We start from the raw sequence: 56,476 nt of genomic DNA on the forward strand, positions 1-56,476 counted from the left end.
ACTGGCGCGATCTTGGCTCACTGCAACGTCCACCTTCTGGGTTCAAGCCTCCCTAGTAGCTGGAATTACAGGCTCACGGCACCTTGCCTGGCTAATTTTTGCATTTTTATTGGAGATAGGTTTTCACCTTCTTGGCCAGGATGGTCTTGAACTCTTGACCTCAGGTGATCCAACGGCCTTCGCCTCCCAAAATGCTGGGATTACAGGTGTGAGCCACCGGGCCTGGCCTCATCATTACCTTTGACTCTCCTTTCTCTCCCGCTGTGCCACCTCGAGGCTATCAATCATTTTATGGTTTCTGCCTGCAAAATACATCTCCCATCAGTCCACTTCTGTCCATCCTCACTACCTGAACTGAAACACTGTGCTCTTTCACCACAACCACTGCAACAATCAGCTAACTGCTCTTTTGCTTCCACTCTAGTCATCCAATAAGTAGGGGAGTGAGCTTCTTAAGTTCAAATTTGCTCTCCTTCCTCTCTTGCTTTCCCGTAAAATAAAATAAAATTAAAAAAGGACAGAAATGTATAATGAATACTTACATACTCATCATCCATACTTAATGGTTATTGATGTTTTGCCATATTTGCTTCTTTTTAGTATTTAAACATGAATGATAGACATCATGACATTTCTCTTCTAAATATTTCATTATGCATCTCCAAGAAATAAGTACATTTTCCTGCATAACCTAAGTGCTGTTACGACACCTAAAAAAATTTACAATAATTCCCTAATATAGTTTAATGCTCAGTTCATATTCAAATTTCTCAGATTGTTTCCCCCAAAATGCCTTTTCTTTTCAGGTGTTTTGTTCAAAATAACAGTCAATTAAGAACAACCACGGCCTTTGTTATGGTTCTTAATCTCTGTAAATTAGCATAGACACCATCTCCTGTCTCCCCTCCCCCATTTTTGACATTGTCATGTTGATAGACCAGGTCAATTTTTCTTTAGAACTCTTCTGGGTTTATCTGATTTTTTCTTCGGGTTGTATTTCCCTGTATTTCTCCAGTATGTAACCTGTATATCACCTGTATTTCCTGTAAACTAGAAGTTATATATGAAGTCTTGATTGTATCAAATTAAAGAATTTTTAAAGCAAAATGCCTCTCATTGCATCATTTCAGGAAGTACATGATGTCTGACTGTTCTATTAGTGATGTTAAAATTGATCACTGGTTTAAGATAGAGACAGCCAGATCTCTGCATGTAAAGCTGTGGTTTTCTAATGCGACCAGCATGTAATCCTTGGATGATACTTTGGCACTGTGAGACTATCTAGTTCCTCATCAACTTTTCACCTAATGGTTTCACTATTCATTGGTGATCCATCCTTGACTAAATGATTTCATTAGAGGTTGCAAAATGGTGATTTTTATAATCCTATCATTCCATTCACATTTATTGCTTGTTTTATTTTGTAAAGAAGGGCTTTCTCTCATCAACTGGGTTTAGTTTACACTAAAATGCAATTCCAACTGGAAAGGTAACATACATTCTTAGCTTTTTCTCTTTACCCTTTTGCAAAATAATGAGTCTGTGTAGTGTAGTGACCTCTAACAGTGACTAATACATTTTTAAACATTTATTTATTTATTTAGAGTCAGGGTCTCACTCTATCACCCAGTCTGGAGTGCAGTGGCAAGATCATAGCTCACTGCAGCCTTCAACTCCTGGGCTCAAGCAATCCTTCTGCCCCAGCCTCCTGAGCAGCTACAATTGTGAGCCACCGTGCCTGGCTAATTTTTTTTTTTTTTTTTGTAGAGGCCAGGCACAATGGCTCATGCCTGTGATCCCAGCACTTTGGGAGGCCGAGGCAGAAGGATCACTTGAGCCCAGGAGATTGAGACCAGCCCGGGCAACATGACGAATCCTTGTCTCTACAAAAAATACAAAAATTAGCTGGGCGTGGTAACACGTACCTGTAGTCCCAGCCAGGTGTGGTGGCTCATGCCTGTAATCCCAGCTACTCGGGAGGCTGAGGCAGCTGAATCGCTTGACCCTGAGAGGTGGGGGTTGCAGTGAGCCGAGATTGCGCCATTGCACTCCAGCCTGGGTAATAGAGAGAGACTCCGTATCAAAAAAAAAAAAATTTTTTTTTTAAATCTATTTTTCTGCTGATGGACATTTGGGTTGTTTCAGGTTTGGTATTATTATGCGTAATGCTATTGAGAGGTGACAGCATGCTGGCAGACCTCACAGCCCTCGCTCGCTCTCGGCGCCTCCTCGGCCTTGGCGCCCACTCTGGCCGCGCTTGAGGAGCCCTTCAGCCCGCCGCTGCACTGTAGGAGCCCTTTCCTGGGCTGGCCAAGGCCGGAGCCGGCTCCCTCAGATTGCGGGGAGGTGTGGAGGGAGAGGCGCGGGCGGGAACCGGGGCTGCGCGCGGCACTTGCGGGCCAGCGCGAGTTCCGGGTGGGCGTGGGCTCGGCGGGCCTCGCACTCGGAGCGGCCGGCCGGCCCCGCCAGTCCCGGGCAGTGAGGGGCTTAGCACCTGGGCCAGCAGCTGCTGTGCTGGACTTCTCGCCGGGCCTTAGCTGCCTCCCCGCGGGGCAGGGCTCGGGACCTGCAGCCCACCATGCCTGAGCCTCCCCTCTGCCGTGGGCTCCTGCACGGCCCAAGCCTCTTTGACGAGCGCCGCCCCCTTCTCCACGGCGCCCAGTCCCATCGACCACCCAAAGGCTGAGGAGTGCGGGCACATGGCACAGGACTGGCAGGCAGCTCCACCTGCGGCCCCGTGCAGGATCCACTGGGTGAAGCCAGCTGGGCTCCTGAGTCTGGTGAGGACTTGGAGAACCTTTATGTCTAGCTAAGGGATTGTAAATACACCAATTGGCACTCTGTATCTAGCTCAAGGTTTGTAAACACACCAATCAGCACCGTGTGTCTAGCTCAGGGTTTGTGAATGCACCAATCGACACTCTGTAGCTAGCTAATCTGGTGGGGAGGTGGAGAACTTTCGTGTCTAGCTCAGGGATTGTAAACACACCAATCAGCACCCTGTCAAAACGGACCAATCAGCTCTCTGTAAAACAGACCAATCGGCTCTCTGTAAAATGGACCAATCAGCAGGATGTGGGTGGGGCCAGATAAGACAATAAAAGCAGGCTGCCCGTACCAGCACTGGCGACCCCACTCGGGTCAGTTCCCGTGTTGTGGAGGGTGTTTTGTTTTTGTTTTGTTTTTTTTTTTTTTTTTTGGCTGTTTGCATGTAAGTTGCTACTGTTGATTTGTTGGGTCCATATTGGTTTTATGAGCTGTAACACTCATCGTGAAGGTCTGCAGCTTCGTTCCTGAAGTCAGCGAGACCACAAACCCACCGGGAGAAACGAACAACTCTAGATGCGCCGCCTTCAGAGCTGTAACACTCACCGCGAAAGTCTGCAGCTTCACTCCTGAGCCAGTGAGACCACGAACCTACCGGAAAGAAGAAACTCCGAACACATCTGAACATCAGAAGAAACAAATTCCAGACATGCCGCCTTTAAGAACTGTAACACTCACTGCGGGGGTCCGCAGCTTCATTGTTGAAGTCAGTCAGACCGAGAACCCACCAATTCTGGACACACTATTACAAATTTTTTTTTTTTTTTTTGAGATGGAGTCTCACTCTGTCACCCAGGCTGGAGTGCAGTGGCACAATCTTTGCTCGCTGCAACCTGTGCCTCTCGGGTTTAAGTGATTATCCTGTATCAGCCTCCCGAGTAGCTGCGATTACAGGTTTATGCCACCACGCCTGGCTAATTCTTGTATTTTTAGTAGAGATGGGGTTTCACAATGTTGGTCAGGTTGGTCTCTAACTTCTGACCTCGTGATCCTCCTGCCTTGGCCTCCCAAAGTGCTGGGATGACAGGCGTCAGCCACCGTGCCCGGCTGCTATTATGAATATTCCTGTACACACGTCTCCTGTGTACATATGTGTGCATTTCTCTAAGCTAGTAGTTCTCGACCTGTGGTTTCTGGACCAGCAGTATCAGTATCTGAAAATTTCTTAGAAATGCAAATTGTTGGATTCTGGAACTACTGAAGCAACAACTGTGAATGTGACTCTCTGACTTTAACAATCCCTACAGGTGATTCTAATGCATGCTGAAATTTAAGAACCACGGTGTACCTGGGAGTTAAAATTGATGGGCATAGTAAGTATATGTTTAACTTTAATGGCTAATATAAAACTGTTTTCTAAATTTTACCAATTGGCTGACCTAGCTAACATGGCGAAACCCGGTTTCTACTAAAAATACAAAAATTAGCCAGTCGTAGTGGCGTGCACCTGTAATCCTAGCTACTCAGGAGGCCAAGGCAGGAGAATCACTTGAACCCGGGCGGCAGACTTGAGGTGAGCCAAGATTGCGCCACTGCAGTCCAGCCTGGGCGGCAGAATGAGACTCTGTCAAAATAAAATAAAGTAAAATAAAAAAATAAAATTTACCAATTTATACTCAGGCCAACAGTATGGAGATTTAGTTAGTCCATATTGTTGCCAGACCTGGTATTGTAAGTTTCTAAAAAATGTACCAATCCTGTTTGAATGAAATGTTATTTTGTGATTTAAATTTGCATTTGTTTAATGACTCATGATGTTGAATGCTTTTTTTTTTTTTTTTTTTTCCTGAGATGGATCCTCGCACTGTTACCCAGGCTGGAGTGCAATGGCGCGATCTCGTCTCACAGCAATCTCCGTCTCCTGGGTTCACGCGATTCTCCTGCCTCAGCCTCCCAACCAGCTGGGATTACAGGCGCGCACCACCACTCTCGGCTAATTTTTTGTATTTTTAGTAGAGACGAGGTTTCACTATGTTGGCCAGACTGGTGTCGAGCTTCTGACCTCAGGTGATCCACCCGTCTCGGCCTCCCAAAGTGCTGGGATTGCAGGCATGAGCCACAGTGCGCCGCCGATGTTGAATACCTTTTATGAGTTTATAGATTATTTGAAGATCATGTTTTAAAGTACCTGTTCAAGTGTCTTGCCAATTTTTTATTGGGTTTAAAAAATATTTGTCTTACTGATTTGCAGGATTGTTTATATATTCTGGATACCAGCTTTTTGTAGGCATATAAGTAGGAAATATATTCTCCAATCTGGTTTCCTTTTTCACTCTCTTAATGGTATCTTTTGATGATCAGGTATTCTTAATTTAATGGGTCAAATGTACTATCTTTTCCTTAATTTTCTAGCACCTTTGTTCCCTCTTTAGGAAAACTTCATGACCTTTAATTCTGAGGTCGTGAGGATATTCTTATACTATCTTCTATAAATTCTTCATTATCGAATCTTTGGCCTATAATCCACTAGGATTCCATTTTTGTGTATGCTGTAAGCTACGGGTAAAGGTGAGTTTTTCTTCTACAAAGATACCTAATTGTTTCTGTACTCTTTATTGAGAATATTACCCTCTCCTCTCTGTAGTGCTATCTTTAATATAAATCAAGTGTCCACATCATTGTGGGTCTATTTCTGAGCTCTTCATTTTTGTTTTGTTTTTGAGACAGGGTCTTGCTTTGTTGTCCAGGCTGGAGTGCAGTAGCATGGTAATGGCTCACTGCAGCCTCCACCATTTGGGCCCAACTGATCCTTTCACCTCAGCCTCCCGAGTAGCTGGGACTACAGGTGTGCACCACCATGCCCAGCTAATTTTTGTACTTTCTGTAGAGATGGAGTTTCACCATGTTGCCCAAGCTGGTTTATTTTGTCTTCTAGATCTGCCTATCTTTGCATTAATAGCACACTTTCTTAAATACTGTGGCTTCATATTAAGTCTTGATATCAGGTAAAGCAAATCATCCATCTTTTCAAAAACGTCTTTTATTCATCTTTCACATTTTTATTTTGAAAGGTTCTGTTATTAATATTATTTTGCTTTCTTAAGGCAGGTAGATATGATTTATTATTGAAGTCCAATTTACATTCAGTATACAAACTTATGTTTACAGCTCTGTAATTATATACACATAGCATATATATAAAACCCTGTAACCACCACCTAGATCAATATGTAGGACATTTCCAGCATCCCAGAAGTATCCCTCATGCTCCTAACCAGTCAGTATACCCCTACATAGCACTATGCTGATGTCAATCAGATTAACTTTGCTACTTTTTGAACTTGGTTTAAAAAGTGTGTACTCTTTTGTGTCTGATTTTTTTCACTCCACGTTATGTCTATGACATTTATCTATGTTGCTGTGTCGGTGTATAGTTTAATATTTCCTTATATGAATATACCACCGTTTACCCACTGATGGATGGACTTTGGGGTGATTTCCGGTTTGGAGATTATTGTATAAGATTACTAAGAACATTTTTGCATATTGTTTAGTGTGTATTGTGTGTGAGTGTGAAAATAGTGCTCATTTCCATTAGGAATATACTCAGCAGTTGAAATGTTACCTATCTTCTGGTACCAATTCTCTTTCAGTAGTTAAGCCCATTAATGAATTACACATTTTAGTTCTTGTATTTTTTTTTTTTTTGAAATGGAGTCTCACTCTGTTGCCCAGGCTGGAGTGCAGTGGCATGATCTCAGCTCACTGCAAGCTCCACCTCCTGGGTTCACGCCATTCTCCTGCCTCAGCCTTCCGAGTAGCTGGGACTACAGGTGCCCACCACCACACCCTGCTAATTTTTTGTGTTTTTAGTAGACACAGGGTTTCACCGTGTTAGGATAGTCTCAATCTCCTGACCTCGTGATCCGCCCACCATGGCCTCTCAAAGTGCTGGAATTACAGGCGGTTCTTGTATTTTTAAGTTTTAGAATTTCTATTTGATTCTCATTTGTTTTTTTCAAAGAACCAGCTTTTGAGTTTCATTGATTTTTTTTTTCTATTATTTCCCTGTTGTAAATTTTATTGGTTTCTACCCTGATTTTTATTATTCATTTTCCTCCACTTGCTTTAGGCTTAAATTGTTCTTGTTTCTTTAGTTTCCTAAAATGTAAACTTAGTTTATTGATTTTATTTAATAATTAATGATAATAATAATTTTTTTTTTTTTTTAAGAGATGAGGTATCACTATGTTAATGAGGCTGGTCTTGAATTCCTGGTCTCAAGTGATCCTTCCATCTCATCTCGGCTTCCCAAAGTGCTGGGATTACAGGCATGAACCACCATGCCCATATTTTATTATTACTACTATCATTATTATTATTATTATTTTGAGACGGAGTCTTACTCTCCAGCCCAAGCTGGAGAGCAGTGGTACAATCTTGGCTCACTGCAACCTCCGCCTCCCGGTTCAAGCAGCTCTCCTGCCTCAGCTTCCCGGAGTAGCTGGGATTTAAGGCCCACACCACCACGCCCAGCTAATTTTTTTGTATTTTTAGTAGAGATGGGGTTTCACCATGTTGGCCAGGCTAGTTTTGAACTCCTGACCTCAAGTGATCTGCCCACCTCAGCTTCCGAAAGTGCTGGGGTTGCAGGCATGAGCCACTGCACCTGGCCAACGCCTGTATTTTTTTTGGGACAGGGCCTTTCTCTGTTGCTGACAATGGAGCACAGTGATGTGATTATGGCTCACTTCAGCTTCAAACTCCTGGCCTCAATAAAGCAATCCTTCTGCATAGCTGGGACTACAGGTGTGTGCCACTAAGCCCCGCTATTTTCTTATTTTCTTTCTTTCTTTTTTTTTTTTTTTTAGAAACTAGTTGTTACTATGTTGACAAAGCTGATCTTGAACTCCTGGCCTCAAGTGATCCTCCCACTTAAGCCTCCCAAAGTGTTGGTATTACAGGTATAAGCCACTGCACCGGGCCACCATGTCATTGATTTTAGATCATTCCGATTTTCTAATATATGCATTCATCACTATACATTTCCCATTAAGCAGTGCTTTTACTGCATCCCACAAATTGTGATAATTTGTATTTTCATTTTTGTCTAATTTAAAAATTTCTCTTGGGGTGGGGCACAGTGGCTCACACCTGTAATCCAAGCACTTTAGGAGGCCGAGGCTGGCAGATTGCTTGAGGTCAGGAGTTTGAGACCAGCCTGGCCAACATGGCAAAACCCCATCTCTACTAAAAACATAAAAATTAATCGGGCGTGGTGGCACATGCCTGTAATCCCAGCTACTCAGGTGGCTGAGGCACAAGAGTCGCTTGAAGTTGGGAGGTGAGGTGGAGGTTGCAGTGAGCCGAGATTGTGCTACTGTACTCCAGCCTGGGTGGCTGAACAAGACTGTCTCAAAAAGAGAAAAATAAAAATAAAATGAAATGAAATATCTCTTGAAACTTCTTTGACCCATGGGTTATTTAGAAGGGTGCTGTTTTTCAGATATTTGAGGATTTCAGATATTTGAGCTGTCTTTTTGTTATTGACTTCTACTTTAATTCCATTGTGGTTGGAGAACATATTTTGTATAATTTCTATTCTTTTAAATTTGTAATGGCCGGGCGCGGTGGCTGACGCCTGTAATCCCAGCACTTTGGGTGGCCGAGGCAGGTGGATCACGAGGTCAGGCGATCGAGACCATCTTGGCTAACACGGTGAAACCCTGTGTCTTCTAAAAAATACAAAAAATTAGCCGAGCGTGATGGCAGGTGCCTGTAGTCCCAGCTACTCAGGAGGCTGAGGCAGGAGAATGGTGTGAGCCCAGGAGGCAGAGCTTGCAGTGAGCCGAGATCGTGCCGCTGCACTCCAGCCTGGGCAACAGAGTGAGATTCCATCTCAAAAATATATATATAAAAAATAAAAATGAATAAGTAAATTTGTAAAGGTGTGTTTTTTATGGTGGTCTGTCTTGGTGAAAATTTATGAGCTTGAGAAGACTATATTTTGGCTGGAAGCAATGGTTCATGCTTATAATCTCAGCAATTTGGAAGACTGAGGCAGAAGGACCACTTGAGGCCAGGAGTTCAAGACCAGCCTGGGCAACATAGCTAGACCCCATCTTTACCAAAAAAATTTAAAAATTATCCAGGCGTGGTGGCACACACTATAGTCCTAGTTGCTCAGGAGGCTGTGGCAGGAGGATCTTTTGAGCCCAGGAGTTCAAGGCTGTAGTGAGCTATGATCACACAACTGGACCCCAGCCTGGGTGACATAGTGAGACCCTGTCTCTAGAAGAAAAATAATGTTATTTTGCAGTTTTAGGATGGTGTATTCTACATGTCAATTAGGTCAAGTTGATTCACAGTTCTGTTCAGATCATTTATAGCCTTATAGATTTTCTGCTTGCTTCATCTATTAATTACTGATAGAATGCTGTTGACATCTCCAACCATAAAAGTGAATTTTTCTATTTCTCCTTTAAGTCCGATCAGTTTTTGCCACATGTATTTTGGCATATTTAGTTCTTTTAAAAAACTTTTTTTTTTTTTTTTTTGAGACCAAGTCTCACTCTGTCGCCCAGGCTGGATTGCAGTGGTGCAATCTCGGCTCACTGAAACCTCCCCTTCCCGGGTTCAAGTGATTCTCGTGCCTTAGCCTCTTGAGTAGCTGGGACTACAGGTATGAGCCACCACACCCAGCTAATTTTTGTTCTTGTATTTGTTTTTGTTTTTGTTTTTGAGATGGAGTTTCATTCTTGTTGCCCAGGCTGGATGGAGTACGATGTCGCAATCTCGGCTCACCACAACCTCTGCCTCCTGGGATCAAGTGATTCTCCTGCCTCAGCTTCCCGAGTAGCTGGGATTACAGGCTTGCGCCACCACACCTGGATAATTTTGTATTTTTAGTAGAGACAGGGTTTCTCCATGTTGGTCAGGCTGGTCTTGAACTCCTGACCTCAGGTGATCCACACGCCTTGGCCTCCCAAAGTGCTGGGATTATAGGCATGAGCCACCATGCCCGGCCTAATGTTTGTGTTTTTTAATAGAGATGGAGTTTCACCATGTTGGCCAGGCTGGTCTCGAACTCCTGACCTCAGGTGGTCCACCCACCTCGGCCTTCCAGAGTGTTGGGATTACAGGCATACGCCACCATGCCTGGACACTGCACTCCAGCCTGGGCAACAGAGCTAGACTCCATCTCAAAAAAAAAAAAAAAAACTTTTATATCACTCTCTGTGGTTTCTGGTTTCCTGTCAAAAATTATAGTTTGGTCTTTGTAGGTTTGAACATAGCAAGCACAGATGTTTTATGTTGGAATGAATGTTTTTCATTGAAATCACTGTGAGTCTGTTTTTGTTATCGATTTGCAGAGCATAGTATTTGGAAAATTATCTGTAGAAATAATTTAAAGTTTTGATGGATTTTCATTTATGTCTGCAGGTGCCTGAAAGCACTAGCAATCTAATATAACCTTAATCCAATTTCAGAGCCATACTGCAGACTGAGCAAGGGTTACTACTTTATTTATTTATTTATTTATTTATTTATTTTTGAGACAGACTTTCACTCTTGTTGCCCAGGCTAGAGTGCAATGGCACAATCTCAGCTTACTGCAACCTCCGCCTCCTGGGTTCAAGTGATTCTTCTGCCTCAGCGTCCCAGAGTAGCTGGGATTACAGGCATGCACCACCATGCCCAGCTAATTTTACTTTATCTTTATGCTTGGAGTTTGTTTCTTGTTCCCAGGCCAAAACACGGAGAAGTTTACTAGAATTCTTCCTTTCACAAGCCCTGGATTCTAACATCTACTCCTCTAGCTCCATAGGCTGTCTAAATCAGTTTTTTCTCAGCTTTTTTTTTTTTTTTTTCCGCCCGCAAGAGAGAGGGTCTCGCTCTGTCACCCAGGCTGGAGTGCAGTGGTGCAACCTTGGCTTACTGCAGGCTCGACCTACCAGGCTCAATCAGTGTTCCTGCCTCAGCCTCTCAAGTAGCTAAGACTACCAGTGTGTGCTGCCCTGCCCCACTAATTTTATTTTTTGTAAAGATGAGGTCTCACTGCATTGCTCGGGCTGGTCATCTACCTCCTAAGAATGGAAAATTTCTCCATTGCAACCCTGAACGTTGGGTCTACTATCTCTGGATTCTGTTCCTTTCTTGGATCTTTTTCTGTGTCAGTTTCTCCTCACTCTCTTGCTCGCTCCTTGATGGTTTAAAAAAGATTTTGGTAATTTTTCACCCACTTTTTTTTTTGAGGCAGGATTTCACCCTGTTGCCCAGGCTGGAGTGCAGTGCTGTAATTTCAGCTCACTGCAGCCTTGAACTCCTGGGCTCAGGTAATTCTTACTTCAACCTCCCCAGTAGCTAGGACTACAGGCACGCACCGCCACGCCCAGATAATTTTTACATATTTTTTTGAAATGTGATTTTGCTGTGTTTCCTAGGCTGGTCTCAAACTCCTGAGCTCAAGCAATCTGCCTGCCTCGGGCTCCCAAATTGCTGGGATTACAGGTGTAAGCCACCTTTCCTGGCCTGAGTTATCTTTTAATTCCAGCCATTGCTGCAGCCAGCAGCAGCATGCAGATATCATCTGATACCACCTGCCTCACCTGCACTAAATATCTCTTTTTTTTGTTTGTTTGAGTCTGCTCTGCTATGACAGACAGCATTAGGCACTCCTGGGAATCTGTTCAGTCATTCTCATCCATGAAAAACCTGGAAGTATGAGGAAATTAACATCCCATAGGTCAACTCTTGATCCAATGGCGGATGGAAACTAGAAGATAAATACTTTTCTTCCTGAAGGACAATTGTAGGGTTTATCTTGTACCTGATGCTTAAAGAGTCCCCAGAAGAACTGATTGCCAGTGGCCTACAACTCATTCTTGCACCCTTAAATTAGCTTTCCAAGCCCTCCTGTTTTCACTCTTCATTCTCCGTCTCTTGATCTTGTGATATCTTCCCAAACTAAACAACCTCTATACAAGCCCTTATTTCGCAGTTTGACTTTGGGAGGAATCAGTCTAAGACAAGTTGTCTTCAGCAGGGGCCTGAGGAGTATGAGCTTGAGGTAATGACCTAGTGCATTATTACCAGAAGCAGAAATTGAGGAAAAAATAAATATAGGAGGTATAACATGTGTTGATGAAAATGATCAGACATCCAAAAGGCTTGAGGTAATGACCTAGTGCATCATTACCAGAAGCAGAAATTCGGGAAAAAATAAATACAGAAGATATTACAGCATGTGTTGACAAAAATGATGAGACATCCAAAGAAAAGGTAATGAAGTAGGAAAGAGACAGGAGGACACAGCTGTGGTGATGTCCTTAAATGAGCTCCCAGCTTTAACTCTTAAGAGTAAATCAATTTTCCTTCTCCAACTAATTCTCCAGATATTCCTATTCTGTGAATGGCACTTTTATTCCCTCAGTCACAAAATCTCTAAATTCAGGTAAGCCCCCTCTCTCAACAAAGCCCAGTCATCTGTACTAGTTTGCTAGGGCTGCTGTAACAAAATACCATAGACTGGGTGGCTTAAACAACAGAAATTTATGGTCTCACAGCTCTGGAGGCTAGAAATATGAAACCAAGATGTTGGCAGGGTTGATACCCTCTGAGAGCTGTGAGGGAGAATCTGTTTCAGAACTCTCTCCTTGCCTTGTACATGGCTTCCATCTCCCTTTATCTTTTCACATCATCTTTGTTCTAGCTATGGCTGTCTTCAAATCCTGCCCCTACTTTTTTTTGAGTTTGGGTCTCCCTCTGCTGCCTAGGGTGGTCTCAAACTCGTGTGCTCAAGCGATTATCTCGCCTCAGCCTCCTGAGTAGCTGGGACTACAAGCACTGGCCCCTGTATTTCCCCTTTTTATAAGGATACGATGATTGGTATTGAATTAAGAGTCCGTCCTAATGACCTCATCTTGACTAACTACATCCGCAACAACCCTATTTCCAAATAACATCACATTTGGAAGTACTGGGGATTAGGACTTCAACATATGATTTTTTTTTTTTTTGGTGGGGGGACAGAATTCAACCCATAACAGTTGCCAAGGCTTATTAACTCATCCTTCAAATATCTCTCATACATGTCCTCTTTCACTCCCATTCAGGTCCTGTATGGGACACCCCCACCATTGCAACAGTCTTTCTAAAATGTTTCCACTTTCTCCTGCTCTCTAATCCATCCTTAAACAGAAATGTGAGGCTGTGCTTAAGCACAACTTTCATTGTGTTCTCTTGCTCAAAAACATTTAGTGTCTCCTCATTACCTATCAGATACTACCCAAATCAGATAACCTGGTCCTCTGCAATAGGAACAACCTGCCTTCCTTTCTAAAAACTCCCATCTTTCCTACCCATTCACCATGTCCCAAAATTATCAGAGTATTTAATGTCTCCTATAGGTTTTATTTTTCTAACCTCTGCACCTTTGCTCTGGGCATGGGGGTGATGTTACAAGGGTCAGGAAATGGACCACAGAGGAGAATTTAGATTTTTTCAGGTAAGATTGACAAGGTGTGCGGGGGATGGGGCACTTATATTCAGAGGGAACTGCTGATACAAGGGCCCAGGAGCATAAAACAGCTGGGTATGTTTGGGGAAATGCAAATGGGGCTGAATTGCTGGTTCACATAGGACAGCAGGATGGAGGAAACACCGCAGTGTTGAAGAGGTTGGTGAGACAAGAACTTGAATGCTCTATGGGCCAGATAAATTGTTTGGATTCTGCTGTATACCCAGGCAGTTAGTCAATGATTTATAACAAAATCCATGGCAGTGGATACTCTGACTTGTTCACAACTGTATCCCCAGGGCCTAGAAGAGTGTCTGGCACATAGTAGGCTTGGTCTGGGTGGACCCAAGAGCAGACTGAGAGAGGAACTTGGGCTGGGCATGGTGACTCATGCTGGTAATCCCAGCACTTTGGGAAGCCAAGGCAGGAAGATTGCTTGAGCTCAAGAGTGGGACCAGCCTGGGGAACATAGTGAGACCTTGTCTGTACTAAAAACCAAAAAAAAAAATTAGCCAGGTGCAGTGGTGAGCAGCTGTAGTACCAGCTACTCAGGCTCAAGTGAGGTGGAGGAATCGGATTCTTCCAATTTTTCACGGCAGCCTCAGTCTCTCGGGCTCAAGTGAGGTGGAAGAATCCCAAGAGACTGAGGCTACTGCGAGCTATGATTGCACTACTCTACTCCAGCCTGGGTGACAGAGCGAGATCTGGGTCTCAAAAATAAATAAATGAATAAATAAATAATTTGGGTGCAGGTAGTTCCTGTGGGAGATGATTCCAGAAATCACAGATGAAGGACAGGGAAAGTAAGCCAAAGAAGGAAGAAAAGCCAATAATAAGTGTGTTGCTGAACAGGTTACCACTGTGGGCGACTAGGCTGAATCTCACTAAGCACCCTCTGAAGAATCATACTGAACATTCCTCACTAAGGGCTGGTGGAATCTGGGATATTTTTGCACTAAATTTGGCCCTTAACTGATGGAGAGTTGCCTCTAGGGGCATTACATCCCAGGTGCTTCAGGGCTGCCTGGGGCACAGGTGGGCAGTCCCTTGGCATTCCAGAAAGCCTGCAGGATGAGAAGCAGAATCCCAGGGCATGAGGTGGGAAGGTTGACAGGTTCAAGAACTGTCCACCTGCAGCTGCAGGCAAATGGAGATGCAGGCCAGGAGATACGGGATGGGGCATCCACTGCATTCACTCCTTGTAGATAACTGAATGACACTATGTTATATGTGGCTTACTTTGACTTTTTTTTTTTTTTTTAAACAGCCTCACTCTGTCACCCAGACTGGAGTGTAGTAGCACAGTGATGGCTCACTGCAGCCTCGACCTCCTGGGCTCAAGTGATTCTCCCACCTCAGCCTCCCAGGTAGCTGGAACTACAGGTGCACATCACCATGCCCAGCTAATTTTTGTATTTTTGTGGAGGTGGGGTTTTGCCATGTTGTCCAGGCTGGTCTCAAACTATTGGGCTCAAGTGATCTGCCTGCCTCAGCCTCCCGAAGTGCTGGGATTATGGGAATGAGCCACCACACCCCACCCTGACTACTCTTAAAGGTCTTTGAGGGCAGGAACCAAATATGTGATTCAGCATAAAGGCCAGGCATAGTGAAGCACATAATTACATACATATTTGAAAACGAATGAGAAAGAAAGGCTTAAGAAAAGATGGATGAGTGGCAGTGGTTAATTGATTTGATGAGAACTAGGTACGGATGAGTATGACTGATCTAACCTTGGCTTTAGCTACATTCTTGAACATAACAAGAAGGGAAAGGGCAACCACAGTAGCATGACTGAGAATCTGGATCATTAAGAACTAGTCATGTAGTTTCTCTGGGTTGTTTAAATGGGGAAGATATGGTGTGGCCAAGTTCCAATTCCTTAGAGAAACCCAGTTTGTTGTTGTTGTTGTTGTTTTGGTTTGTTTTTTTGAGATGGAGTCTCACTGTGTTGCCCAGGCTGCAGTGCAGTAGTGTGATCTTGGCTCACTGCAACTCTGCCTCCCAGGTTCAAGCGATTCTCCTACCTCAGCCTCCTGAGTAGTGCGCCACCATGCCCGGCTAATTTTTGTTTGTTTATGATGGAATCTTGCTCTGTTGCCCAGGCTGGAGTACAGGGGCGTGATCTCAGCTCACTGCAACCTCCACCTCCTGGGTTCAAGTGATTCTCCTGCCTCAGCCTCCCGAGTAGCTGGGATAGCAGGTGTGTACCACTATGCCCAGCTAATTTTTGTATTTTTAGTAGAGATGGGATTTTACCATGTTGGCCAGGCTGGTCTTGAAATCCTGAGCTCAGGTGATCCCCTTGCCTTGCCTCCCAAAGTGTGGGATTATAGGCATGAGCCACTGTGCCCAGCCTCATTTTTGTATTTTTAGTAGAGATAGGGTCTCACCATGTTGGCCAGGCTGGTCTCGAACTCCTGACCTCAAATGATCCACCCGACTTGGCCTCCCAAAGTGCTGGGATTACAGGTGTAAGCCACTGTGCACAGCCAAGAAACCCAGTCTTGATACCTGCCCATTTGCTTACACCTGTGAGCCTCCAATGTGTGTGAAAGTGCTTCAAAATGTATAAAGCTCTGAAAATAGGACATTCTAGTGTTTGGTTGTTGGCTGAGTATGGGTGGTGAGATTACCAACTCCCTTTTAAGATTTTAAGCTACCAGGAGCAAACTGGCAAGAATGATCAGAATGTCCAATGTGTGTACACTCTGACCTCAGCACTGATCTGTTGGTCCTTGTAGACAGGATGGGTGGGAAAGCCTGGCAGGGGCTATAATGCTGGAGGTGGGGACCCTCAAAAAACAGCAGGGGCCAGGCCTGTCTGGCATGAGGGGTAAAAGAAATGAATGTGGAGTCCACCTCCCCATAACGTGAAAGGATGGGCAACTAGACCACACAGTGTGGCTGGGATGTGGCTGGGTTAGGGGGGCTACCATTCCAGCTGTGGTCTCACTCTCACTTTCCCCACTCCGGGAATTATCAGTGGAAGGAAAACAAGACAGAAGCCAGTCTTCCATCAGCCAAGAGTTGTGCTCCCCTCATCCCCACCCCATGTTTTGGTCCCACCTCCCTCCGTTTGGAGGCTCTGGCCAAGTTCAATCCCCACCCATCTTGCCTCAAGACAAACTCACAGTGTTTGCATGAGAGTCTACTTTAATGATTCACATCTGGGTCATCCAAGAACTGCTCCTCTGAAGGGCAATGGGAAGGGTGCTGGGGCAGGGAGGCTCCATATGAGGTCTCAATCAGCCACAAGGTTGAGGCACATGGTAGGAAATGGCCCAGAGAAGCCCTAAAACAAGAAGAAACAAGGGAGCTAGAGTCAGGATGTGAGACGGTGGCTCCTCCCTCATCTGCCCTCCTTCCACAAATAGTGTAGTAACAGCCTGATTTGAGTAACCCTTCAGCATGGTGACAGCTCACCGACTGAGAGCCTGTCCCCTTGGGTCTCACATGTAGCCCTGTCTCTCCATGGTTTGCCCTTAAGCTTAGGTCTGGAGAAGAATGGCAGCTCCTTGTTTGCATTATTCCTGGGAGCACCAGGACAACCAGTCCCCCACAGGTAGGTCTCTGTCACTTCTGTCACTGAGCTCTGATTATGTTGCCCCAGCAACCAATCCAGGCTTAGGAAGCTCAGCTGCCACATGGAAGTAGGAATCTGTTTCCTTGGAGAGCATGAGGAGCTGGAACCCCCTGTGGTGCAGGTTGCCTGTAGATGGAGGGTGCAGCCAGCCCGGGGTGCCCTGCTTCACTGCAACCACCCAAATCCAAGCCACCTCGGTCTCCCTGGACCAGGATGAGCCTCTCAGACCTCTCAGTTTTCACTCTTGCTCTCCTTACAGTTCATTCCCCACCATCACCAGGTGGCCTTTTAAAATCATATCACATTGTGACATTCCTTAAAATTTCCCAGTTAAATTCTCACTGCACTTAGAATAAAGTCCAAACCTTTTGCTATGATCTGTGAGCCCCTGTGTGGTCAGTCCTGGGCCTAATTCTCCACCTTCATCTTTGGCCACTGACTTTTCTGTCTATTCCTTAACATGATGTGGTATGGGTGTCTCAGGACATTCATAGTGGCAATGCTGTCCGCCTCAGATGCCCTTCCTTTACATCTTCCTCTGGTTGCCACCTTCTTATAATTTAGGTCTTAGTCCAAAAAAAAAAAAAAAAAAACTTTTTTCAGTGTGGAGGAGTTTGTAATGGCCAAATCCCACTGCAGTTCTTGAGAGGAAGGGCAGGGACTATGCAGGGGAAAGAGCTGGAAATCAGGAGGCCTGGGTCCAGTCTTGGCTCTGCCACAAACCCATGGTGTTGCCTTGAGTATGTCCCATGGCCTGGGCCCCAATTTCTCATCTATAAAGATGGATGGGAGTACTAGATGGGTGGTTTCCCTTCTGGATTCTGAAGAGTTCAAAGATTCCCAAGGAGACGTCTCAGAGCCTTGCCCGGGTGACTTGCCCAGGCCATAGGGTGGAGCAAGGGGGAGGGTGAATGTGAGGGTCTCTGAGCTGCACCTCCCATTCATCAAGGGAGTGTTGCTATCACGTGCTATATACAAGGGCATATATGGCAAAAAGGAGGACCTTTAATTTTGAAAACTGCAGTTTCAATGCCTATTTTAAACTCAATACCTATGCATGATCTTATAATTTCTTCCTTAGAGGCTCCCAGCGCCTGCATCATGTCCAGCCCCCTATATGAACACCTATAGGTAGTCTGAGAGATACAGGAAATTAGAAGTATCTTTGATTAGGAATGGAAAAATCTTTTCTGCAGCGATCTGCCCTCACCCCAATGCCCATTCCTTTCTTCCTATCTGCCTCCCTCATTTAAACAGGTCCAACCTCCCTAGAAAAAGTGAGCCCCTCACCTTGACAGGGTTGGCCACCTCTTGTTTCAGGACCTTAGAAACCACTTTGGAGGTAAAGCACTGATCCCTGTTCACCTTGGCCAGGGGGCTCTGTGAGGAGGGAAACCAGGAGTCAAGAAGGAGGCAGAAAAGGGTGAGAGGGCCCCACAGGAAAAGCAATTGGATACAAAGTCAGGGTTTCACAATTCTTGAGAAGATACATGAGTCTCACTGTGGGGAATAGGAGTCGAAGTTTCTCCTCTTGCTAGAAGAGACAGGGAATGACAAATTGGACCTAGGCTTGCCACACCCACCTCCCCTCCCTTTGCAGATATCACTAATGGATCATGAAATTCTTCTCTGCTGATTCCAAACAGGATCTCTGAATTATTCTCCTCACAGTGCTCCTGGCAACTTCTACCCGCAGTTTTAGCACACGTTCCTTCCCTGTTCCGTCTGTCTGCCAGAATGCTTGGAATGACCACAGGCCTCAACCTCACCTCAGTGGTTTTAGTGGGGAAAACTGCCTTCCCATCCTTCAGGCATGGATCTTGGGGATGCAGTCTGCTGGCGTGCTCCATCTTTTGGATCATTGCGTCCTGGGTGATGTCATCCTTCCAGAACAGACCTGCAGGATGAAAGGATGGGGTGAGTTGACACCTGGGACACTCGTGTCCACTCCAGGGATCAGAGCAACCTTTTCCTCAAGTATATATTAGATTACGTTTTACAGAGAGAATTAAACAAGATGATGTATTAAAGTTGCTAGCATAGTGCCTAGCATATAATACTCAAATTAGGATTATGATGATAGTCTCTTTGCTGGTTCATTTGATGCTATTGTGAGGATTAAATGAGGTTAGGAATGTAAAGAGTGCTTAGAAAATGCTAAGGCAGTGATTATCAAACTTAAGCATGTGCATCAGAATCTCCTGCGAGGTCTGTTAAAATACGGACTGCTGTTTCCCACCCTTAGGGCTTCTGATGCAGTAGGTCTGTGGTGGAGTTCAAAAATTCCCATTTCTAACAAGTTCCCTGGTGAGGCTGATGCTGCCAGTCCAGGGGTGCACTTTGAGAACTGCTGCCCTAAGGCACTATGCACGTATTAGGCATTAGTAGCAATAATAGGAACTCAAGAAAGATTTCTTACCTGACTCTGTCCTCCCCAGCATTCATGAAACTCTGCTGTAAAACAGGGTCAGCCACATGTTGCCAATGGACTCTCCACTCCCTTTCATTCCTCCCATCTGTTCGTCATACAGTTTCCTACTCAGAGGCTGAAGTGTGTGAGTGTTTTCCTGGCTGAGAACTTGAAGAGTCCTGGCTTTGGAAAAGTTCATATAGTGCCGGGGTTGGGGGGAGACTAGTCTCAAGGATTTGGATGCTGGCTGTTTTCAGGTGTTTTGTTTTTTTTTTCCCCCTAGAAGCCTCTACTGGGCTCTTCCAGGGTGTTCTAGTGCAAATGGTCCACTCATCCAGATCCCACTCCTACTCCTGTCTCATCCCCATGGGGGTAAATGTGACAAGAAAGTTTTAAGTAGAGACATTTGGGGGACAGAAAGCCTATCCTCAGGTCAGATAGACCCTCTTCCCCCCTTCCCATCTCTAACCAGGCCCCAACCTCTGTTCTCCAGCTTTTACTTACCTTGGGGTATAATCTGCTGGAGCACAACCTGTAAATGCTGGAAGACTGGGGTGGCAAATCCTTGGAGGGGCCAAAGCTGCCCCACTCCTACTTGGTCCTGACCATCTAAGGGCAAAATAGTGGTGTCAGCAAGGAACCTGGCCAGAAGCCTTCCACATACCAGTTGAAGAGAAGCACCTTCCTTGTACTGTCGCTCCTGGACCCCTGACCTCTGTTCCCCCTACCAGGCCCCTTTGCCCACTTCAAGTCTTCCTTCTTTAATTTTTCCCTTCCTCCATCACCACTTGCCATATTCTTCAACCCCTGGGCCTCATTCACTCTTAGTACCAACTTACAGATAACCAAATTTACAGACAAAAAACAGCCTGTAGAAGTTCGGGTGAGCAGTGGCTCAGAAAGCTAAGCACATGGAAATGGTAATCAGGTGGGTAGGTGGGGCATGGGGAAACAGGTGAGCTTCATCTTAGGGAAGTCATTGGAGCCTGGAAGTGTTAGGGAGGAGGCCTGGAATCATTAGATAAGTATTGGTTTGTTTAGGGTTTGAGGGTCTGGATCCTTTTCCTGAAACCCACAGTTTGCCCGATTGTGCATAAGGGGAAGGACAGGGTTGGTGAAGAGAACCCCTAATGCTATGCACACCTTCCTTCTTCCAGATCAGTAAGACAGGGCTGCAGGACAGTCTGTTTTTTGCTGTAGTGTAGTTACCATGAACCATTCTGGACAGGTCTTTAGAAAAGGGAATTCTCCTACCCAATCAAATGGATGTCTAATAATTTCCTGGGGGTAAGCGTGACAAGAAAGTTTTAAGTAGAGACATTTGGGGATGAGAAAGCCTCCTTAAGGAAGGTCTCCTCCAACACTCTGAGGAGAAGGGAAAGAGCTTCGGGAGGGGGAGCTGGTTCTCTGAGGCAGCGTTCCCAGGACTGGTGGGAAGGAGTGGTGACCCGCTCCGGCTCGGCCTGGACCCGGAGCGCGCCTGGCGCTGTCCGTGGTGCTGAGAGGTGGGGAGGCCAGCGTGGCGGTGGCGCTGGGCGGAATGTGGGCGAGGCATCTCCGCAAGGCTTGGCGGTCCTTCCCCATGGCCCTCATCCTTTCATTGCCACCAGGCCTCCTCCCACAGTTCCCGAATCCGCTGCATTGGCCTCTAAACCCAAAAAATCAGGCAGGGAGAGGGGGCGACAGACTAGGAGTTTACGCTCTCTTCTCCATGCGCTCTGCGCAGGAATTCTCGAGTTTGTGCAGTCTGGCACGTGAGTCAGCACGGGGTCTACGCGGGTTGGTGCCGGGGAGGGGGAGAAGGATGGTCCCATTCTCCCTCCATCCTGCTTTCCCTCAGCCTAGCGGTCCCCTTACTGGAAACCAGATCACAGCACGAGGAAGCCCTGGCTTGTCTCCCGGCCCAGCCTTCTTCCTGGAGCCAAGACCCCGAAACCCGCAGCCCTCGTCAACTCTTTTCTGGCCTTTCTTGCGTCTCCTGTGGCCACATCGGCCAGTTTTACCTCTCTCTGTTCATTTGTCTTTCTGACCTCTTCCCAAATCCCCAATTTTCCCCTGAACCCACTTCTCCTGAGTCCAGACTCCGTATGCCCAGCCTATCCGAAGCCTACGCCTCTTTCCGCGGGACGCTCTCTACCTTTTTCTCTTCTCACGTCCTTAAGCACATTCTTTTACTTCCAAGTTTCCTAGCCTCGAGGCCTCCTGCAGACCCCCCACTTCTCGGGATCGCTTTCTTGGCCCTGCCCGCACCCCCCAGCTTTCCTCCTGACCATGGGCACTAATGTCGCTGCAGCCCCCCCGGGGCAGCTGTTCAGCAGGAAGCAGACAAGCAACCGGAGCCCCTTGGAGCCCCCAGGCCACAGTGGGTGCTGCATCCTCCCAGGCTCAGCGTGCTCACTCCCCGGCCAAGTCTCAGTGAAGGCAGCGGCCACGGCCGAGGGGCTGAGCGGGGCTGCAGCTTCCCACCAGCCTGCGACGCGGAATCTGTTTAACCCTCCTCGGCAGTTCAGCCAATCGTGAGCGGGCCCTGCCCCTGCGGTCGCCTCCCCAGCTCCTTCCCCTACCGCCTCCGCACCCTCACCTCTTGGAATTCCTGACCCGGCTCCTTTTGGACATTAGCTGGGTCCCAAGAACCACTACCTGTATTCCCAGTCCTAAGGCTGGAGAAACGGATGGCATGTAAGATACGGGTGCAAGTTGTACCTACTCAGGTTTGTTGTGAGAATCAAATATGAACAGTGATGAAACAGTAGGCACTCAAGGAATTTATTTTATTATCCTTGACACTCTTTACTCTGACCCACTTAAAACCCTTTAGAAATCATATAGGTTCGATCTGCAATATATATATATATTGCACATCCGTCCATTTTACTCCACATCCACTGCCATCGCCTTGTTCCAAACCACTGCACACTATACTTTTTTTTTTTTTTTTGAGACAGAGTCTTGCACTTTCAGATCACCACAACCTCCGCTCGACCTCTACTCAACCTCAGGCTCAAACGATCCTCTCACCTCAGCCTCCAGAGTAGCTGGGACTACAGGTGCACATTACCATGCCCAGCCAATTTTATTTGTTTATTTATTTATTTATTTATTCATTTATTGTAGAGACAGGGTTTTGCCATGTTTCCCAGGCTGGTCTCAAACTCCTAGGCTCAAGCAATCCTCCCACCTTGGCCTCCCAAAGTGTTGGCATTACTGGCATGAGCCACCATGCTGGCCTTGGACGCTGTACTCTTTTAAATTGAGTTGTTGTAATAACTAGTTAACTGACCTCTTGCTTTCACTCTTGTGTACTTACAAGCTAGTTTGTGAGCTTTCTAACTCCTAGACTGGCAATTAATTTTTTTTCCATTAAGCTTAAAACATTTATTAAACTGGGCGTGGTGGCTCATGCTTGTAATCTCAGCACTTTGAGAGGTCGAGATAGTGGATTACTTAAACCTAAGGGTTTGTATAGTGAACATTTGGGGTTGATACATTACAAAGGATCTGAATTATATTATTATCTTTAAAGGGTAATAGTTTGAGTTTGTTCTGGCAGGCAATTAAATTTTTGGTAAAAAGTCTTGATCCTGTGGCAGTCTGGTTAGGGAAGGAGTACTTCATCCTATTCTCAATTCTAGGCTGTATCTCTTAGTCCTGGGATATGGTGCTTACGGCTAAGGTGTGGTCCTTTTTGGATTTCAACATAACCCAAAGTCATTTACCAAAACTCTCTATTTTATGGGTCCTGAACTCCAAACTCAGTCACCCTAACACTGTGACAGCTGCCAAAATCTCTGTTCAGATATTTGACTTTTTCACTAGGTTCCTTGAAATCTCACCCTGCGCAAGTGCCATTTAGAAGATAGCTAAGAATTTGAGAGGAGTTGGTTTGCAGATTTTGAGCTCCTCTCTCTGTAATTTACTCATTTTCTAAATTTCTTCCTCAATTTCCAGATGCTCTGGCATCTCTATACTCCAAAAGCTGCTTCCTTAGTAAGACTGCCACTTGCTGACAGAGCTGTTTCCCTGTGTACTGCAGTGAACTCTGAAGTATCTTCAGAGGAAAAGCCTATACATGCAGAAGTCACTTGGTGGACTTCCTTTTTTTGAGGAGTATACTCCCTGTAGGTTTCTAACTCTTGATCGGTCTCCACGCTTTCATACAATTATTTTTATATTTTGTCTAGAGTATATATCCAATGTTAGTAGGAGGGTCTGACACAAGTTTCTGTCTTGTCACACCAGAAGGTAGAGTTTTATCTGGTTGTCACTGATTATGTATTGGACATACTATTTTAAAATAAATTTATAGCAATAATTTGAGGCCTAAGAGCAAATGAACGTGAACCTGCTTTGTGAAGTACAGTGCTCCTGGAAAAAGGGAAATATTGGTCCTTAGGTGGGCTGAACAAAGGTGAGTGTGCTCCTCTCTGTATTTTAAGATTTTAAACCACCAGGAGAATGGCTATCAAAATGATAAATGTACAGGAGCACTGATGCTGCTCTTCTTTTTACTGTTCATTGGAAGGGATTCTAATGCTGAGAGTAATACCCTCAGAAGACTTAGCAGGTTTTCGGGCCTATTGAACCAGGGGTTCATAGGAAGGAACTTTCTTTCCCAAGAAGAAAGACAGACTACCATAAAGTGTAGCTGGGGAGAGTAGGCGAAGGAAGATTGTAATTCAGTTGTGGTCCTACTCTGCCTTACATTCATGTTACAAACGATGTCTGGAAGGAGAAGGAAATCAGAAGCCTAGGCTCCATGTGTACCAAGGAGTTTTACTATTCCAGTCCCTACCCCAAATGTCCCCTCTGTTCTGGATTTACATATTTTAATTCAGAAGCTCTGGCTGGGGCCCACTCTCTTGCCTCCAGACAAGCCTGCTTAAAGAGTTTTCATGAAAACTCACTTTAAAAAATCCAGTAGCAAGTTGTCCTAGAACTGCCTCTCTGCAGGGTAATGGGGCTGGGAGAGGAGGAAGCCTTCAATCTGTGACAAAGTTTTGCTCAGAGAAGGAAACAGTTCAAAGAAGCTCTAAAATGGGAGGAAAATAGGATTTGGAATTTGTGTATGTGCCAGGGGCTCCCCCTCCACAATATTAGCTCCCGTCACCCCACTATATAAGAGCCTCTAGTAGCAGTCTTGACTTGGGCAAGTCTTGAGGAATAGTGATTCAGCAACCACCTGACAGCTAGCCTCCCCTTGGCTCCGATGTCATGATCTTCTCTCTCTCCCTGATTTTCCCTTAGGTACAGAGCTAGTCAAGGACCCTGAACCTGCAGAAGAAAGGCAGATTCTTGTTTGCATAATTGGTAGCACCATGGCAACCAGTTCTTATTGTGAGGATCATTCATTTAGTGCTGATGATGCCACTCCAGCGACCAATCCAGGTAGGAGAAGTGTAGCTGCCATGGTGACAGGAGTCAAGAGGCAGTTTCCTTGGAAGCATAAGGATCTAGAGCCCCCTGAGGTTCAGGCTGCCTGTGGGGGCAGTGCAGGGCCAGATGGAGGTGCTAGGCTCCTATGATTGCCTCGCCCAGGCCACCACAGTCTTTCTTGGACCAAGACATTTCCTAACTGATCTATTGATTCCACTCTTTCCCCTATCAATACATTCTCAAGTAGCCTTTTAAAATTGTATATCACATAATTCTATTCCCTTCCTTAAAATCCCCAGTGATTTTTCCTCTGTACTTTGCACAAGATCTAGATGCTCTACTGTTGCCTACAAAGCTCTGTCTAGGCAGTTTTGGGCCTATTTCTCCAATCCCAACTCCTATCACTGGTTGTTCTGTTTGTTTTTCTAAAGTGACATTTGAGAAATGAAAAAATATAACTAAAATAAAAACTCACTGGATGAGCTCCAAGTAGGATAGAAATGACAGAAGAGTCAGTCAACTTGAAGATGGGTCAACAGAAATAATCCAATCAGAACAAGAGAGAGAAAAAGCATTGGGAAAAAAAAAGTTAACAGAACTTCAGGGACCTGTGGGGCAATATCAAAAGTCCAAAATTAATGGCATTGGAATTCCAGATTAAGAGGAGAAAGTGTAGCACACACAAAAAATTTGAAGAAATAATTTCTGAAAAATTCCCAAATGTGTGAAAAGACATAAGCCTAAAGATTCAAGAAGCTTAATGAATGCCAAATAGAATAAACTCACGTCTATACTCTGACACATTATAATCAAAATTCTAAACACTGAAACAAAGAAAAAATCTTAACACACATGACTAAAGAACAATGGGATTCAGAAAACTGAATTTTTCATTATAAACCACGGGGGTCAGAAGGAAGTGAAATAATATCTTTAAAGTTGTGAGAGAAATGAGCTGTCAACTAAGGATTCTATATCCAGCAAAAATATACTTTAAGAATGAAGGTGAAATAAGGATATTCTCAGATGAAGAAAAACTAAGATAATTAATTGCTAGTAGAAACATCAGGAATGAAGAAGAGGAACAGAAATGACAAGTGTCTGAATAAATATCATAGACTATTCTTCCCCTTGTGAGTTATTTAAAATATGTTTGGTTAAAAGCAAAAATTCTAGCCTGGGCAACATGGCAAAACCCCGTCTCTACCAAAAAAACCCAAAAAACAAACTAAAACATGAAAACAAAAAATTAGCCAGGCCTGGTGGCACACACCTGCAGTCCTACTTACTCAGGAGGCTGAGGAAGGAGGATTATCTGAGCCCAGGGAGGTCAAGGCTGCAGTGAGCCATGATTGCACTACTGCACTCCAGCCTAGGCAACAGAGTGAGACCCTGTCTCAATAAATAAATAAAGAGGTTGGGTACAATGGCTCACACCTCTAATCCCAGTACTTTGAGAGGCTGAAGTAGGAGAACCACTTGAGCTCAGGAGTAGCATGGGAAACATAGCAAGACCTCATCTCTACTAAAAATTAAAAAAAATTCCAACCTGGAAACATGGCGAAACCCTGTCTCTACAAAAAATACAAAAATTAGCTGGGTGTGGTATTGTGTGCCTGTAGTCCCAGCTACTCAGGAGGCTGAGGCAGGAGGGTTGCTTGAGCCTGGGAGGTGGAGGTTGCAGTGAGCTGAAATCATGCCATCGTACTCCAACGTGGGTGACAGTATAAGACACTCCCTCAAAAAAAAAAATTCACTGGTTCTGATGGGACAGCATGCCTGTAGTCTTAGCTATTCAGAATGCTGAGGCAGGAAAATCACTTGAGCCCAGGAGATAGAGATTGCAGTGAGCTATGACCACACTACTGCACTCCAGCCTGGGCAACCTGTCAAAAAAAAAAAAAAAAAAAGGCAAAAATTATAACATTGATAGGATTTTCAAAGTATGTAAATGTAATTGATTCTAATAGACAACTACAGCATAAATGGGGAAGGTAAAGAGATCTGTATGCTGGTAAGATTTCTATATTACACTTAAAATGGTAAAATAGTGATTAAAAGTAGACTTGGAAAAATTAAGTATGTATACTGTAATCCCTAGAGCATCCACTGAAAAAATTATACAAAGAAATATAGTAAAAAAATTACAACAGATACATTAAAATAGAATATTTACAAGTGTTCCAATAATCTAAAGGAAAGGGGAGGAAAGGAACAACACAACAAAAAAAGAGGAAACAAACAGAAAAGAAACAATAAAATGGTAGATGTAAATCCAAAGATACCAATAATTGTGCATTGTCTAAACATATAGATTTAAAGACAGAAATGACCAGAATGGCTTTAAAAAATAACATGTTATCTACAAGAAACTCTCTTTAAATATAACTATGTATGTAGATAGGTTAAAGGTAAACATGAGAAAAAGTATGATGTGCTAACATGAATCAAATAAAAACTGGAGTGGCTATATTAATATTAGATTAATTGACTTCAGCACAAAGAAAAATGCCAGGGATAAAGAGGAACATTACATAATGATAAAAGGGTCAGGCCATCAAGAAGACATAGAACTCTTGGTGTGTATGTACCTAACACCAGAGCCTCAAAATACATGATGCAAAAATGAACAATTATAAAAGGAGAAATAGACAAATCCATAATAATAATAATGATAATTATTATTTTGAGACAGAGTCTCGCTCTGTCACCCAAGCTGGAGTGCAGTGGCATGATCTCGGCTTACTGCAACCTCTGCCTCCCAGGTTCAAGTGATTTTCATGCCTCAGCCTCCTGAGTAGCTGGGATTATAGGCGACTGCCACCATGCCCAGATAATTTTTGTATTTTTAGTAGAGACAGGTTTTTGCCATGTTGGCCAGGCTGGTCTCAAACTCTTGACCTCAGGTGATCCGCCTGCCTCGGCCTCCCAAAGTGCTGGGATTACAGGCATGAGCCACCTCACTTGTCCCAAATCCATAATTATATTTGGAGACTTCAACATTTCTCTCTCAGAAATCAAGAGAACTAGTAGACATAAAAGCAGCAGGCTTACAAGAACTTAATCACACCACTAACCAGTAGATTCTAATTGACATTTACAGAACACTCCACCCAACAACAGCAGAGTACACATTCTTTCCAAGTGCCCAATGGAATATACCCACATCCTGCATCATACCCTGGATCATAAAACAAACTTTACTAAATTTAAAATAATTGAAATTATACAAATTTGTCCTATGACCATAATGCAATTAAACTAAAAATAACAAAAAATAACAGTGAAGTCTCCAAATACTTGAACATTAAAAACCACACTTCTAAGTAATACACAGGTCAAAAAAGTCTTAAGGAGAATTAGAAAACATTTTGAACTGAACAAAAAGGAAAACATCAAATTTTGTGGGATGAAGCTAGAGGAATACTTAGAGCAAAGTTTATGGCATTATATGCTTGTATTGGGAAAGTCATCTAAAGGAAGAAACTAAAGATAAAAGCATAAATCAATAAAATTGAAAACAGAAAAATAAGAATCAACCAAACAGAAAGCTGCCTTATTGAACAGGTTGATAAAATATTTATCAGTAAGATAAACCTCTAGCAAGACTGACAAAAAAAGACATAAATTACCATTATCAGGAATGAAAGATATCACAAATTGACCCCATAGACATTAAAAAGATAATAAAGGAATACTACAAACAACTCTTATGTACATTTATTTCACAACCTAGTTGAAATGGACCAATTCCTTAAAAACCACAAACTACCAAAACTCATCCAAGATGAAACAGATAAATGATCTTACAACAAGAAATTGAATTCATGTTAAAACTTCCCCCCAAAGTAGTCCACAGGCTAAGATGGTTTCTGCTATGGTTTGAATATATCCCCCAAATTTCCATGTGTTGTAAACTCAATCCCCAAATTCATATGTTGATTGGAGGGGGGCCTTGGGGAGGTAATTAGGATTAGATATAGTCATCAGGGTAGGGGCCCCATGATGGGACTGGTGGCTTTATAAGAAGAAAGATCTGAGGGGGCACACACACTCTTGTCCTCTCATCATGTGATGCTTTCTGTCATGTTATGACATAGCATGAAGGCCCTCACCAGATGCCTGTTCCTCCATCATAGACTCCCCAGCCTCTAGAACCATATAAAATCAACTTCTTTTCTTTATAAATTACCCAGTCTGTGATATTCTATTAAAGAAATGTGAAATAGGGCTGGGCACAGTGGCTCAAGCCTGTAATCCCAGCACTTTGGGAAGCCGAGGTGGGCAAATCACTTGAGGTCAGGAGTTCAAGACCAGCCTGGCCAACATGGTGAAACCCCATCTCTACTAAAAATACAAAAGTTAGCTGGGCTTGGTGGCATATGCTTGTAATCCCAGCTACTTGGGAGGCTGAGGCATGAGAATCACTTGAACCTGGGAGGTGGAGGTTGCAGTGAGCTGAGATCATGCCACTGCACTCCAGACTGGGTGACAGAGACTCCATCTCAAAAAAAAAAAAAGAAAAAGAAAAAAGAAATGCAAAACAGATTAAGACAGTTTCATTGGCAAATTCTACCCAATATTTCAAGAATAAATAACACAATCTCTTCCAGAAATTAGGAAAGAATACTTCCCAATTCATTATATGAACTTAATATTGCCTTGATACCAAAATCAGAAAAAGACAATACAAGAATAGAAAATTGTAGGCTGACATCTCTTATGAACATGGGCACAAAACCGCTAAAAAAATTAGCACATTGAATCCAGCAATATATAAAAGGAATCCTAGGATCATAAGGTGGGTTCAATATTTGAAAATCAATGTAGTCCACAATTTTCAACAGTTTAAGATGAAAAGCCACATGATCACATCAACGAATGCAAAAATAGTATTTGATAAAATTCAACATTCATATTTAAAAACAAATAGGCCAGGTGTGGTGGCACATGCCTATAATCCCAGCACTTTGGGAGGCTGAGGCAGGTGGATCACCTGAGGTCAGGAGTTCAAGACCAGCCTGGCCAACATGATGAAACCCCATCTCTACTAAAAATACAAAAATTAACCGGGCATGGTGGTGGGTGCCTGTAATCCCAGCTACTCGGGAGGCTGAGGCAGAAGAATTGCTTGAACCCAGGAGGGGGAGGTTGCAGTGAGCCAAGATTGGGCCATTGCACTTCAGCCTGGGCAACAAGAACGAAACTCTGTCTCAAAAAAACAATACAAGCAACAATAAAACAAGCCTCTCAGCAAGGCTGAAATAGAAAAGAACTTCAATCTGACAAAAGGGCATCTACAAAAAAGCTACAGCTAACGTCATAGTTAATGATCAAAATACTTCCCCTGGCTGGTCATGGTGGTTCCTGCCTGTAATCCCAGCACTTTGGGAGACCGAGGTGGGCAGATCACCTGAGGTCAGGAGTTTGAGACCAGCCTGACCAACATGGTGAAACCCTATCTCTACTAAAAATACAAAAACTAGCTGGATGTGGTGGTGGGCGACTTGTAATCCCAGCTACTCGGGAGGTTAAGGCATGAGAATCACTTAAACCCAGGAGGCAGAGGTTGCAGTGAGCTGAGATCGCGCCATTGCATGCCAGCCTGGACGACACAGCAAGACTTTGTCTCAAAAAAAAAAAAAAAAAAAAAAAATTCCCCTAACAGCAGAAAACAAAGGAAGTAGAGTTGTTCCTCAATATCCATAGGAGATTGGTTCTAGGACCTGCCGTCAAGATCAAAATCCTCAGATGCTGAAGTCCTTGGTATAAAACGGTGTAGTATTTACATATAACTTACGCATATCTTTCTGTATACTTTAAATCATCTCTAGATTACTTATAATACTAATACAACGTAGTGCTATGTAAATCGTTGCTATACTGTATTGTCTAAGTAATAATGACAAGAAAAAGGATCTGTACATGTTCAGCACAGACGCAGTTTTTTTTTCAAATATTTTTGATCCATGGTTGGTTGAATCCAAGGATGTGGAACCAGAGAGTGCAGAGGGCTGCATGACCCTCTTGCCACTCCAGTTCAACATAGCACTGGAAAATGATTCCATTCAGGATCCTCTTTTTCTGGTAAAAGAACACCCTATAGAATTTCTTCTAGTGAAAGTGTGTTGGCTGCAAGTTCTCATATGAAGATTTTCTGAAAATGTCTTTATTTCACTTTCATTTTTGGGAGATATGCCAGGTATAGAATTCTAGGTTGGGCCAGGCATGGTGGCTCACGCCTATAACCCCAGCACTTTGGGAGGCCGAGCCGGGCGGATCACCTGAGGTCAAGAGTTCAAGACCAGCCTGGCCAACATGGTGAAACCCTGTCTCTACTAAAAATACAAAAAAATTAGCCGGGCATAGTGGCAGATACCTGTAATCCCAGCTACTCGGGAGGCTGAGGCAGGAGAATGGTTTGAACACAAGAGGCAAAAGTTGTGGTGAGCTGAGAACGCCTTGCACTCCAGCCTGGGTGACAAGAGTGAAACTCAACTCAAAAAAAAAAAGAAAAAGAATTCTAGGTTGGCCATTGTTTTCTTTTGGCATATTGAGGACATCAGTTTATTATATTTTTGTTACCATTATTGCTATTGGCATAACTGTAACTTGTGTCTTAAAAGTAATCTTCTGGCTGGGTGCAGTGGCTCATGCCTGTAATCCCAGCATTTTGGGAGGCCGAGGTGGGCAGATCACAAGGTCAGGACATCGAGACCATCCTGGCTAACATGGTAAAACCCTGTCTCTACTAAAAATACAAAAAATCAGCCGGGTGTGGTGGTGGGCGCCTGTAGTCCCAGGTACTGGGGAGGCTGAGGCAGGAGAATGGTGTGAACCCAGGAGGCGGAGCTTGCAGTGAGCTGAGATCGAATCACTGCACTCCAGCCTGGGCGACAGAGCGAGACACCATCTCAAAAAAAAAAAAAAAAAAGTAATCTCCCTCTGACCTATACCACTGCTGTTGTATTAGTCCATTTTCTGTTGCTTATAACAGAATAATTGAAAGTGGGTAATTTATAAAGAAAACGCATTTATTTTTTACAGTTGTTGAGACTGAGAAGTCCAGGCTTAAGGGGCTGCATCTGGTAATGGCTTTCTTACTGGTAAGGATGCTTTACAGAGTCTCAAGGTGCCACAAGACATTATATGGCAGGGGGGCTGAGCATGCTAGCTCAGCTCTGTCTTCTTCCTATAGAGTCACAGTCCCACCCCTGTGATAACACATTAATCCATAACCTATTAATTAAGGAATGGATTAATCAATTTATGAGGACAGAGCCCTCATGACCTGATCATCTCTTAAAGACCCCCTCTCAATACTGCCACATGGGGATTAAATTTCAACATGAATTTTGGAGGGAACAAGTATCTAAACCATAGCAGTTGTATTTAAGATCTTTCTCTGTGTCTTTGGTTTCCTACAGTCTCACTATAATGTTTCTAGGTATGGATTTCTTTTTTTTTTTTTTTTTTTTTTTTAATCCTGCATGTGTTTCTTTGGGGATTTTTTTTTTTTTTTTTTGAGACAGTCGAGTGACGCAATCTCGGCGCACTGCAACCTCCGCCTCCTGGGTTCAAGCGATACTCCTGCCTCAGCCTCCCCAGTAGCTGGGATTACAGGCGACTGGCATAATGCCTGGCTAATTTTTGTATTTTTAGTAGAGACGGGGTTTCGCCATGTTGGCCAGACTGGTCTCGAACTCCTGACCTCAGGTGATCCGCCCACCTCGGCCTCCCAAAGTGCTGGGATTACAGGTGTGAGGCACCGCGCCTGGCCGGGAATTTTTACATTGAAGGCTTACATATGTTTTTGTAAAACTCTAAGCCATTAACTCTAAGTATTGTATCTCCCCATTCTGTCTCACCTTTCCTTTTCAGTCTTCAGTGAAGTGCATGTTAAACATTATTGCTCTATCCTATATACTTCTTTTTTTTTTTTTTTTTTGGATACAGGGTCTTGCTCTGTGTCACCCAGGCTAGAGGGCACAATCACAGCTCACAGCCTCAACCTCCTGGGCTCAAGTGATCCTCTTACTTCAGCCTCCTGAGTAGCTGGGATTACAGGCACGTGCCACCATGCCTGGCTAATTTTTGTATTTTTTGTAGAGGCAGGGGTTTGCCATGTTGCCCAGGCTGGTCTTGAACTCCTGGACTCCAGTGACCCATCCACCTCGGCCTCCCAAAGTGCTGGGATTACAGGCCTGAGCCATTGCTCCCAGCTCCTGTATAGTTCTTACCCTCACTTTTGAATTTTCAACAGCCTTCATCCAGTATTTTCTTCTTATTTGTACTCCAGTTTATGAATGAATTATCTATTCTGCTGTTTTAATCTGTTATTAATCCTATCCCATGAATTTTTTAACTGGGGTAATAGAATTTTTTTATTTTATTTTATTTTTTATTTTTTTATTTTATTTTTTTTTTTTTGAGATGGAGTCTCGCTCTGTCGCCCAGGCTGGAGTGCAGTGGCACAGTCTCGGCTCACTGCAAGCTCCGCCTCCCAGGTTCATGCCATTCTCCAGCCTCAGCCTCCTGAGTAGCTGGGACTATAGGTGCCCACCACAATACCCAGCTAATTTTTTGTATTTTTAGTAGAGACGGGGTCTTACCGTGTTAGCCAGGATGGTCTCGATCTCCTGACCTCGTGATCCGCCCATCTTGGCCTCCCAAAGTGCTGGGATTACAGGTATGAGCCACCGTGCCAGGCCTAATTTTTAAATTCTAGAATTTTTCTTGGTTCTTTTCCAAATTAGTTTTGAAATTTCTAATGGTTTTTAGTTCTGACAATATTTTCAAATTTGTCCTTTATTGCTATGAGCAGAGTAAGCCGTGTTTTTTCATCTGGATCTGGCGACACTGTAGTACTATTTTTGTTTTCTATTATTTTACTGCTTCTCACTCAAATTGTCTCATTTCCTCTTGTGACTGTTTATCTTTGATTGTGTGCTGGACACACTGTTTGACCAAAAACAAAACAAAAAAAAGCAGAAATAATTTTGAGACCTACCTGCACTAGCAATCTAAAATCGCCTTAATCTAACTTTAGGATTCCTCAATGAGTTGAAGCTTGACTGCCTTATGGACAAGAGCTAGTGTACCTCTGTTTCGCCCTTCTCGGGTGTAACTCTGCAGTCCTAAGGGAAAATGAAGAAGCTTTTTGTTCTTGTTGTTTTTTGTTTGTTTTAAACCAGAGACCTTCCTCTTCACAGGCTGTGAATTTCCACATTTGATTCTGTAGTCCCACAAGGCTGGCAGAATTCCAGCTCAGCCTCTCAGCTGCTTCTACCCAGTCAGCACGCTTTCTTATCCCTCTGGATTCTGTCCCCTCCTGGATGCTGACTGGCCCCATTAATTTCTCATTATCTTGACAGTTCCTTGGTGCATTAAGAAGGTATGCTTTAGATCTTATCCTTAATTTTTAGTCGTATGTTAGACATGGCTTGTGCTCCACCTCACATCCTCCCAGCCCATCTCTTTACTCCAGCCATTGTTGTAGAAGCCAGATGGGAGCAGATGCAGAATAAGAGCAACTTGCCTCTGCTGTGCAGCCAATCCCTAGATTTCTGTCCTAAAACTTATCTGTCCCTGCGGTGAGGGGTGCCTGCAAGAATCTACTCACCCATCCTAGTGCATGAACAAACCAAACCTCCTCTATATACAGATTTCCTTGACTTGGGCTGTCTTTGACTAATCAGGGACAGAAGCTGGTCAATAAGCACTGCTCTCCCCTCAGTCTTAGGCAAACAAATCACAGGCATATTCTCCTTGGCTCCTCAGAAGTCCCCAGTGAGCTTGAACCTTAGTTGTCCACAGTGGTAAGTAGTTCAATTACACATGCTTAAATTGATTTTCCCTACTTTCCCGTTTTAATTTCTTACTCGCCCGACCAACACCTGTTCTTTAGGATCATAGCCAAAAATAAGGTACGTGCATTTAAGCCCAATTCTTGAACTCTTGGGGGAAGTTGGGGGCTAAACACAAACTAAGACAAGGTGTCTTCAGCAATATTGGTATAAATTATCAAGTCTACCATTGCCAGGAGCAGAAATCAAGTTTTCCGTTGTTCTTCTGTTTTTAATATTGGAGCTATTCCAGGATGTTTGTATGTTTATGGGAGCTGTCTAGAAATGAGGAGAAAATGATAGAGAAAAGAGAGGAGAGAATTTCCTTCTTCTTTTTTTTTTTTTTTTTTTTTTTTGAGATAGAGTCTTGCTGTGTTGCCCAGGCTGGAGTGCAATGGCGCGATCTTAGCTCATTGCAACCCCTGCCTCCCAGGTTCAAGCGGTTCTCTCACCTCAGCCTCCCGAGTAGCTGGGATTACAGGTGTCCGCCATCACGCCCGGCTAAGTTTTGTATTTTTAGTAGAGACAGGGTTTCACCATGTTGGTCAGGCTGGTCTCGAACTCCCGACTTCAGGTGATCTACCTGCCTCGGCCTCTGAAGTGCTGGGATTACAGGCGTGAGCCACTTCACCCGGCCAAGAGAGGAGAGAATTTCTAGAGTGATGATCCTGAATAGGCCTCTGGCTTGCCCCTCTCTCCCTCCCCCGGCCCCCTCCCCTCCCTTCCCCTTCCTTTCTCCTTTCTCCTTCTTCCCTTCCCTTCTCTCTTTCTCTCTTTGCCTTTCTTTCTTTCTTTTTACTTTTTTCCCCCTAGAAATGGAGTCCTGCTCTGTCACCCAGGCTGGAGTGCGGTAGCATGATCATAGCTCACTATAATCTCGAACTCCTGGGCTTGAGGGATCCTCCCACCTCAGTCTCCCAAGTAGCTGGGACTACAGGTAGAGGCTACCACACCTGGCTATTTAAAAATGTTTTTGTATATATGGGGAGTCTTACTATATTGTCTAGGCTGATCTTGAATGCCTGGCCTCAGGCAATCCTTCTGCCTTGGCTTCCTGAGTCACTGGGATTACTGAGCCACTGAGCCGGCCTCTGGCTTTAATTCTTAGGAGTAAACCAAATTTCTTTCTGAAATCCTTCCTCCTCCAGTCACCCCTTTTTCTGTAAGTAGCATGATTATTTTCCCAGGCAATAGTTCTCTAAATTTAGGTGGCTTCTCTCTTTATCTCTTCACTGAAACCCAGATGCTGAGACCAGCTGGGTTGAGGAGACCCTAACCCAGCGGCGCTAGAGGAATTAAAGACACACACACAGAAATATAGAGGTGTGAAGTGGGAAATCAGGGGTCTCACAGCCTTCAGAGCTGACAGCCCCGAACAGAGATTTACCCACGTATTTATTAACAGCAAACCAGTCATTAGCATTGTTTCTATAGATATTAAATTAACTAAAAGTATCCTTTATGGGAAACGAAGGGATGGGCCGAATTAAAGGAATAGGTTGGGCTAGTTAACTGCAGTAAGAGGATGTCCTTAAGGCACAGATAGCTCATGCTATTGTTTGTGGCTTAAGAATGCCTTTAAGTGGTTTTCCACCCTGGGCGGGCCGGGTGTTCCTTGCCCTCATTCCCATAAACCCACAACCTTCCAGCTTGGGCATTAGGGCCATTATGAACATGTTACAGTGCTGCAGAGATTTTGTTTATGGCCAGTTTGGGGCCAGTTTATGGCCAGATTTTGGGGGGCCTGCTCCCAACACCCAGACAGTTGCCAAGGCCTCTCAACTCACTCTTCAGCACAACTCTCAAAGGTGTCTCCTTTCCATTTGCTCCATCTCTGCCCAATTTCAGGCCCTTAGAGCATATGTAAGTCATCGTATCACTGTTCTAATTGGCTACCTCCTTTTCATATATTTTCCCCCCTCTCCTCCTGCATTCATCCTTCAAATATGTTACTTCTTTGACTACAAAATGTCAGTGCTCCCCATGGCCTCTTAAAAATGAGACCTAGGCCAGGCGCAGTGGCTCACGCCTGTAATCCCAGCACTTTGGGAGGCTGAGGCGGGCGGATCACAAGGTCGGGAGATCGAGACCATCCTGGCTAACACAGTGAAACCCTGTCTCTACTAAAAAAAAAAAATATATATATATAAAATTAGCCAGGCATGGTGGCGAGCGCCTGTAGTCCCAGCTACTCAGGAGACTGAGGCAGGAGAATGGCATGAACCTGGGAGGTGGAGCTTGCAGTGAGCCGAGATCGCGCCACTGCACTCCAGCCTGGGCGACAGAGCGAGACTCCGTCTCAAAAAAAAAAAAAAAAAAATGAGACGTAAATTATAAAGCCTGGCCCTCCATCATCAAGCCTAAACCTACTTTTCCAGACTTACCTCCAGCTGTTCCAGAATTACTCGTTCACCCACTAATCTTCCTGCTTTCCCACTTCTTCATCTTGTATGCTATTGTCCATACTTTATCACCTCCTATTGAAATCCACCCCAGACCTCCAGGGCCAACTCAAAAAGTTTCTTCCTTGCTGAGGCCTTTCTATATCACCCAGTTGCGTGTACAATCAAGGGTCACAGACTGTCAGAGTGGAGAGGTCCATTTGTAAGGACAGAATTCAACACCAATTTCATGGATGGCGCAGTACAGTCTTCCAGCTGTAGCTCTTTACTATATTTATTTAACTCTACTCCATAAATATGTGTTGAGTACCTGTGCTGTACCTAGGTACTATGCTAGGTACCCATGACACAGAGATGAGTCAGTCATATACAGTGACCCCAAGGAAAAACAAGGTATACCTACTTACGAGGTATAAAGTCAAACATTGAGTTTGCACGGAGAAGAGGGTGATGAACTCAGGTGGGAGAAATGATTGGAAGGTCAGAGAAGGCACAATAGAAAAGGGGATATTAAGCTCATATTTTTATGATAAGATGGATAAGGTGTGTTGGTGGGTACTTGGGGTAGAGAGTACTATATGTATAAGGGCTGAGCAGTGAACTATCAAGGCCCAATTTGAGAAACACGACGGGGGGCTGAATTGCTGAAGCACCCACACAGGCAGAAAGGAGAATGCCTTTAAATAAGACAGGAGAGGCTGGCAGGAGACTGAGGGCCATGTGGACCAAATAAGCCTGGACTTTTTCCTGTGGGTTATAGCGCCATTAAATAGCTCCAGGCTCATGGAAGCAAGGACTTTGTCTTGTTCACCCCTGTATCCCTAGTGCCTAGGACTGAACCCAAAACATAATAGATCGTCTTAGTTTGGATTCACCTGAAAGGAACCTTGAAAAGAGGATTGGGTGCAGGTGGTCTAGGTGGAAGGTCATTCCTGAAAGCACAAGTGAAGGAAGGGGAAAGTGAGAGAAGGAAAGGAGAAAAGCCAATAAACAATGTCGGTGAGCAGGTTGTTGCTGTGGGCAATTGGGAATTGACCCTGCTGGGGACTCCTGAGGATCCCTGTGGAAGCTGTCTCAAATTTATCCCACCAAGGGGAGGATACATTGGAATATTTATCCACTAACTCAGCCTTTTTTTTTTCCAGACAGTCTTCCTTTGTTGCCCAGGCTGGAGTGCAATGGCACCATCTTGGCTCTCTGCATCCTCTGCCTCCCAGTTTCAAGAGATTCTTGTGCCTCAGCCTCCGAAGTAGCTGGGATTACAGGCTCCCGCCACCATGTCCAGATAATTTTTGTATTTTTAGAGATGGGGTTTCGCCATGTTGGCCAGGCTGGTCTTGAACTTCTGACCTCAGGTGATCCACCTGCCTCGGCCTCCCAAAGTGCTGAGATTACAGGTGTGAGCCACCACGCCCAGCTAACTCAGCCTTTAACATGTTGATGATTGCCCCTGTGGGTGTTAAGTCCCAGGCCCTTCAGGGCTGTCTGGTGCACAGGTATGCAAGTTCTCCTGGCAATCCAGAAAACCCACAGGACGAGAATCAGAGTGTTTCCAGGGTTCGAGGTGGGAAGCTGTCAGCACATAGACGCTGTCCACGTGCTTGCTGCAGGTAACCTCAGAGATGGGCCACTGGATATGAGGCAGGGCACCTGCCTGGTCTGCTGCACAGGTGTTCAATATCTATTGCACAAGTATGTCGTATGTATGTCTTCCTTCCCTGCCTAGCCTTCAGTTGCCTTGAGGCAGGAACTATGTATTGCAGAGGCCAAGCACAGTAAAGCACAAATCTTTACAAATGTGGGTTGAATAAAAGAAAGTAAACTGTTTGATGGGGAAAAGTAAAGTGGGTGGTAAGGGTCAACCTAGCTAATAAAAAGAGGTATAAATAAATATGACTAGTTGAGCATCATATTTATTGATGTCCTTACAAGCAAAGCGGCAGGGGAGAGGACATATATTGGTGGCATCATTGAGCCTGTATACTAAAGGACTCTCTTGTAATTTCTCTGTATTCCATAGTGGAGGGGCTTGATATTTTCCCTTGTGCTCCCACTTATGAGGATTGAATGAGCTGACTACCCAATGAACACTGAAAATTAACAAAACAAAACAAAATAAATGAGCTGAGTGTGCAGGTGCTTTGAGAAACATAAAACTTGGGGCATGGGACCTGCTGGAGCTTGGTTGGGTTGAACATTGGTGGCTAGACTCCCCTTTCCCAGGGGAAAATTGACCATAGGTACCAAAAGTTAAATGTGCATAGCCTTTGGCTGTGGAATTGTTTGTGGATTCTTGGGGTGGGGCTGGAGGGGGTGGATTTCCTTGACCTGGGGTCTGGAGGGGGTGGATTTCCTTCTATCAGGGGAAGGAAGACCAGTAAGACACATCTGAAGGCTGTGTGGGGATGGCTGCCTTGCCACCCTGCCCTTCACCTGCTTTAGAAATGACCCATGGAAGGAAAAAGGCATCTGAAACGAGGCCTTCGGACAACCAGGGGCTGGCTCTCTGCACCCACTCCCCAGGCTTCCCTGCATTTGGCTCCCACCTCTCCCAGCTCTCACCTGGGAGGCTCTGGCTTGGTCCCTCGGCCCACCCATTCTGCCTCCAGACAAGTCTGCTGAGTTTTTTTTTTTTTTTTTTTGACTTTAATAATCCAGATTTGGTTCAGCCTGAAATTGTCCTTCCCGAGAGCATCAGGGAAAGTATGAGGAATGGGAAGCTTCCCATGTGGCCTTAATCAGCTACGAGGTTGTGACTCAGAGTAGGGAATGGCTCAAAGATATCCTAAAATGGGAAGAAACAAGGGATTTTCAGTTAATGCACCCAGGCAGTGGTTGCCACTCCCCTCCCCCTCCCTTTCCCCCACCAAGTGCAGAACCAATCTCAATAGCAGTCTCAAGGCCCTTCCCTTGTTCCCCATCTCTAATCCCATCTCCTTCCCAGGATTTTCCATGAGACACATTAGGGGTTTCTCAGGTTGCCTGAGCCTGAGGCATAGCAGCTCCTTGTTTGCATACTTGACAGAACCATGGCAACCAGTCCCCATCATGGGGTCAGTCACAAGACTAACGATGTGGCCCAGCAGCCAATCCAAGCAAAGGAGCCCTGCTGCCATGGTGATGGGGGGGCGGGGACCACCAGTTTCCTTGAAGGGCTGAGGGGCTGGAGCACCTCTGAGAAACAGGTTGCCCTAATGGAGCCCATGTAGAAGTTTCCCAGATCCACTGCCACGATCATAGTCCCAGGTACCAGGATCCCACCTGGACAGCCTGGTTGCCCCAGACAGGTCTACCTGTTTACACTCTTGTCCATTTCAAAATCCATTTTCCAACAGCATCAGTGTGTCTTTATAAAATGCTTATCATATTGTCCTACTCGCTTCCTTAAAAATCCTCCAATGCCTTCCCACTACACTTTGAATAACACCCGACCCCCTGTCTATGGACTACAAGCCCCAAGTAGTCCTGGGCCTATTTTCCAAGCTCATCTGCTGTCACAGGACTGTGTTCCCCTAACAAGCCCTGGAATCTCATCTAACAGCAGACGTATTTGAAAGCTTCTTTGCCTTGGGGACTCTTCCTCCAGATCTCTCCCTGGCTGCCTCCTTGTCATTTAGGTCTAAGTTTAAATGTCACCTCCTGAGGCCCTCCTTAGCCTAAGGTGTGTGAAACAACCCAACCTCTACTGGGGTCGCTGAGAGGAAGGGTAAGGGTTGTGCAGGGGGAAGGCTGGGAGTCAGGATACAGGGGCTAGTCCTGGCTCAACACTTGTCCAGGCTGGACCTGAGCTTCTCATCTATAAAGATGGCTGGAGGTACAAGATGGGTAGTTTTCCATTTGAGCTCCAAAGGGCTCAGTGGTCCCAAGGAGGTGCCTGAGAGCCTTGCCCAGGTGACTTAATCAACACCACAGAGATAAGCAAGGGGATTGGAGGGCTGATGTGAGAGGCTCTGGGCCCTCCTCTCTAACTCAGGGAGAGAAGTGCCCCCCACACGTACATACACACGCACATATATGTGTATACAGTGTATGTGTATGTAAGGGTGGGTAAGGTTAGGATTGGAGTCATGGCACACTTGGAATTCTCAGAAAAACAGAGAGCCCATATGTTTTTGTTGGGGGCGGGGTTGTGTTTTTTGTTTTTTGAGACAGGGTCTCACTCTGTCACCCAGGCTGGAGTGCAATGGTGCAGTCACAGCTCACTATAACCTTGAACTCTTGAGTTCAAGCTAATCTTCTTGCCTCAGCCTCCTGAGTAGCTATGACCACAGGTGTGTGCCACCACACTTTTAAATTTTTGTAGAGACAGGGATCTTGTTATGTCACCCAGGCTGGTCTCGAACTCCAGGCCGAGTGATCCTCCCAGTGTGCTGGGATTACAGGCATATGAACCACCACGACCAGCCCACAGAGAGCCTATGTTTTTTAAAAACATTGGAAAACCTCTGCAGCAGATTTCTGCAGACCCTTCAATTTCTGTGCACATGATTGATTGTATAGGACCAAGCCATCGGAAGCCCCAGTCCCTGCATCCTGAGTTGGGGCAATCTGTGAAGGGGAGACTCTGAGAGACAGAGAAAGTGGGGGCGCCCTCCAGTGGGGAAATGAAGAATTTTCCTTCCATCCAGAACTGCTGACTGGCCTTTATTACATTGCCTTTAATCCTCACAGCAGCCAGGGAGGATGGCCATTATGACCACTCCACCGATGTGGAAGGAGGGCTTGTAGAGCTTCAGTAAGGTCATGACTGGGAAGCAGCAGTGCCAGGACTGGCCTGGGTCTGTCTGTGTGGAAAGCTGTGTTCCTTCCCATCCATCAAGCCCATGCTTCCAGAAGATTCTCCATGAGGCTTTGCCCTCAGTGAAGCCCTGTCAGTCCTCATGCTGCCAATGTCAATCCCCTCCATCACTCTGCCTCCCTCTTGAAATAGCCCTTGCTAGGCTCAGGCTTCCTGAACAAGGTCAGGCCCTTACCTGCAGCAGGGCCTTGGTGTGGCTGGTCACCTCTTGGTTCAGGACCTCTGAAACCCCTTCAGAGTTAAAGCATTGCTCCCTGCTCACCCTGGTCATGGGGCTCTGATGGGAGGGGAGCCAGGAGCCAAGAGTGAGAAGAAAATGGTGAACAGGCCCAGAGGAAAGAGAAGGAGCCCAAGTGAAGGATTTCAAAATCTCTGAGGGAAACTCACTTTAGGGAACAAGAGTCTCCTTGTGCTTGCTCCTAGAAAACAAAGATTAAGCAGGGATAAAAAATGGGAACTGTACTTTCCAGCCCCTTCCTTGTGCAGACATCACTAATGGATCGTGGATTCCTTCTGGTGGAAATCAGATGGGAGCTCTTATTGTTCCATCCCCTGAGCTCCTGATGGCTCCTACCTGCAGCCCTGATACTCATGCCCTTCCCAGCTCCTCTGTCTACCGGCAGGTGCAGTGCGGACCAACCACAGGCCCAACACACCTCACCCTGGTGCCTCTGGTGGGAAAGGCTGCCTGTCTGCTCCTCAGACAGGCCTCTGGGGCATAGAGCCAGGGCGTGTGCTCTGTCTGCTGGGTCCTCACACCTTGAGTGATGTCATCCTTCCAGAACAGTCCTGCAGAGTGAAAGGATGGGATGAGTTGACACTTGGGGCACTCTGATTGGCCCATCCCAGAAACAAAAGTGTGATTAGAATTTTTCCTTTCCCCAAAATGCACAGGTACCACAATGCAGAGGGCCAGTGGAGGGGTCCGGAGACTGACTGGGGTACAGGAGTTTGCCTTCTGCCCACCGCCATCGCTTAAATCCTTGCTCTTGCTAGCTCTGTGGCCATGAGAAACAATTAAACTTGCTGAACCTATTTTCTCGCTCATGAAGCGACGAACTTCATAGGATTGAGAGAATGAAAAGAGATAGTGCACACACATTTCCTAGCTTATTGTTTGGCAAGCAATAAGTGATCAAATGGGAACTGTATTTTACTTTTACTTTTAATTTTTTTTTTTAGCTACACCTGCTAGGAAGGGACAAATAGGAATTTTTAAATGATGCTGCTGTGAGAATCAAATAAGGTTGAAGATACAAAGTGTGCTTCCAGGCCAGGCATGGTGGCTTACGCCTGTAATCCCAGCACTTTGGGAGGCTGGGGTGGGCAGATCACTTGGGGTCAGGAGATCGAGACCAGCCTGGCCAACATGATAAAACCCCATCTCTACTAAAAATACAAAAGTTAGCCTGGTGTGGTTGTGCATGCCTGTAGTCATAGCTGCTCGGGAGGGTGAGGTATGAGAATCACTTGAACCCGGGAGGCGGAGGTTGCAGTGAGCCAAGATAGTGCCACTGCACTCCAGCCTGAGTGACAGAGCGAGACCCTGTCTCAAAAAAAAAAAAAAAAAAAAAGTACTTCTAGAACCCTAGGACATTACACATTATACACTATGATTATTAGTAGTAATTTGAACTCAAAGCGGATCTCCCTTCTGAAGCCTGAAGCCAGACACTCTGCTTTCAGAAAGGGTCAGATACTTTTCCCCAGGAAAAATATCCTTCCACCCTCCGCTCTGGCCTTTCATGTCTTCCACTTGTCTTACTCTCTGAACTGCCCACCTGCTTAATTCAGAGTCTGAAGTATGTGTGTGGGGGTGGGAGGGACCTGGTTCTGGCTGAGGACTGCAAGATTCCTAGCTCTAGAGCAGTCAGACAGCACCAGGGGTGGTGAGCCAGGCTCAAGGAGATAGATGCTGGCCTCTTCTGGGGACTTCCGGTGGCCTCTGCTGTGTTCCTCTAGAGTCTACGTGGGAACGACTCCCCAGCTTAGGTTGCACCATGACTTCTGTCTTGCCCTGTCTCTAGCAGAGACAGGGCAGGTGAGGCTCCAGAGGCGGTATGATGAGAAAGTTTCAGGCAGGGAAGTTTAAGGTAGGAGGTTTTAATGTCAAGTTGGAGATTCCCTCTATAGTATCTACCCCTGTATTTGACCAAACCCAGTCCCTTTCCTCCAGCCCTCCCAGGTCTCACCTTGAGGCACCGGCTGCCGAGCACACCTTGCTAGTATCGGAAGGCCACGTGGATGCTGTCTTCGAGGGGTGTGGCCTGCAGTAATCCCACCTGGGTCTGCCCCTCTAAGGGAATGAGAATGAAATGAGTAGGTACCTGGGCCAAAAGCCTTCAAAAGGCAGCATCCTCTCCATTGTCACTCCCATATCCCCGCGTCTCCCTTCCTCTGCCGGTCTCCTCCCACTTCCCGGCTGTCTATCCTCTCTCCCTCCCTGGCCACCCTCTTCATATTCTGGGTCTCATGCACTCTTGGTACAGACTTCCAGGTAAGAACAGAGTCTTCAGGCAAAGAGGCAGCCTGTGGAGGGACACTTGAACAGAGTCTCAGATGGCTACAAAAGCTGAATGGACAGACAGGTGGGCAGACTAGATAATGGGGGAAGTTCTGCTGCTTCCTGGGAGGAGTTCTGGAATCCTTGGAAGACTACAGCATGGAACCTAGCTTCAGACAGTTAGGGCTGGTGAGTCCAGATCATTTTCCTGGAAGCCACGGTATACCCAACTCACAATGGGGGGATGACCTTTCTGTGATACAGACCCTCCTCCTGGATACAGATCATCTCCATCCAGGCAGATGGGGCCAGGTGGAAGGGAAGCCAGGCTTTTCCCATCCTAATTTTTCTCCTCCTCCAGTTCACAAGTAGATCCTAATAATGATGCCAAAAAAGGCGAGGGCCCCAAGCAAAAAGACAAATAACCCAATTTAAAAATGGGGGCAAATCTGAACAGACATTCTCAAAGAGGATAAACAACTGGCCAATAAGCACATGGAAAGATGCTGAACTCCATGAGCCATCAGGGAAATGCAGATCAAAATCACAATTAGGCTGGGCGTGGTGACTTATGCCTGTAGCCCCAGCACTTTGGAGGCCGAGGCAGGTGGATCACTTGAGGTCAGGAGTTCAAGACCAGTCTGGCCAACATGGTGAAACCCCATCTCTACTAAAAACACAAAAATTAGCCAGGCATGGTGTCGTGTGCCTGTAATCCCAGCTACTCAGGAGGCTGAGATAGGAGAATCACTAGAACCCAGGAGGTGGAGGTTGCAGTGAGCCAAGATCGCACCACTGCACTCCAGCCTGGGCAACAGAGCAAGACTCCATCTCAAAACAAAATAACCACAATGAGACACTACTTCACACACACTAAAGTGGTTACAATCAACAGGACGGTTAATAACAAGCATTGGTGAGGATGTGCAGAAATTGGAATGTTTCTACACTGCTGCTGGGAATGTAAAGTGGTCCAGCTGCTGTGGAAATAGTCTGGCAGTTTCTCAAAATGTTAAACAGGCCAGGCACAGTGGCTCATGCCTGTAGCCCCAGCACTTTGGGAGGCTGAGACAGGTGGATCATCTGAGGTCAGGAGTTCGAGACCAGCCTGGCCAACATGGTGAAACCCTGTCTCTACTAAAAATACAAAAATCAGCCGGGCGTGGTGATACGCACCTGTAGTCCCAGCTGCTCGGGAGGCTGAGGCAGGAGAATCAATTGACTCTGGGAGGCGGTGGTTGCAGTGAGCCGAGATCGCACCATTGCACTCCAGCCTGAGCAACAGAGCCAGACTCCATCTCAAGGAAAAAAAAAAAAAAGTTAAATAATAGAGTGACCATATGACCCAGCAATTTCACTCCTAGATATATACTTAAGAGAAATGAAAACAGATATCCACACAAAAACCTGTACATGAATTTCATAGCTGCATTATTCATAATAGCTACAAAGTGGAAACAACTCAAATGTCCATCAATTGATGAATGGAGAAATAAGATACAATGGGAATACTCTTCATTAGTTACAAGAAAAGAAGTGCTGATACATGCTACAACATGGAAGAGCACTGGAAATATTATGCTAAATGCAAGAAGCTAGTCACAAAAGGCCACATGTTGTGTGACTCCATTTATATGAAATGTGCAGAATAGGGAAACCCATAGAGATAGGAAGTACATTGTTGGTTGCCTAGGGCTGAGGAGGGTGGTTGGGGGAGGGAATGGGAAGTGGCTGCTAATGGGCACAGTTTTCTTTTTGGGGTAATGAAAATGTTACAAAATCTATTGTGGTGATGGTTGTGCAACTCTGTGAATATACTAAAAGCCATTTTAAATGGCTGAATTATATGTCAATAACGTTATTTAAAAATCACTAATAACTGGCCAGGCACGGTGACTCATGCCTGTAATCCCAGCATTTTGGGAGGCCGAGGCGGGCGGATCACCTGAGGTCAGGAGTTTGAGACCAGCCTGACCAACATGGAGAAACCCTGTCTCTTACTAAAAATACAAAATTAGCCGGGCGTGGTGGTGCATGCCTGTAATCCCAGCTACTCGGGAAGCCGAGGCAGGAGAATCGCTTGAACCTGGGAGGTGGAGGTTGCAGTGAGCCGAGATCGCGCCATTGCACTCCAGCTTGGGTAACAAGAGCGAAACTCTGTCTCAAACAAACAACGACAAAAAAAAACACTAATAATTTTAACAAAATGGAAGCACAACTTTCCCCAAACTTTAGTTATTTGAGAACCACCAACATGATTTTTGGCTTATCTTTGTACCATTGTGCTATTACTGGCTTACTCTTCAAGTTGATGATTCATGCTTTTTATTTAAGTGAAATTATTTTAAATTTATTATTTATTTAGAGACAGGGTCTTACTCTGTCTCCCAGGCTGGAGTGCAGTGGTGCAATCTTGGCAATTCTCGTTCCTCAGCCACTCGAGCATCTGGGATTACAGGTGCGCACCACCAAGCCCAGCTAATTTTTGGTTTTTTAGTAGAGACGGGATTTCACCGTGTTGGCCAGGCTGGTCTCTAACTCCTGACCTCAAGTGATCCACCCGCCTTGGCCTCCCAAAGTGCTGTGATTACAGCTGTGAGCCACCGCGCCCAGCCGAGTGAAATTATTTTAAAGGGCAACTTTGCTACTGTAAATGGAAAAAACCGTTGTTTCTTGGCATAAGTAGAAGCTAGTTATAAAATATAAAGACAAACTCCAGAGAAAGAGAGAGAAGATATAAACATGTATAGAGAGACCCCAGCACCCTACCCGTGAGGAGGGACTTCAGGACTGAGGCAGTAGTCCCAGGACTGACAAGTAAAGAGCGACCTTGGGCGCCGCCCCTGCTGTCATCAGCGCTGACGCCCTGGACCCACACAGCGGGGTTTGGTTTGGAGATGGCTCCCAAAGGCGAGGGCGGAGCGGGGGAAGGTGAGAGCACCCAGGCATCGGCACAAGCGTGACCCTCTGTCCACCAGGCACCCTGCCCACACAGCGCGCCGCAGGAAGCCCTCCGAGTTGGTGTCCAAGCTCGGGCACCAGGTGGAGTAACCCGTGGCCATCGGGTGTGGGGTGTGGGGGGTCCGGAGAAGGCTAGGATTCCTCCCAATCCTCTGCTGCGCCCTCCCCCAGCCGCCTCCCCAGGCTGAGGGGAGGCCCCGGCCCGGGACTGGGCTCTTCCTGAGGTGGGGACTGGATGCCCGCGGTCCGGGCTCCTTTTGCCGGAGATACCAACCCCCCAGCGCTGGGCACCTTGCCCTGACCCCTCAGCGCGTCTCGCATGGCCCGGATCTCGGTCCCTTGGGCACTCCCTCTTGCCCAATTCCGAACTGGAGTTCTAGTTCTTCTAGTTTCCACCCCGTCTTCCGACGTTTAAGACCCGGCTTCCAAGACGCCCTCTGGCTTTCTCTTCCCATCTCGCACACTTCCCTAGCTTCTGAGCTGTGTGCACCCACCAACCTGCAGCCCTCCCTCAGGATCGCCCCTGCCCTTCCCCCAGGTTTCCTCCTGAGCGTGGGGACTAATGGCGTCCCAGCCCCCCGGGCGGCTGCTCAGCAGCAGGAACCAGAGAATCAGACGCATCCCCGCGGGGCCCCGCGTCCCATGCGCGCGCAGGGGCCCCGCGTCCCATGCGCGCGCAGGGGCCCCCGCATCTTGTTGTTCGCGCGCTGCCCCACCTGCACTGCAGCGACCGCGGCCAGAGCCAGGCCAGGCGGCTCTGCGCGTCCCTCTCTCGGCAGCGCGGCCAATCGGAGGCCGGCTGCAGCAAGGTCCCCAACCCCGGCTCTCCCCTTTCTTGGCGTCAGAGTCCTGCTTTTAAGAGTGGAGTGTTGCCTGAATATGGTCGACCCCTATCTGGAATCCCAACCCCCTACCCGCCTACACACACACATACACACACACACACACACACACACACACACACACATTGCCTCCCCCTCACTCCCACTTCTTATCACCAGGGATTAACGATGGGGCTGGGTGGGGGGGCTTGACAAAATGCAGAATTGCATATTGGCAAATGGCCCTGGGTGTCCTTCTTGAGAAGCAGTGTTCCTTACTTGTTAAAATAGTGTGCTGGGACCGGGTGCGGTGGCTCACGCCTGTAATTCCAGTACTTCGGGAGGCTAAGGTGGGAGGATAGATTGAACCCAGGAGTCTGAGACCAGCCTGGGCAACATAGTGAGACCCCGTCTCTAAAAATTAGCCGGGTGTGGTGGCAGGCACCTGTGGTCCCAGCTACTTGGGAGGCTGAGGTGGGAGGCTCATGTGAGTCGGGGAGGTCAAGGCTGCAGTGAGTTGTGATCCTGTACTCCAGCCTGGGCGACAGAGCAAGACCCTGTCTCTCTCTTCCTATCCGTCTCCCCGCAAAAAAGACAGTGTGCTGGAGCCAAATCCAAGTACCTGCAGGCAGTTTTTTGCTTCCTCTGTGCCCTAGTTCCCCCATCTGTAAAATGAGTTTGACAGTAGCATCTGGCTTACAGTGTTCTTAGAAGGATTAATAAGTTTAACACCTTTGAAGGATTTAGAAATATGATGGGACCGGCACATCATAAGCATACATCAGAAGCATTCAATTAACGTTGGCTGTTACTGTTCTTTTTGATGCTCCCTCTCTGTCAGTGGCACCTCCTATGCATTGTTCAGGTTTCTCCCTGCAAAAATTTTCTCCTACAGTTTACATTTTTCCCAGACCCAGTGCTATTGCCCTTGTTCAAACCACCATCATCTTTCTTTTTTTTATTTTTTAAATGTTTAATAGAGACAAGATCTTGTTATGTTGCCTGGGCTGGTTTCAAACTCCTGGGCTCAAGTGAACCTCCTGCCTCAGCCTTACAAAGTGCTGGTATTACAGGCGTGAGCCACCATGCCCAGCCGGCCATCATCTTTCACCTGTTTCTGAAATCACATCTCATCTGGTTGCCTGGAGTAACTAATGACTTGGGGTGTGTTCTAGGAGCCTGGGATTGTGTCTGGTGTATTGTAGGTGCTCAATCATTCTTGTTGAATATTTGTTGTTCCACTCTTGCCTCCCTATAATCTCTTAAGCACCAGGAGAAGCTTTCCAAAATATAAATTAAAGCATGTTACTCCCTTGCTTAACACCATCCAATGGATCACCTCCTTTACACTTTTGAATAAACGCTAAATTCCCGACCAGGGCCTATGAGCCCCAGCGTGATCTAGCCTTGCCTTCCTCTCCAGCCTCATTTCCTTCTCTCGTCTTGCTCTCTCTGTTCCCAGCCTCCTTTCCATTCTTTGAACACCTGAGTCCTTCTCAAAGGCCATTTCTGCTTCTCCCCACCCTCCATTGTTACCTCTTTGTTTTAGTATAAATCCCCCCTCCTCAAGTAGTTTCTGGTCCCTAAGAATGATTGTCACTTCATTACCTTCATGACACTTACCACTGTTCATGACTTCTTTGTTTTTTTGTTTGTTTGTTTTGAGACAGAGTTTTTGCTCTGTTGCCCAGGTTGGAGTGCAATGACGATCTCAGCTCACTGCAACCTCTGCCTCTTGGGTTCCAGCAATTCTCCTGCCTCAGCCTCCCAAGTAGCTGGGATTGTAGGCGCCTGCCACCACACCCGGCTCATTTTTGTATTTTTATTAGAGACGAGGTTTCACCATGTTGGCCAGGCTGGTCTTGAACTCTTGACCTCAGGTGATCTACCTGCCTTGGCCTCCCAAAGTTCTAGGATTACAGATATGAGCCACCTCGCCCGATGGACTTCTTCCTTTGTTTACTTGTTTATTTATGTCTCCCCACTGGAGTGTAAATTTCAAGAGGACAGAAGACACGTCTGTTTCATTTGCTGTCACATCCTCCGTGTCTGGCTCAGGACCTAGCTCAGCCTGGATGCTCAAAAATGAAACAGACTTTGGGTCCTGAGGCACAGATGAAACACCTCTGCCTCAGTGTTCTTATCTGTTAGATGGGCAGCTTATCAGGGTGACTGTGAAAATGAAATGAGATGATGGATATAAAGCAGCCTCGTGTTGCACAAATGCATTGTGAGTCGAATTCTAGTTCCTTTCAGCTTCAGCCTCTCTGGGATTTGTAGACCTCAGCCATGCCCTAAGGTTTCAAGGTGAAAGACCTTGAAACCCAGAAGGGCAGAGAGGCCTGGTCTGGTAGAGAATCAGGAGCAGAATCCAGGAGACCTGCCTTACAGCTCACCAGGGGGAAGGTGTGAGACAGCCCAGCTGACCCCAGGGAACAAAGGCTGCCCACCTTGATAGGGAGAGGGCGGGCCGCCATGACTGTGCCTCTTCTTGGATAGCCAGTGGGGATGGTGCTATCATTGCGTTGAGGCCTGCAAGACTCAGGCCACCACCCTTTGTTGGGAAACAAGGTCTTCCCTCAAGGACAGGATCACCTCTGGTGGGAATCTCCTAGAGAAGAGGCAGCTCCTCAGGCCAGGCGTGGTGGCTCACGCCTGTAATCCCAGCACTTTGGGAGGCCGAGGCGGGTAGATCACGAGGTCAGGAGTTTGAGACCAGCCTGGCTAACATGGTGAAACCCCGTCTCTACTGAAAGTACAAAAATTAGCTGGGCATGGTGGCGTGTGCCTGTAGTCCCAGCTATTCTGGAGGCTGAGGCAGAAGAATTGCTTGAACCCGGGAGGCAGAGGTTGCAGTGAGCAGAGATTGTGTCATTGCATTCCAGCCTGGGCGACAGAGCAAAACTCCATCTCGAAAAAAAAAAGAAGAGGCAGCTCCTCCGAGATGGGTCAGAGCTCTGTGGGGAGTCCCAGGTGGGCATCTAGATGGTGAAGAGCCCAAAGACCCTAGAAGTGGGTTCTCAGGACTTGCACATGCATACATGTGTTTATATGTGTGTGCATGTGTTTATATGTTTGTGCATGGGTGTTGTGTCCATGTGTTTATATGTGTGTGCATGTGTTTGTATGAATCAATGTGTATTGTATGCATGTGTGTTTGTGCGTGCGTATGTAGGTTTGTATGTGGGGGAGATGTATTTGTGTATGTAGATGGGATGTGTGTGTCAATGTGTATACGTGTACATGTAGTGTACTTGTATTCATTGTCTATTACTTTTTTTAAAAATCCAGTTTTAGCAAAGAATATCTATGGCTTATTGCTACATGACAAATTACCCCAAAGCTTAGTTGCTTAAACTATAAACATCTATCTCACAGTTTCTGTGGATTGGGAATCTGAGAGAGGCTTAGCTGGGTATTTTTGGTTCAGGGTCTCTCTTGAAGTTGCAGTGAAGATGTTACCCGGGGTTGGCTGTAGTCTTCTGAAGGCTTGCGTGGGGCTAGAGGATCCACTTTCAAGATGACTCACTCACCCTCCTGGCAAGATGATGCTGGCTGCTGGCAGGAGGTCTCAGTTCCCTACCACATCAGCCTCTCCATATGACTGCTTGAGTGCCTCATGACACAGCAGCTGGCTTCCTCTGGAGTGAGTGACCTGAGAGAGAGACAGAACCAGGCGAAAGCCACAGTGTTTTTAAAACCTAGCTTTGGAAGTCCCATGCCATCATTTCTGCCATATTATACTGGCCACAGAGACCAACCCTGATACACTGTGGGAGGGACTACACAAAGGCATGAATTCCAAGAGGTAAGGATCACTGGAGGTCATCTTGTAGGATGGCTATCACATGCAGTATGTGCGTGTGGGTATGTGGGGTGTGTGTTTGCGGGTGTGTACATAAAGATGTGTTTGTGTATATATGTGTTTGTGTATATATGTGTTTGTATGTTTTTGCATATGTATATATGGATAGATATATAGCAATATGTTTGTGTGACATGTATCTATGTATTGTTTGCATATGTGTATGTGTGCATTTATGTATATGTATCTGTGTACTGCACGTGTGTGTGTTTTGTGCACATGAGTATGCATGCATGTATGTATTATGCCTACATGCATGTCTCTGTGTTTGCATGTGTTGTGCATGTGTGCATATGTGTTTGTGTATGCCTTTTTGTACGTATTTGTAGTATGTGAGTGAGCATATGTATGCGTGTGTGATGGGTTTGTATATGTATCCAGGTGTATATGTGTGTCTATGCCTGTGGCTGTATATGTTTGCAAACATTGTATGTGCATGTGCACCTGTGTTGTGTGTGTGCATGTATGCTTACGTGTGCGTGTTTCTGTATAGATGTCTATGTGTAAGTCCGCGTGTGTCTGTTTATGTGTGTGTAGGTGTATATATGTTACATTTATGTATGTGTGTGAGGTGTATGTGTGTAGGTTTGAGAATATGTGTGTGCATTACTATGTACATATTGCACTTGTATATATAAATGTGTGCTGGCACATGCATACAAGCTTAGGAATGTCACCTGCTGTGGGAGGAAAGCCTGGAGTCAGGAGTGGGGAGACCCAGGGAGGAGTCCCTATTATTCCTGGGGTAGCCCATGGGTGGAAGGCTCTGGAGCCCGGAGAGCAGGCTCTCCCTTGCATTTAGGGTATGTGGATCCATGGTCCTCTGCATCTGGCTTTCCTTTGTCAAGGCTTTCTGTTGTTGTTCATTTTTGTTTGAACATTTCAGTCTTTCCTAAGCTGTCAAATAAAGCAGCAGAGAAAGGGTGGTCTCTATTGCCTGGAAGTTGAGAGTTCAGTGTAGACTAGCGCCCCTTTGGGGCTGGCCTGGGGAAAACAAGAGGATTTCCCTGGAGAGCCCAGCTGACCCTCCCTCTCATCTCTTCTTGCCTAGGGCCACTCTGGGAGCTTCTGGGGTTTATTAGGCAAGAAGGGGGGCATTTCTTTACTTCTAATAATCCAGTCATCTTAGAAGCCACTCTTTTCCTCTTTCCATTTAGAATATTTCTGACACCAACTTTTGTGTTTAGAAGCTTTTATCCTTTTTTCTTTTTTAAAAAAGTATTTTTACCTTTTGATTATGAAAGGTAATACATATGAACAGAAGTAGACAGAATGTAAAGATACAGCTCAACAGATTTTTAGAGTGAATAGCCATTTATACTATCCAATGACAGGGTTCAGGACATGCCACCCGAAAACATGGCACACTGGCATGTTGAATATTTTAAGCCGGAAGGATCTGAGAAACAGCATGTGCACGACAATCTCTCTGACCTCCCTGATCCTTCTCCCCTGAAGGGATCTCCCTGATCCTTTCTCCATGTGAAAGGTGTCCTTCCTCCAAAGATGGGGACACAGACAGGAATCTGAACACATGGGCCTTGCTAAGTCTTTTGGGTAAATAAAATAGTTTTAAGATTGTTGGCAGGCTGGGTGCAGTGGCTCACACCCCTAATCGCAGTGCTTTGGGAGGCTGAGGCAGGAGCATTGCTTGAGCCCAGGAGTTTGAAACCAGCTTGGACAACATACTGAGACTTGGTCTTTACAAAAAGTTAAAAAAGTAGGCCGAGCTTAGGGGCTCACGCCTGTAATCCCAGCACTTTGGGAGGCCGAGGTGGGTGGATCACTTGAGGTCAGGAGTTCAAGACGAGCCTGGCCAACATGGTGAAACCCCGTCTCTACTAAAAATACAAAAAATTAGACCGGCGTGGTGGCGGGTGCCTGTAATCCCAGCTACTCGGGAGGCTGAGGCAGGAGAATCCCTTGAGCTTAGAAGTTCAAGGCTGCAGTGAGCTGTGTTCACACCACTGCAATCCAGTCTGGGCAGCAGAATGAGACCTTGTTTATATAGATTTAAAAAAAAAAAAAAAAAGGCCAGGTGCAGTGGCTCACACCTGTAATCCTAGCACTTTGGGAGGCCGAGGCAGGTTGATCACAAGGTCAGGAGTTCAAGACCAGCCTGACCAACATGGTGAAACTCCAACTCTACTAAAAATACAAAAATTAGCTGGGCGTGGTGGTACATGCCTGTAATCCCAGCTACTCAGGAGGCTGAGGCAGGAGAATCGCTTGAACTCAGGAGGCGGAGGTTGCAGTAAGCCGAGATGGCTCCATTCCATTGCACTCCAGCCTGGGCGACAGAGCCAGGCTCTGTAAAAACAAACAAACAAACAAAAAATTGTTGATAAAATAAAAGCAGAAATGTCTTTGGAGTTGTCAGCATTAAATAGAATGCAGAACTACAGTTTTATTCTACCTGGGTTTACTGGTCAAACAATGTTATATCAACTAGATGTTTAAGGTTATAAAACTATAAATCTAAACTGAGAATAAAATATACAATAAAAATAAATTGCTTGATGCATATCAAGCATAGCAGTTTTTAAGAAAAGACAGAGAAGAACCATATATTTAACTCTTTAGGTTTTTTGCTTCTGTTATTTTTTTTAAACAGGGTTTAGCTTTGTTGCCCAGGCTGGAGTACAATGGCATGATTATGGCTCATTGCAGCCTCAACCTCCCAGGCTCGAGCAATTCTTACCACCTCAGCCTCCCAAGTAGCTAAAACTTCAGGAGAATGCCACCATGGACAGACAATTTTTGTATAGACGGGGTTTGGCCATGTTGCCTAAGCTGGTCTCGAACTCCTGGGCTCAATGGATCTGTCCACTTCAGCATGCCAAAGTGCTGGGATTATAGGCGTAAGCCACTGTGCCTGGCCATTTTTTACACTTACCTGATTTGTCAACAAGAAAAATAACTTGAGATGATGGCTAGCTTTGTTTGGTGTTACAGTATGTCTGCCTGAAACAGTTTCCAAATCTTATTTGGTAACTTGCAAGCTTAAAGTTAGGTTAAATTAAGTAGTAGATATTCATTAAATGTCTGAACCATTTGTAAGTAAGATAAACTACTGAAACATTAACTACTAAGCATAAATTTAAGCGTATATACTTCTGGCATCTTATTTTTATATGATATAGAGAAGCTAAATATATTTGGGTCTACTAATAAGCATGTTCTTTGCCACATTGAAAGACTGTACTATATAAGGAAGCATATGTTACTGAAATTATAAAATGGTATATTCACAAATTTACTAATCTACTACAAGATGTCGATATATGACAGGCAGTTCACAATTGCCTGCTTCCTAGTTTTCACTGCAAATTAGGGTCACTAAGGGTTAAAACTTATAATAAATATACATAAATAAAACAATTAGAAATCATAGGATGGAGGGAAACAACTTTGTATGCAAAGTATGCAAGGTATGAAGAACTTATTATTATTATTATTGTTATTTGAGACCGAGTCTTGCTCTGTCACCCAAGCTGGAGTGCAGTGGCGCGATCTTGGCTCACTGCAAACTCCACCTTCTGGGTTCAAGCGATTCTCCTGCCTCAGCCTCCCTAGTAGCTGGAATTACAGGCACACGCCACCACACCCAGCTAATTTTTGTATTTTTAGTAGGGATGGGGTTTCGCCATGTTGGCCAGTCTGGTCTCCAATTCCTGACCTCAGGTGATCGCCTGCCTCAGCCTCCCAAAGTGCTGGGATTACAGGCGGGAGCCACTGTGCCTAGCCAGCTGTGGGTTTTTCATAGATGCCTTTATCAGGTTGAGCAAGCTCTTTTCTATTTCTGAATGTGGAATATTTTTGTGATGAAAGGGTTTGGGATTGTACCAAATGCTTTTTCTGCATCAACTGAGATCATGTGGGTTTTGCTCTTTATTCTATAATATAATGTATTATGTTAATTAATTTTCATATGTTGAAGTAAACCTGCATTCTTGGGATGTCCACTTTAGCATAGTACATGACCAGCCTGGCCAACATGGTGAAACCCCATCTCTACTAAAAATACAAAAATTAGCTGGGCATGGTGGTGGGTGCCTGTAATCATTGCTACTCAGGAGGCTGAGGCAGGAGAATCGCTTGAACCCAGGAGGCAGAGGTTGCTGTGAGCCAAGATTGCGCCACTGCACTCCAGCCTGGGCAACGAGCGAAACTCCGTCTCAAAAAAAAAAAAAAACAAAAACAAAAACAAATTGCCACCTTTGTCATAAACCAAGTATCAAATATTCATTTGTCTCTACTCTGTTCTATTGGTGAGTTTTATTCTTGAACCAAGAATATACTATCTTAATTTCTATAGCTTTTGTAATAAACTTTGACAACAAATAAGGCAGTTGTCTTCTTTGATTCTTTTTTTACAAAAATTTTTAAGATACGGGGTCTCACTATGTTTGTCAGACTGATCTCTAACTCCTGGGATCAAGCAATCATTTCATCTCAGCCTCCCAAGTAGACAGGACTACAGGCAAGCACCACTACACCCAGCTCAAATCTTGGCTATAAAAAAGTATCAGCTTGTCAACTCCCACACAAAAAGAAGAAAAGCAAGGAGGAGGAGAGAAACTGTTGATATTTTTATTAGAATTGCACTGAATCTATATACCAGTTT

At 45.4% G+C, this 56,476-nt stretch overlaps 1 protein-coding gene and 1 long non-coding RNA gene across 2 annotated transcripts; one reads left to right on the forward strand and one right to left on the reverse strand.

The window, feature by feature from the left end:
• Positions 1 to 3,125: 3,125 nt before the first annotated feature.
• On the forward strand, positions 3,126 to 38,797 carry LOC129057889 (uncharacterized). The gene is made up of 3 exons (XR_008522666.1): positions 3,126 to 4,139; positions 24,526 to 24,666; positions 38,047 to 38,797. It is a non-coding gene; the product is annotated as an uncharacterized LOC129057889 (long non-coding RNA).
• On the reverse strand, positions 16,435 to 21,656 carry RESP18 (regulated endocrine specific protein 18). Its single transcript, XM_054549053.1, is given in 6 exon segments — positions 16,435 to 16,580; positions 18,162 to 18,251; positions 18,641 to 18,768; positions 19,786 to 19,890; positions 21,552 to 21,579; positions 21,582 to 21,656. Coding segments are annotated over 6 exon segments (477 nt in total). The 3' UTR covers positions 16,435 to 16,529.
• Positions 38,798 to 56,476: the final 17,679 nt, after the last annotated feature.

This window comes from Pongo abelii, chromosome 11, assembly GCF_028885655.2.
Source record: "Pongo abelii isolate AG06213 chromosome 11, NHGRI_mPonAbe1-v2.0_pri, whole genome shotgun sequence".
Taxonomy (NCBI): Eukaryota; Metazoa; Chordata; class Mammalia; order Primates; family Hominidae; genus Pongo; species Pongo abelii.